Raw genomic sequence first — 63,327 nt, 5'->3', positions numbered from 1 at the left:
TAAGATAGCCAAGACATCCAGGGAAGGGACCCTATGGAAGTATGTTAAAATAAATAAGGCTGGGTAATTGATAAGGGGGTGTTTATAATCTCAATTATGTTCTGTCATTTATCAGGGACATTTGTCATCACAGATGTTTTCTGCCATTTATGAAATTATGACCCATTGAAAGATGTTTTAACTCAAAGGAAGTGCTTATTACAACAGGTGTTCTTAATAACTGAATTAGAAATTCCTTTAGCTTATCAATTATGTAAACTAAGTTTCCATAAAATAAATTCTGTAAGTAAATATATAAAATGAGATATCAAAAACAGAACATATAGTGAAATTAAGAGTGGGAAGGTAGTTTTCCCACCAAAAAGTCATTTTTGCCTCACACTCTATAAAAGGAAAGTTTAGGAATGACCACAGCCAGAATTCCATCAGTTACCAAGGAAGAGAACAGGGTGCTGTCCTTTCACCATTAACAGGAGGAGGTAATGAAGGTTTCCTTCATGTAGTCTAATACTGTATTAATCTTCAATATTTTAAATTAAATAATTCCATTTAAGCCTGTTATTTTGCCATCTCCCTTAGTTATTAAATTCAAAAGCTACAATCAAGTGAATGGCTGAAATGAGAAAAAACAGCCAATATTTTCAAAAGTAGCGATTTCTGGCAGCCAATTTGATACACTTTGAAGGGGCCTGATTTTCTGAGGGTGGGTGCTCAGCACTTTCTGAAAGGCAGGCCCTTTTGATGTGGCTCAAGTTGGACAGCCAAAACTGAAGGCGCCTGTGCTAGAATGCTAAAACTAGGTGGCTTCATGCGTAACATATCTTACCTCAGTTGGAAACAGCCATACTTGGCAGTGCATTACAGTATCTTAAGGAGAACACATCTCTTGTATCTCTCTCCAGGATGGAAGCTCTGTAGCAAGTCCAAACCTGGTACAGAAGCCTGACCTGCTAGAAGCAGCCCTACAACCTAATGTGTACAGAGTACATGACAGCGCCCAAAATCACTAATTCCGTTTGAAACTCTTGACCATTATGTTTTAACATTATCATTTGATATTTACATTATAGTAGAACTGAGAGACCAACCAATTTGGGGTCCCATTGTGCTAGATGCTGTACAGTGAATGACACTCAATCCCCAGAGAGCATACATACTGCAATTTTTCTCAGTACAAAAAATGATTACAAGTTGTAAAGTAAGAGGTGTACCACCACTTTCCCCCCCATAAAAGTCATTTTGGCTTTGCTTTTAGACTGCTGAGCACATACTATAGAAGATCATGGATAAGTCTGTGAGTTAGCCCCATCTCTTCTATTATGACTAGAGATCTGCATTCACTTGTGTAAATTCTCACATTGCAGCTAGTACTTGTACTTCTTTGTCAAAAGAGCACTTTGAGTCAGTCTTCGGAATGAGGGCAGGGTGAGAGAGTCTGTAAGGAGAGAAGAGATTATGTTGTCTTGGCAATGAAACCACTCTCTCAGCACCATGCTTTATTTTACAAGACCAAACCATAAAATGTTTCTCTTCCATGAATACTGATATCTGGTTGAAATCTGTTCTTTGCCTACATTTTTTGGCACAATTTTCAGAAGTTCTATAGCTCCTGTAAATTCCATGTAAATCAAGAGAGATTAGCGCCTATGAAAAACAGGCTACAACTATTTCCATTCCATTCCATTCCATTCCATAAACTGAATTTCAAACTCAGGTAATAGCTAATGAAGACTAGGTATAAAAGATTGCATGTTATCAGAAAAATTGCAGTTTTCTGATCTGTACAGCCAGCTAAATATCACAGAGGTATCATATTGTTTTAGATACCTTATATTCCCAAATTAGGATTTTTTTTAAAGTAAGGAAATTCTCAGCCAAAAAATGTCAAAATTAAATTAAGGCTAAGAATACCTATCATTAACTTAGGGATAAAAATTCTTATAAGAACACTGCAGTTAGCAAAACAAAATTAAAAAAACAAAGCAAGAAATTCAGAATTAAAGCATATAATTAACATAATATTTGGATGTGCATATGGAAATGCACAACACATATCTAAAGAATGTAGATATAAGGCTCCGAAGGCAGGAGACTTTGAGAAGGGCAAAAAGTGACGCTGTCCACTTAATTAGAATACATTTTGATCCTCAAAGTTACTGTGAGGTTTTTCGTAGGAATGGGTGGGTGAGATTCTGTGGCCTGCGTTGTGCAGGAGGTCGGACTAGATGATCAGAATGGTCCCTTCCGACCTTAGTATCTATGAATCTATGAATTAACTTACCAAACTACCTTAAATATATAAATACTTAGCACTTTGCCCCTTCGCACTAGCATGAGAAAAATTAGAAATTCAGACTACTTTTATCCGTCAATAAGAAATAGTGTTCTGTGACAAGAACTAGAATGATTTCATCTTATAGTGATTATGCCACATCTAGCCTTACTAAATGTCAAAGCCACTCCACAGAAAATGTTATTTAAAAAATTCCTGAACACAAATAGATCACTGAAGGCAATCATTCCCCACTCTGTAAGGGCCCAGTCATGCAATGTTGCTGAAGGTGCTCAGTACTCTGGTAGGCAGTGGATTGAGCCTTCTGATGCTGATCCAGTGGCATTAGATGTAACCAACAATGGAGATATGAATGAGGAAAAGCCAGTTCTCAATTACACATTTTTTATCCCACTTATGAACTCTACAAGTTCATTGGCCATTTCAGCCGTAGGCTGGAACCTTCTCAAAAGTTCTTAGAAAAAGCTGACACCCAATAGCAGCATCTTACAAAGCAGCTAAGAGTCTCAGAAAAGATGGGATACTGAAATTGTCCAGAATCCATATCAAGGTAGTGTGGGTACCTTAACTGTGAATTTACATATTTTCAAATGTTTGCGTTTCTTGTAAGCTTACTCTAAAATTTCCTGCCCTTTTAATGGCTGCTTTTTGCTACTCACAATTGGCTTGTAAAAAGTTTTACAGCTTGTCTGTGAATTACTCTGTATAGTTTCACTAGTATGTGGAACTAGAAAATGAGTTGTTTGATGCTGGTGAGTTCTGCTCTGAGTTATTCTCAGACTCTTCATTCAGCTTAAAGGATACAATATCTATAATGCTTGTTTCCATCCTAGACGATTTGTATGTTTTAGAATGCTGAAGATCTAAGCTGGACAAAAAGACTTAACACAACTGTAACAGAAACATCAAACTCTCTTCTCTGGCATCCTGACTCTTGTATTCACCCTTCAACTCCAAGATCACCTTTCTCACCACTGCTCTATCACCAGGCACCACCCCACCCTCAAGTTTACAATGGATTTTATTTTCCCCACAGTATCATGTTCAACACTCCATCCTACCTTTCAAGGCTATATATAGCTCTGCCTTACATCTAGTCGCCTCCCTTCCTTTGTGTGCGTATGCTATGCAAATTTGACTTTTCTACAAGCAACTATGCACTCTCTTGCATTCCATTCCTAGAACATCCTCCCAGTCTGAGCACTAGTCTTCAAATCCTTCTCAAAACAGTTACACTTCCATCACTGTCCTCCACTCCAGCCCTTACTTGGGACACTATTCCCAAATTATAGTAAGGGCAGATTTGCAAAGGCAAAAAGGGCAGTTAAGCACCTGACCTCTCTTTGAGCATCAATAGGAGGTGAGTGCTTGACCACCCTTTGTGCTTTTGCAAATGTCTCCATTGTAAAAAATGACAGGGGACTAAAAATGATGCATATGTAACAGTAATCATTCCATGTTCATTTTCATCCTCTCACTTTGTTAGTCTTTGGTGTGTTAAATATAATTTAAAATTGTAACATCCTTTGCCATAGCACATCTTTCTTGTCCATAAAATACTAAGCCTGTCTGTTGGACTGTATAAGTAATGCAACACAAGATAGGGGTCATGCTTTGTGACTACAAGGGATGGAATCTTTCACTTCATTGGATCCAGTTTGGTTAAGACCAATGGAAAGTTTTTGTTGTTATCCAAGAGTTATTAGTGGCATCAGTAAGAATATCTCCACCTGTATCCAGCATATAGATATCTACATCACGACTGTTAATGTCAACAGATAAGCGAAGAACTGAACTAGACATAGAGACTCAATTTACTCTTAACAGAACAACACCTAAATACATTTAAAATCTCTGTTTAAGTGATTAGTTTAAGGTTTAACAGCAAGTCTGTAGCAAAACCATGAAGAAAATTTCTATCTCCTGAATCCAAGAGCTCCTGTACTTGAACAAGTAGACAGTTTCCTCCCATAAAACACAACTACCAGAATTTTACTTTATACTCTCCCATCTGTCTGTACCCATCTATTATACTTAGATTGTAAGCTTTTTGGGGCAGAAACTGTTTTTTTTTTGTTCTGTGTTTGTATGGTGCATAGTACAGTGAATTCTAGGTCCATGCCTAAAGCTGCTAGGGGCTATGGTAATACAAATAATTCACTAAGTATGGCAAGGACTGAAAAATAAATATTTTACCAAGGGTGAACATGTTAAAATATATTCACAATAAAATGAGGTTAATATTAATGAGAATATAAAGGTATGTTCCACTCTAAAGTTTATTTTCTTCCATATTGAGAATACTACACAAAACATATATTCCCAGTTTATTTTGTACACCTCTAATAAAATGTCCCAGTACATGGTATAAATGATATTACCAACAGCTTCCCCTGCTGATTAATAAAAAGGTTTTATAAAAATCTTCTTTCACGTTTGCCTGCAGAGTACAGATTGTCCCCCCACCCAAATTCTGAAGAGCCACCGTAGTTATTAGCATTCCACTCATCCCACAATGCACCTCATTGGACAAACTTGCCAAAACCTGGATCCATAGGACAAACACGCCAGCAGTTTGTGGAATCTTTTCTGCAACACTTGTCTTTCAGCACACCTGTAAGGGACTAACACTCCACACCATTTCACTATTCCACGTAATCTGGAACGAAGACTGAGGTGGCCTATAGAAGTATATGGTATTAACAACCTGGACTTTCCCAAAAGTTACAGGCCCATTTTTACTTTTAATTAAGATTTATTCAGGAAAGTGTATTAAGCATTCTTTACTATCCTCCTTTTCTTGCATTGTGCATTTTATACAAATTTTCTATTTTTTAAAAAGACAAAAATGTTGAAATATTTGTTTTTTAGACAGTGTTAATCATTGAAAATATTCCAAAATAGTAAACAAGAGAAAAAATTAAGCGCGGTATGTGCAAGATACAGAGCATAACAAATGCAACAATAAAAAGACAGGGAGAACAAGACATCAGTCATGTGTAACACAGATTCATATCTGTGCCCTTAGAGAATCTGCAGCTTCTTTTTTACTTCTTCAGTGGATCATATACTTTCAACTTCAACATGAAGTCAAGCACTGACTAAAATAGACTGTCAGAAATGAAGAATCTAAAACCATAAAATTTAAAATCTGCTTCGATAATTAAAAAACGTTCAAGTATATTTCAAGTGAGGAATAAAGAGCTGCCTCCAATTCTTCATCAGCGAACACATCCTCTTCATGTGTTGATAAGTATCCATTAGTTGTAACAATTAAGGTTGGCAATACATTTTGTTACTTTGATTGCTTTAAAAACAATTTTTTACTTTTCAGGTCCATTAGAAAATTCATCAGGTAGATGCCAATATCTCCACTTTTTAACGTCCTTTACCTGTTTTGAAAGAGAAAAGTGTACATTAAACAATTCATACCTTGAAGCAAATGTCTGAAATGCCCAAATATTGCACAAATTACTACGCTGAGAAGCCAGCTATTGCAGTATCCATTCTTATGCCCCATATTTACTCAAGTTAGTTTTGGTATTACACGGAAATACAGAAAACTGAACTTGGACTAGAGAATCTGTTGTGAAGTGCAGAAACTACCATACAGGTAACTTTTTGCATAAAACTAGTAGAAATGTGTGCTTCTTTACAAGACTGATGGCAGAAAAATTAAAGTGAATCAAGTATTCAATAACTGTTTTATGTGTCCTGAAATTCTCTTTTAAAAACACCCTGAAATTAAACAGTACTTTCATAGACTTTCATAGATACTAAGGTCAGAAGGGACCATTCTGATCATCTAGTCCGACCTCCTGCACAGCGCAGGCCACAGAATCTCACCCACCCACTCCTACGAAAAACCTCACCTATGTCTGAGCTATTGAAGTCCTCAAATCGTGGTTTAAAGACTTCAAGGAGCAGAGAAGCCTCCCTCAAGTGACCCGTGCCCCATGCTACAGAGGAAGGCGAAAAACCTTCAGGGCCTCTTCCAATCTGCCCTGGAGGAAAATTCCTTCCCGACCCCAAATATGGCGATCAGCTAAACCCTGAGCATGGGCAAGATTCACCAGCCAGATACTACAGAAAATTCTTTCCTGGGTAACTCAGATCCCACCCATCTAATATCCCATCACAGGCCATTAGGCCTATTTACAATGAATATTTAGAGATCAATTAATTACCAAAATCACATTATCCCATCATACCATCTCCTCCATAAACTTATCGAGTAGAATCTTAAAGCCAGATAGATCTTTTGCCCCCACTGCTTCCCTTGGAAGGCTATTCCAAAACTTCACTCCTCCGATGGTTAGAAACCTTTGTCTAATTTCAAGTCTAAACTTCCTGGTGGCCAGTTTATATCCATTTGTTCTTGTGTTCACATTGGTGCTGAGCTTAAATAATTCCTCTCCCTCTCCTGTATTTATCCCTCTGATATATTTACCCCTCTTACCCCTGAAACCACGGCCACCACCTCCACCTCTTCCTCCTCTGAAGCCTCCACCACCTCTTCCTCCTCTGAAGCCACCTGCAAAAAAGCAAAGGAAATAAGTTTTCAGAAGTTAGTTCGCAAGTCTGTTCTGTACTAAGAATGTAACAAGTTACTGCGCAAACATCCTCTGTATGAGGAAATGAAACAAAAATAACTGTTAAGACAAGTAAGGTTTAGTGTTTACCCCAGTCCCCTTCTCCATGAGCCACTGCAACTCCTGTCCAAAAATACCAGAAGGCATTTCAAAAACAAAACATATTTGGAGTTTCTATACCAATCCATTTTGGATATAGAGAGAGCCAAAACATGCCTTTTTTTTTTTTTTTTTTTTAAAGTAAACAGGTAAAGTTTTCAAGACATCATAACTTTGAAACTGATGTTTTATATGAAACTTCTCAGAAAGTATCTACTCTTGGAGGAGATGCAAAATAAAGTTTCAGAGAAAATTTTTCTTTTTGGGAAGTTAGGTGTTTGTGTGTACAGATGCATGTCAGAGAAAATCAGTCTTTTAAGCAGAGACCTAGCTTTGACCTTATTTGTGGAGCAGCGACCACAATGAAGTTAAATGTAATAAGAGATGGAAGAGATCTAGCATCCAAGCGCACACCCCAAAACAGTTTACCATATACTATATTTAAGTATTTTGTCCAACATAGATTTTTAAATGTGTTGTGAAATGGGGCTTTTGCTGTTAACTTTGGGAGTATATTTCATCATCTAATAGATTTTACCACTGGAAAATTATCGCTGGAATTCACCAAGTTTTCCTTTTCGTAATTTCATGCCTTTATTTCTCCAATAAGTCGTACTTCACGAGCTTTCACTGTGGTCTCAAATAAAAGTATGTATAAAACCTGTATTTCTTTAATAATATACTAATGAAATACAACAATTCACATGAGTGCTTGCTTGGCTGTATGTTTTAACAAAAAAAAAATGTCAATTTTTTTTTTTTTTAAATAGACTCTTACCACCACCTCTACCTCCTCCTCTTCCACGTCCTCCTCTACCACCTCCTCTTGGAGCGCCTTTCTCACCTGGAGGCCTAGGCAGAAACCTTTGCAACGGCAATAACTTTGCTGGGTCAATATAAAACTGCAGGAGATAACCATTGTTAGGCTTCAGGAAGAGCATAAGATGAGTGCAATATTCACCACCTTCCTCCCTCTCTTCTATACATGCAGAATTTTGGCTTATTTTTTCTCTCTGTCATCAACATTTTTAAAGTCTTCTTTGCAAAGAGTGACATCAAATACCCAAAACTTTTAAAAATGTAGTTTGTGTCAACATCAGAAAATTATTTCTGTAACCAGATTAAGATTTGTGGTTAAAAGAGTAGATTTTGCAAAGGCACCGATTTTTTTTTTTTAAAAAGAGATAGTTAAAAAAGGTGTATGTGAGAGCAGACAGGAAACGTAAATGAACACAAAATTCTCATAATCCATTTAACTATCAGTGTTAACAGAGAACTGATAACTATAGAAATAAACAGATTAAAGATTTTTGGTTAGAGTGTCATGTAAAAAAGAGAGTAAATTCCTAATGAGATTAAATGTATATTAAACCAATGCACAACACAAAAATAGTTGTTTACTGCATATGCATTTCATAAGGTCCCAATTAAACATGTACTCTAGTGTTTTTCACTTCAATTATTAATGTATTTTTAGATTATGTGGTGATAGGAAATTCAGATTATATAAAGGTTTATTTGGAAATTCTTCATAAAGTTATATTTTCTTCTTATTCAATATATCAGAATAATTTTATGCAATTAAGATACCTACCTTTTGTAATTTTTTAAAGGAAGAGGCCTTCATGTTCTCTGACAGTTTAACTGAAAAATACTGTTAGTTTGTTTAAGGAACATAAAAGGTAACTTAACTGCATTTGCAAAAAGAAAAGGCGTACTTGTGGCATCCTTAGAGACAAACAAATTTATTTGAGCACAAGCTTTCGCGAGCTACAGCTCACTTCATCGGATGCATTACAGTGGGGAGATTTATTTTCCACCGAATGCATCCGATGAAGTGAGCTGTAGCTCACGAAAGCTTGTGCTCAAATAAACTTGTTAGTCTCCAAGGTGCCACAAGTACTCCTTTTCTTTTTGCAAATAAAGACTAACACGACTGCTACTTGTTAACTGCATTTATAATTCTCAGTATAAACGGACAGATGTTGGTATTCTAAAAATGAGGTTATCAATTTAAATCACAGCCAGTTGATTTTTTTCTTTACTGTTACTCTCATGATTACTGTAAGTGAAAGATTAGAGACATATTTCTATTCTTTTCAGTTTACTTTGTGCTTTGACAACATTTTGTGGTTAAACCTTAATACGGAAGAAAAACTCAGAAACACACCAATGGGGGGAAGGCAAAATGGTAAATGGTAATAGTAACCTGCATAACCACACATTTGGCAGGGGAAGATTCTAGGCTTCAATTATCTCCGGCGTCTTGACAATCAAAGACTGAGACAATGAAAAAGTAATGAGCTGCAGATTCTAAGTGATTCATGAGTTAATACATTAAGACCAAAATTCTCAAAACAGAGTGCCAAAAATTAGGCACTAAACAGGAACCTATAAACTTAAATATCCTGATTTTCAAATATACTCAATACTCCAGTTCCCAATAAAGTCACTGAGTGAGAACTGCTAGGAGGTCTGCATGTTGGAAAAACCAAGACACTCAGTTAGGTACCTAAATATGGATTTAGGAGCCTAACTTCAACCATCTATGGTAAGTGAGAGAAAAGGAGGGAGAAAATTTAGCAGTAAAACTAAAAAGGAGACAAATCTATTAAACTTGCTGTGTAGGTTTCTGCTTCTGTCTACCAACCCCACTTTAAATTCGTTATGAATACCATCAACAGTGAAGTGAAAAAAGCAGCAAAACAATCCAGAGTCACCACCATTTGGAATACCACATTAATGTCTAAAATGTATGCCGGTGTAGCTTATTGAACACAGTATTTTCACCCATACGTAGGTTAGTATTTGTTCAATACATTTGCATTAATGAACAAATTAATGCATTATTAAAAATCTTTAAAGCAGATTAAACATCCAGTGAGCCTTTACACGCGGCCTATAAAGTAAGTAAGTACCACCTTTATAAAAAAAGATATGGGGAAAATGAGAAATGAAAGTCAACCAACTTGTCCGAAGTCACACATGGTGGAAAAAGATCCTGACTTTCAAAACCCAAACTTAATCCTCAATACCATCAGTGTTTCAAGTTCAGATATTCCAGTATTGAGTGCTGGTGGCAGTTTTTTGTGCAGTGAGATGGAAATGGAATTGGTTGAGTTTTTTTAAGAGCTGATAACTAGGATGATTCAATCCTATTACCGATACCCAGCACAGTGGACTCCACTTACAGATGTGAACTATCCAAACAAAATATATTTGCAAAAACCCCACTGCCTGCCTGGCTTGTTCTATCACTACAGTCATAAAATTAGTCTGTTTTAAGATATTATAGATTCTCTGCTGCCCATGTGGATCCACCATCTCTGCTGCTCCTGCAGCATGCCCTTCAGTAGATCCATACACAAGTTTTCACAGAAAGTTGAGATGACCCAGACTTATAAACAGTAGCCGAGTTTTATAAATGGAAAATGCCATTCTTGTGGTTCATAGTACAAGGAAAAAATAATAAGTAATGTAAGGCCCCTCCAAAAACAATATCTATTCCTGAGGGCATTTTGCGCCAAAAAAATTAAAAATTCTGTGCACCATATTTTAAAATTCTGCATGTTTTGTCAATAAATAAATGCAGAGGCTCCAGCATGGCAGTGGGGAGCACAGGCCACTGGCTGCACAAAGATGGAAGATCACCCTGCAGCTCCCCATACTCCCCTCAACACAGACTCATTGGTGAGCCTGCACCCAACCCTGACACGGCACAAAGCCTGGGCCTGCCCCAGAAACACCCTGGGGCCCTGCCCCCTGCATCAGGTGTACCATGTGTGGGCAGGTAGGCTCAACCAGGCAGGATCCAAGTGTGGAGGGGCTCAGTGTGGGGGGGATCCAGGTGTGGGATGAGAATATTCTGTGTGGGACAACCTCGGCACAGGCAGCTCAAAGGAGGGTCTAGGTGTGGGGGGATCTGGATGCACAGAGGCTCATTGGGGGCGTTCCAGGTGCAGGGGCAATGGGACTCTGCAGGGGCTTTGAGGTAAAGGTTGTTGGGACTCAGTGGAGGAGTCTGGGTGTGGGGGTCTTAGCGGGGGGGGGGGAGGGTCTCGGTGCAGCTATTTGGCAATCAGTGGTGTGGGGGTGGGCCATCAGGGTGGGAATTTGAGTGCAGGGAGGTCAATGGGGAGTGATCTCGGTACAGGATCCGGAGGTCTGGGTGGAAGGGGGCTCCAGATGCAGGGGTTGAAGCTCAGTGGGGTGGGGTTCGGGTATGGAGAGCTAGGGGGGTTCTGGTTGTACTGGGTAAGGCTTGGCAGGGTGTCTAGGTATGGGAAGTCCAGAGGCACGGGGTTGAGTGGATGGGGGAGCAGCTCCGCATATAGTGACCCCTCCCCCACAGCTGAGGAGTGATGTGGGCAGGAAGCAGGGGAGGATGCTGAGATTCCTGCAGCTGAAGGAGATTTCTGGGGATGGGTCTGACACAGCCCCAGCCACTCCTTGCAGGGAAAGAGGAAGTCCTATCCTCTTCTGCCTCCAGCCCAGCCAGAACTAGCAGCTGATCCCAGCTCAGGGTAGGAGCCACTGGCTGGGGTATCCCCAGCCCCACGGTGATTTACCTCTCTGCCAACTGCTCAGGGTGCCTGAAACACTGTACCTGCAATGCTACGGAGGGGTGCGTGACCACTCTTGCAGCTTCCCTTTCTTCCCTGTCAGGAAGTAATTTTTCTGCGGGGAAGCACAGCAATCTGCGGGGGACATGAATTCTGTGCACGTGCAGTGGCGCACAATTCCCCCAAGACTAAATATCTATTTATAGTACTTATATTAGGCATGAGTCAAGAAAAAATAATTCAGTCTTCCAGTGTCTAAAACAAAGAGGCTAAGGGCTTCTTTAACAGGAAAGTTATATCCATACAAGTTAAGACCTAAATTTAAAATGATATAATTATGGTGGTAAAACTCCTCTTGTAGAAACACTTACCTCAATACAAGATTCCCGCTCATCCCCCCTGCTTTTTTTATTTTAAAGTTTAGCTTACATCACTTTGGAAGGAGTTTAAGGTAAATCAAAAAAAGCCGTCACTGTACCAAAATAAGTGTCCACACTATATTGGCATATCAGTTTGACTAGTACACATTCTTGTGTACACATGTCCTATGCTATTTTGAAATGGCAGAGCAATCTCTTCAGTCATTGGCTTTACCACAAATATCCAGAACAATCTACTTTTGAAGGATACAAAGTCTCTTAGCTGTCCAAATATTTCATCCACTTTGCCAATCTGTTCTTTATTATCCAAGTAAACTGGTGCATTGAAATAAGGCACTCTATTTTCTTCTGTTGTGCATTTACAAACAATGTCATCTTCACAAGGATGCATGAACTCTCCCAATACTGCAGTAAGGAAAAAAAGGATGTACTGAAAACTGGAACATTCATTCCAAACGAATATGAACACAATCTCTCGAGATAACTTACTAACTACGCTTTCAGGAGGTCCTTGGTCATATCCTCTGTTGAAGCCTCCACGTCCACCCCTTCCACGCCCAAAGCCACCTCGTCCACCTCGATTGAAGCCACCTCCGCCACCACGATTGAAGCCACCTCCGCCACCACGATTGAAGCCACCTCCGCCACCACGATTGAAGCCACCTCCGCCTCCTCCTCTGCCTCTAAAAGACATTTTCTACCTGCTAAATGGGGAGAGGAAGGGGAAAAAAATCAGTCAATTAAAAAGCAATGGTCAAGGGCACTTCATGACTTACTAAGTTTCCAAGTTAGTTGAGACCCCAGAGTACCATACAACTTCGTTTGCTGATTTAACACTTATTGATTTGGCTCTTAACTGAAATATATGTTCATTGATCAACTCAAGATTGATCCATCTAAAATTAAAGCTACCGCAAAGTCTATTCATAGAAGCAGAAGGGAAAGGAAGGATTTTAGACTGGTACTTTTTACACACATAGTGCTGTGTAACAAATATCTCCCCCTTCTTTTTCTATGACTGGACACTGCAACAGATTTCAGCTATGACACAAATTAATGATTGCCACAAAACAAGCATGATTTAGCATACATTTGAATTTTTTATCCTGAACGTCTCCAAAATGAATCTTATTTACTCCCAGTATTGCTGCAGGCTAAGTAAGGGTACACAGAGACCAAATATTTCATCCACCTTGCCAATCTAGGTAAAATCCTAGTGGAGATGAGGCAATTTGTAGTTTTCATCTGAATAGGCAGGACGAATTAGGATAGGTCTACACTGCAATGAAAGACATGCAGCAGCAAGTTTCAGAGCCCGGGGCCACTGACTCAGGCTTGGGCTGCAGGGCTAAAAAAGAGCAATGTGAACATTCTGGCTTGGGTTGTGAGGTCTCAGAACTGGGCTTCAATCCAAGCACCTATGCTGCTATTTTTAGCCCCACACCATGAGCTCAGGTCAGTTGACCCAGGCTCTGAAACTTGCTGCCATGGGTCTTTCATTGCAGTGAAGACTTACCTTTAGGGTACATCTACAATAAAACACCTGCGGCTGGCCCATGTCAGTTGATTCGGGCTTGTGGGACTATAAAACTGTAATACAGACATTTGAGGTCAGGCTGGAGCCCATGCTCTGAAGTCTGTTGCTGCAGGGGTTTTACCGCAGTGTAGCCGTACTCTTAGGATAAGTCTACACTGCAATCAGACACCCACAGCTGGCCCATGCCAGCTGACTTGGGATCATGGGGCTTGAGCTAAGGGGCCGTTTAACTGCAGTGTAGGTGTTTGGAGCTCTGAGACTCTCCCACCTCACACGGTCAGGCTCCAGCCCAAACCTGAACATCTACACTGCACTTAAACAGCCCCATGAGCCAACGTCGGTTGGCATGAGCCAGTCACAGGTTTTTAATTGCAGTACAGACATACCCTTAGAAGGCTTAGAGACAGCGGTAGCCTAAGGTTGATCTTCATGTGCTAACTCAGGAGAAAACTACAAATTGCCTTGTCTGTACTAGGATTGTACACAAGTTAGCTGAGTGACACCTTTCCCTGGCACAGACACAGCCCAACGTGAATTCAGCATATTCCACACTGCAGGCTTCTCATGCGAACCTCAAACCTGCCAGGCTGAGGCATTATTAGTAACATAGACGATGGGTTTTACTCAGAACCCATTGGAGGCCTGCAGCAGGAATATCTGTGGCCCCTTCAATACTAAAACAGGAAAGTTCTTATAATAAAAGTTGAATTGGGAGTCCCCTTGAAGTGCTCCGGGCCCTAAGCAATTGCTTAATCTACTTATGCTTAGTGTGGGTTCGGTGTTTACTGATCAGCACATCCCTTTGTCAGATGCACACGGGGCATAGTCCAGGACTGCTGGGGTTCTCTCTCTGATTCTCCCCAACACCAGGCCAGTGATGAGGGGGCAGGAATCTGCAGCCACACCCCACAGTAGGTGGAGAGAGAAGGCAAGCAGTTCACACGTGGCTGCCCACCTCAATGCTTGGGCATAAACCCAGCGATAGTCAACCACAGCAGCACCAGGCAAAGGTGAATGGTCTCAGGGAGGGTTAATTGCAGGCAGCACCCTCAGACACGGGGTATAGGCGGGGGGGGGGGACCTCTGACATTGAATGGAACCCACCGGGGAAAGGGGAGGCTCTGAGGTGCGAGGGGACCCAGCCCAGAGACCGGGGGAAGGGGCCTCTGAGGTGCGAGGGGACCCAGCCCAGAGACCGGGGGAAGGGGCCTCTGAGGTGCGAGGGGACCCAGCCCAGAGACCGGGGGAAGGGGCCTCTGAGGTGCGAGGGGACCCAGCCCAGAGACCGGGGGAAGGGGCCTCTGAGGTGCGAGGGGACCCAGCCCAGAGACCGGGGGAAGGGGCGTCTGAGGTGCGAGGGGACCCAGCCCAGAGACCGGGGGAAGGGGCCTCTGAGGTGCGAGGGGACCCAGCCCAGAGACCGGGGGAGTCAGTATTTCGTTCTGAAGAGACCATTAATCCCATTATTCAAAGAGCCGGAACCTTCGACCCCCCGAGCAACGCAGCCAACTAGGAGAAAGTAGTGGCAGCCCCCAGTGCGAGCACCCCTCACTCACCCACTACAAGCGCCCCACGTGGCTCCTTCCACAGGCCCGGCCAGCCGGCCGCTACCGATGTCGTCAACAAACCGCGACCGGGCAGGGGCGTGCGCCTCGAGTCACCCGCTCCTTTTCCTCAGCCAATCCCAGACGCGCACAGAGGAATCTGCCGTAAAGCAAAGGCCGTTATTCACCACCGCGGATTTGCTTTTTGCGCCAGTTTTACGACAGTCTGGGAGCCGCGGCAAGCCGGCGCAGCACTCCTGAATCGGGGGCTGGCTGAGAGCTGCCGCGGGACCAATGAAAGAAAGCCTCCCTCCTTCGCGTCCCCGCCCCCTCGGCTGTGAGTGGCGCCCAGAGGAGGAATTTCTTCCGGCGTGATGACACGGAGGCGGGAAGAGTAGGGAGGCGCATGCGCCGCAGTACGGTACCGGCGTTTCCTTCTTCCTCGGCCCCCCAGGCTGCTGCTTGCCCTGCTCAGCGCGTGCGGCCGGCGGGGCGCCAGGCTCCCTGAGCGGGCTGGGGCTCGGCCACCTGCGCACGGGGCGTCCGGGTGCAGCTGCCGTGCTGTGGCTTGACACTGTGCCCTGCTCTGGACTGATGGGCCGGGGGGTGGGGCGGGTCCGTGGCTAGCCTGCCAGAGGCGCTACGAATTGAAGGAACGGGCCCGGCCCAGCAAATGGGTAGCCACGCGTCAAACCACACTTCAAGGCTTTTGAGGCAGTCCCACTTGAGTGTATCATGAGCAAACTCGGGAGACTAGAGGGAGCGACTGTTGCGGGGGGTGCAGAACGGCACTGAGTGGTTCACTTGCAGACCGGGTGGCTACATCTACTGGGGTACCTCGGGGGGGCGGGGGGGGCTGATACTATTCGGTGGTTTCCTTAGCGACTTGGATGAGGGAATGAAGAGCATGCTTATAATAGTTGGGGATGACACCAAGCTGGGAGGAGGCGTATGGAGGACACTGTTAGAATTCCGAATGATCTGGATCAATTGGAGAATTGGTCTGAAATCAATATGATGAAATTCAGTAAAGACAAGTTTAAAGGGCTACAAAACAAAACGAATGCACAGCTACAAAATGGGGAATAACTGTCAGTCAGTACTGCAGAAAAGGATCTGGAGATTATAGTGAATCACAGAAAAGGAGTACTTGTGGCACCTTAAAGACTAACAAATTTATTGGAGCATAAGCTTTCGTGAGCTACAGCTCATTTCATCGGATGCATTTGGTGGAAAAAACAGAGTGAAGCTAAGTACTAGTCTACACTACAAATTTATGTCAGTAAAACTACATCAAGTAGCAAGGGAATCTGTATAAAGGCCCTGATCCTGCAATATATGCCAGCAGTATCACACTGAAGTCCCCTTGAACTGTGAAATCCTAGAGACATCTGTGATCTTGGGTTGTTTCAGCTACAGCTAATGTCAACAGCTGTTGTACAATATATTGGCTCATCTTGCTTTAAACTTGAATAAGCTTTGGGCTGCATTTGTATGATTAAAGAAAAAAATTATATCAGAGCCATAACAGCCTCGGACAAACGTGTATGACATAGCCCAAAACCTTCATTGTCAGAACTTTTGCCAATATTTTGATATCACTGTTAATAAGTGATATTGGCCTGTCATTGGAGCACAGGTATATCTTCTTGGTTTAGTAATAACCGATAATAGAGCTTCCCTTGTGTGTAGGGAAAGGTGGTTTCCAGAAGTGACTCATTAAACAGTTCAAGCATCCTGACAGTGGGAGTTCAAGGAAGTGTCTATAGAACTTGGCAGAGAAGCCATCCAGCTGGGGTTTTCCCAACTTTCCTTTTCTTAATTTCCTCAATTAACTTGACCTCCATTAGGAGAGCATTAAGTCTTCCACCTTGGTAAGGTGTAATTTGTGGTAATGTAAATTTTTCGAAAAACAGATCCAAAGCGTATGTGGAAAGGTTTGTTTTCAATTTGTATAGATCATTATATACATTGAAGAACTCTTTATGAATATCTTTAGATGTATGTAAGTATATTTTGGCCCTTTCCCTCCCTCTGCTCTTTTTAAATGCTTCAGCTGATTTTGCAATCTTTCCCTAGTATTTGGAATGATTGAGAAATACAGAGGTGAGTGAAAAGAAAAGGAGTACTTGTGGCATCTTAGAGACTAACAAATTTATTTGAGCATAAGCTTTCGTGAGCTATAGCTCTCTTCATCGGATGCATTCAGTGGAAAATAGAGTGGGGAGATTTAGATACACAGAGAACATGAAACAATGGGTGTTACCATACACACTGTAAGGAGGGTTATCACTTAAGATGAGTTATTACCAGTGGGGGGGGGGAGGGAAGAAAACCTTTTCTAGTGATAATCAAGGTGGGCCATTTCCAGCAGTTGACAAGAACATCTGAGGAACAGTGGGGGGGGGGATAAACATGGGGAAATAGTTTTACTTTGTGTAATGACCCATCCGCTCCCAGTCTCTATTCAAGCCTAAGTTAATTGTATCCAGTTTGCAAATTAATTCCAATTCAGCAGTCTCTCGTTGGAGTCTGTTTTTGAAGTTTTTTTGTTGAAGGATAGCCACTCTCAGGTTTGTAATCAAGTGACCAGAGAGATTGAAGTGTTCTCCGACTGGTTTTTGAATATTATAATTCTTGATGTCTGATTTGTGTCCATTTATTCTTTTACATAGAGACTGTCCAGTTTGACCAATGTACATGGCAGAGGGGCATTGCTGGCACATGATGACATATATCACATTGGTAGATGCGCAGGGGAACGAGCGTCTGATAGTGTGGCTGATGTGATTAGGCCTTATGATGGTGTCCCCTGAATAGATATGTGGACAGAGTTGGCAACGGGCTTTGTTGCAAGAATAGGTTCCTGGGTTAGTGGTTCTGTTGTGTGGTGTGTGGTTGCTGGTGAGTATTTGCTTCAGGTTGGGGGGCTGTCTGTAAGCAAGGACTGGCCTGTCTCCCAAGATCTGTGAGAATGATGGGTCATCCTTCAGGATAGGTTGTAGATCCTTGATGATGCGTTGGAGAGGTTTTAGTTGGGGGCTGAAGGTGATGGCTAGTGGCGTTCTGTTATTTTCTTTGTTTCTTTGTTTCTTCATTGTTCTGTGTTATTTTCTTCTGTCCTGTACTAGGTGACTAATGGGTAATCTTCTGGCTCTGTCATTACACAAAGTAAAACTATTTCCCTATGTTTCTTTCCCTTCCTCCCCACCCCCCACTGTTCCTCAGACGTTCTTGTCAACTGCTGGAATGGCCCACCTTGATTATCACTAGAAAAGGTTTTCTTCCCTCCCCCCCCCCCACTGGTAATAGCTCATCTTAAGTGATCACCCTCCTTACAGTGTGTATGGTAACACCCATTGTTTCATGTTCTCTGTGTATCTGTGTATATAAATCTCCCCACTGTATTTTCCACTGAATACATCCGATGAAGTGAGCTGTAGCTCACGAAAGCTTATGATCAAATAAATTTGTTAGTCTCCACAGTGCCACAAGTACTCCTTTTCTTTTTGCAAATACAGACTAACACGGATACTACTCTGAAACCTGTCAGAGCTGAGTGATAAATTAGCAGAATTAATTATGTTATTTTAGTTCCTCATATTTTAAATGTTTATCAGTTGAGTGATGGCTGGCACTAACAAGAAGACTGATGCGGTAGCAGTAATTCTGTGTATTAACTCACTGGTTAGTAAACAAGCACACTCTATCTAACTCATTTTATAAGTAAAAGTACTTTTATTGCATATTGATTTCATGATACTGCTGGATAAAATAATGGAAGGATTTGGGAGTGTAATTTTTTCATATTATTTTCTATAACATCTATGCAATGGATTACAGCAATTCCTTCACTAAATTGTGGTCAATCAAGTAAATAATGTGCATTTTGAAATGCCTTTAGATTAATCTTTTCACCAGAGATTATTACAACACATAAAGTTGTTTAATATTAATATAATATTACTTCATTTAAATTACAATATTTTTAGAGGCAAACTGTAAAAAAAACCTCACTAAATCAAAGTTAAACCTAATATTCTGTCCTTAATCTTCAATGCAGGCTGTAACAGAAATAAATTAAGGACTCATGTTTGTGCTCTCCTCCATTTCCACTAGCAGAGGGAATTAAAACCAGAGAGAATGAGGACATGAAAGAGGAGGAATGCCAACTCTACAGTATGCTCCCTAATTCCCTGCAGCCCACAAAATTCCTTCTGTGTGGGGTTTGGGCATGAGAAGAAAGGAAGTGGAGCTGGGGAGCAGACACTTTCCTCAGTATTCAGAGTAGCAGCCGTGTTAGTCTGTATTCGCAAAAACAAAAGGAGTACTTGTGGCACCTTAGAGACTAACAAATTTATTAGAGCATAAGCTTTCGTGAGCTACAGCTCACTTCATCAGATGCATTTGGTGGAAAAAACAGAGGAGAGATTTATATACACGCACACAGAGAACATGAAACAATGGGTTTATCATACACACTGTAAGGAGAGGTTTCAGAGTAGCAGCCGTGTTAGTCTGTATTCGCAAAAAGAAAAGGAGTACCGGTGGCACCCCAGAGACCAACAAATCCACTAGAGCACAAGCCCCCGCGAGCCACAGCCCACCCCATCGGATGCATTCGGTGGAAAAAACAGAGCCTCTGTTTTTTCCACCAAATGCATCCGATGAAGCGAGCTGCAGCCCACGAAAGCCCACGCTCCAACAAATTTGCTAGTCTCCAAGGTGCCACCGGTACTCCCCCTCTTTTTACTGTAAGGAGAGTGATCACTTAAGATAAGCCATCACCAACAGCAGGGGGGGGGAAGGAGGAAAACCTTTCATGGTGACAAGCAGATAGGCTAATTCCAGCAGTTAACAAGAATATCAGAGGAACAGTGGGGGGTGGGGTGGGAGGGAGAAATACCATGGGGAAATAGTTTTACTTTGTGTAATGACTCATCCATTCCCAGTCTCTATTCAAGCCTAAGTTAATTGTATCCAGTTTGCAAATTAATTCCAATTCAGCAGTCTCTCGTTGGAGTCTGTTTTTGAAGCTTTTTTGTTGAAGTATAGCCACTCTTAGGTCTGTGATCGAGTGACCAGAAAGATTGAAGTGTTCTCCAACTGGTTTTTGAATGTTATAATTCTTGACATCTGATTTGTGTCCATTCATTCTTTTACGTAGAGACTATCCAGCTTGGCCAATGTACATGGCAGAGGGGCATTGCTGGCACATGATGGCATATATCACATTGGTAGATGCGCAGGTGAACGAGCCTCTGATAGTGTGGCTGATGTGATTAGGCCCTATGATGGTATCCCCTGAATAGATATGTGGACAGAGTTGGCAACGGGCTTTGTTGCAAGGATAGGTTCCTGGGTTAGTGGTTCTGTTGTGTGGTGTGTGGTTGCTGGTGAGTATTTGCTTCAGATTGGGGGGCTGTCTGTAAGCAAGGACTGGTCTGTCTCCCAAGATCTGAGAGAGCGATGGCTCGTCCTTCAGGATAGGTTGTAGATCCTTGATGATGCGTTGGAGAGGTTTTAGTTGGGGGCTGAAGGTGATGGCTAGTGGCGTTCTGTTGTTTTCTTTGTTGGGCCTGTCCTGTAGTAGGTGACTTCTGGGTACTCTTCTGGCTCTGTCAATCTGTTTCTTCATTTCACCAGGTGGGTATTGTAGTTGTAGGAATGCATGATAGAGATCTTGTAGGTGTTTGTCTCTGTCTGAGGGGTTGGAGCAAATGCGGTTATATCGTAGCGCTTGGCTGTAGACAATGGATCGAGTGGTATGATCTGGATGAAAGCTAGAGGCATGTAGGTAGGAATAGCGGTCAGTAGGTTCTCTCAGATCTCTCTCAGATCTTGGGAGACAGACCAGTCCTTGCTTACAGACAGCCCCCCAATCTGAAGCAAATACTCACCAGCAACCACACACCACAGAACAGAACCACTAACCCAGGAACCTATCCTTGCAACAAAGCCCGTTGCCAACTCTGTCCACATATCTATTCAGGGGATACCATCATAGGGCCTAATCACATCAGCCACACTATCAGAGGCTCGTTCACCTGCGCATCTACCAATGTGATATATGCCATCATGTGCCAGCAATGCCCCTCTGCCATGTACATTGGCCAAACTGGACAGTCTCTACGTAAAAGAATGAATGGACACAAATCAGATGTCAAGAATTATAACATTCAAAAACCAGTTGGAGAACACTTCAATCTCTCTGGTCACTCGATCACAGACCTAAGAGTGGATATACTTCAACAAAAAAGCTTCAAAAACAGACTCCAACGAGAGACTGCTGAATTGGAATTAATTTGCAAACTGGATACAATTAACTTAGGCTTGAATAGAGACTGGGAATGGATGAGTCATTACACAAAGTAAAACTATTTCCCCATGGTATTTCTCCCTCCCACCCCACCCCCCACTGTTCCTCTGATATTCTTGTTAACTGCTGGAATTAGCCTACCTGCTTGTCACCATGAAAGGTTTTCCTCCTTCCCCCCCCCCCCCCCCCCCCCCCGCTGTTGGTGATGGCTTATCTTAAGTGATCACTCTCCTTACAGTAAAAAGAGGGGGAGTACCGGTGGCACCTTGGAGACTAGCAAATTTGTTGGAGCGTGGGCTTTCGTGGGCTGCAGCTCGCTTCATCGGATGCATTTGGTGGAAAAAACAGAGGCTCTGTTTTTTCCACCGAATGCATCCGATGGGGTGGGCTGTGGCTCGCGGGGGCTTGTGCTCTAGTGGATTTGTTGGTCTCTGGGGTGCCACCGGTACTCCTTTTCTTTTTGCGAATACAGACTAACACGGCTGCTACTCTGAAACCTCTCCTTACAGTGTGTATGATAAACCCATTGTTTCATGTTCTCTGTGTGTGTGTATATAAATCTCTCCTCTGTTTTTTCCACCAAATGCATCCGATGAAGTGAGCTGTAGCTCACGAAAGCTTATGCTCTAATAAATTTGTTAGTCTCTAAGGTGCCACAAGTACTCCTTTTCTTTTTTCCTCAGTATGTTTCCCTCCAAACTCTTGCAGAAATCTATGATGGAGTAAATGCTGAGTCCACATTCAAGGTTTCTACTGCAAACTGTATAGGGAAGGTTTCAGAGTAGCAGCCGTGTAAGTCTGTATTCGCAAAAAGAAAAGGAGTACTTGTGGCACCTTAGAGACTAACAAATTTATTAGAGCATAAACTTTCGTGAACTACAGCTCACTTCATCGGATGCATTTGGTGGAAAAAACAGAGGGGAGATTTATATACACACACAGAGAACATGAAACAATGGGTTTATCACACACACTGTAAGGAGAGTGATCACTTAAGATAAGCCATCACCAGCAGCAGGGGGGGAAAGGAGGAAAACCTTTCATGGTGAAAAGCAAGGTAGGCTATTTCCAGCAGTTAACAAGAATATCTGAGGAACAGTGGGGGGTGGGGTGGGGTGAGGTGGGGTGGGGGGGAGAAATACCATGGGGAAATAGTTTTACTTTGTGTAATGACTCATCCATTTCCAGTCTCTATTCAAGCCTAAATTAATTGTATCCAGTTTGCAAATTAATTCCAATTCAGCAGTCTCTCGTTGGAGTCTGTTTTTGAAGTTTTTTTGTTGAAGGATAGCCACTCTTAGGTCTGTAATCGAGTGACCGGAGAGATTGAAGTGTTCTCCAACTGGTTTTTGAATGTTATGATTCTTACGTCTGATTTGTGTCCATTCATTCTTTTACGTAGAGACTGTCCAGTTTGGCCAATGTACATGGCAGAGGGGCATTGCTGGCACATGATGGCATATATCACATTGGTAGATGCGCAGGTGAACGAGCCTCTGATAGTGTGGCTGATGTGATTAGGTCCTAAGATGGTATCCCCTGAATAGATATGTGGACAGAGTTGGCAACGGGCTTTGTTGCAAGGATAGGTTCCTGGGTTAGTGGTTCTGTTGTGTGGTGTGTGGTTGCTGGTGAGTATTTGCTTCAGATTGGGGGGCTGTCTGTAAGCAAGGACTGGCCTGTCTCCCAAGATCTGTGAGAGTGATGGGTCGTCCTTCAGGATACGTTGTAGATCCTTGATGAAGCGTTGGAGAGGTTTTAGTTGGGGGCTGAAGGTGATGGCTAGTGGCGTTCTGTTGTTTTCTTTGTTGGGCCTGTCCTGTAGTAGGTGACTTCTGGGTACTCTTCTGGCTCTGTCATTCTGTTTCTTCACTTCAGCAGGTGGGTATTGTAGTTGTAGGAATGCATGATAGAGATCTTGTAGGTGTTTGTCTCTGTCTGAGCGGTTGGAGCAAATGCGGTTATATCATAGAGCTTGGCTGTAGACAATGGATCGTGTGGTATGATCTGGATGAAAGCTAGAGGCATGTAGGTAGGAATAATGGTCAGTAGGTTTCCGATATAGGGTGGTGTTTATGTGACCATCGCTTATTAGCACCGTAGGGTCCAGGAAGTGGATCTCTTGTGTGGACTGGTCCAGGCTGAGGTTGATGGTGGGATGGAAATTGTTGAAATCATGGTGGAATTCCTCAAGGGCTTCTTTTCCATGGGTCCAGATGATAAAGATGTCATCAATGTTGTGCAAGTAGAGTAGGGGCATTAGGGGACGAGAGCTGAGGAAGTGTTGTTCTAAGTCAGCCATAAAAATGTTGGCATACTGTGGGGCCATGCGGGTACCCATCGCAGTGCCGCTGATTTGAAGGTATACATTGTCCCCAAATGTGAAATAGTTATGGGTGAGGACAAAGTCACAAAGTTCAGCCACCAGGTTAGCCGTGTATCGGGGATACTGTTCCTGATGGCTTGTAGTCCATCTTTGTGTGGAATGTTGGTATAGAGGGCTTCTACATCCATAGTGGCTAGGATGGCGTTTTTAGGAAGATCACCAATGGACTGTAGTTTCCTCAGGAAATCAGTGGTGTCTCGAAGATAGCTGGAAGTGCTGGTAACGTAGGGCCTGAGGAGGGAGTCTACATAGCCAGACAATCCTGCTGTCAGGGTGCCAATGCCTGAGATGATGGGGCGTCCAGGATTTCCAGGTTTATGGATCTTGGGTAGCAGATAGAATACCCCAGGTCTGGGTTCTAGGGGGGGTGTCTGTGCGGATTTGTTCTTGTGCTTTTTCAGGGAGTTTCTTGAGCAAATGCTGTAGTTTCTTTTGGTAACTCTCAGTGGGATCAGAGGGTAATAGCTTGTAGAAAGTGGTGTTGGAGAGCTGCCTAGTAGTCTCTTGTTCATACTCCGACCTGTTCATGATGACGACAGCACCTCCTTTGTCAGCCTTTTTGATTATGATGTCAGAGTTGTTTCTGAGGCTGTGGATGGCATTGTGTTCTGCATGGCTGAGGTTATGGGACAAGCGATGCTGCTTTTCCATAATTTCAGTTCGTGCACATCGGCGGAAGCACTCTATGTAGAAGTCCAGGCTGCTGTTTCGACCTTCAGGAGGAGTCCACCCAGAATCCTTCTTTTTGTAGTGTTGGTAGGAAGGTCTCTGTGGGTCTATATGTTGGTCAGAGGTGTGTTGGAAATATTCCTTGAGTCGGAGACGTCGAAAATAGGATTCTAGGTCACCACAGAACTGTATCATGTTCGTGGGGGTGGAGGGGCAAAAGGAGAGGCCCCGAAATAGGACAGATTCTTCTGCTGGGCTAAGAGTATAGTTGGATAGATTAACAATATTATGGTCACATAAACACTACCCTATATCGGAAACCTACTGACCGTTATTCCTACCTACATGCCTCTAGCTTCATTCAGATCATACCACACGATCCATTGTCTACAGCCAAGCTCTACAATATAACCGCATTTGCTCCAACCCCTCAGACAGAGACAAACACCTACAAGATCTCTATCATGCATTCCTACAACTACAATACCCACCTGCTGAAGTGAAGAAACAGATTGACAGAGCCAGAGGAGTACCCAGAAGTCACCTACTACAGGACAGGCCCAACAAAGAAAAGAACAGAACGCCACTAGCCATCACCTTCAGCCCCCAACTAAAACCTCTCCAACGTATCATCAAGGATCTACAACCTATCCTGAAGGACGACCCATCACTCTCACAGATCTTGGGAGACAGGCCAGTCCTTGCTTACAGACAGCCCCCGAATCTGAAGCAAATACTCACCAGCAACCACACACCACACAACAGAACCACTAACCCAGGAACCTATCCTTGCAACAAAGCCCGTTGCCAACTCTGTCCACATATCTATTCAGGGGATACCATCTTAGGGCCTAATCACATCAGCCACACTATCAGAGGCTCGTTCCCCTGCGCATCTACCAATGTGATATGTGCCAGCAATGCCCCTCTGCCATGTACATTGGCCAAACTGGACAGTCTCTACGTAAAAGAATGAATGGACACAAATCAGACGTCCAGAATTATAACATTCAAAAACCAGTTGGAGAACACTTCAATCTCTCCGGTCACTCGATTACAGACCCAAGAGTGGCTATCCTTCAACAAAAAAGCTTCAAAAACAGACTCCAAGGAGAGACTGCTGAATTGGAATTAATTTGCAAACTGGATACAATTAATTTAGGCTTGAATAGAGACTGGGAATGGATGAGTCATTACACAAAGTAAAACTATTTCCCCATGGTATTTCTCCCCCCCACCCCACCCCACCCTACCCCCCACTGTTCCTCAGATATTCTTGTTAACTGCTGGGAATAGCCTACCTTGCTTGTCACCATGAAAGGTTTTCCTCCTTCCCCCCCCCAGCTGCTGGTGATGGCTTATCTTAAGTGATCACTCTCCTTACAGTGTGTGTGATAAACCCATTGTTTCATGTTCTCTGTGTGTGTATATAAATCTCCCCTCTTTTTTTTCCACCAAATGCATCCGATGAAGTGAGCTGTAGCTCACGAAAGCTTATGCTCTAATAAATTTGTTAGTCTCTAAGGTGCCACAAGTACTCCTTTTCTTTTTGCATAGGGAAGGTAACTCCTGGCAACATAACTCCTAAAGAAGCATCTGAGGAACAGTGCAACAGTGCCTCTGGGATGCATGGGAGTGGAAGTAATGTTTCTTAGGGTTCCCCAGGCTCTAAAGGCTCCTGCATTCTCTGCAGCCTCCTAACCCACAACTTTAAAGGAATCATGAGAAGAAAAAACACCACAAGACCTCTCATACCCTTTAGCTTTTTTGAGGAGTGGAGGAGAAAATAATTTTAAATGTATTTAACATCCGTGAGGTGTACCTAATTACACCCCAGGAAAGTGAAGTTCTCTGTCAGAATGGGCAGCAGTGTTGCAAACCTTAGACCCTGACTTGGATCTCTCCTAGTGAAGGTAAGTCTCCATCCCCTTCATGCAATGGTCATTGCTGAGACTGCCAACAAGAGTGCAAGTTGGGATGGAAATTTTTGGGACATGGACACTTGTCCTTTAAGAACTGTTCTGATTCCAATTCATTTCATATAGGCTACCAAACAGCGACTAGGGGTAATGATCTAGGCTGGATTCAAATAGGTGATCTAGAGATGAAAGGATCCATATCCCATTGCTAGTAATCTAGTCTACCACATTTCAGCTGTAATCATTAGGTTTATATATTAGAATTCCTGGGGCTTGAGCATTTCCTCATGCACAATAAAACATGCAAGTCCTGAAATTTACATCACAAATTATTCAGAAAAACAAAAGCTCCAACCTTTAGACTTTTAGTAATACAAAGTAACCCTTGTGTACAGGAGGCAGTTGTCAGGGCCAAGTGACCAGAGGATTCCAAAAGCAGTCGGAAATGCAGTACTTCCTTGAAATGCAGGAGGAATCAGTCATCACACAGCTCCCCAGAGTGCTGCTGTTCCAGCCTAGGATGCTAGAGCAAATAGCTGTCTGGAGTTCAGTGATCACTCACGTTATGTTTATGCTGCAATCATAGGGTATGACTGTAGCTAAAGTAGGCATCCCCTGGCCTATAATTTCCCAGGTTCTCTTTGTTTTCTTTTTAAAGCTAGGTACTATGTTTGCCCTCCTCCAGACCTCTGGGACCTCATCCATCCTCCAAGAGTTCTCAAAGATCACTAATGGTTCTGAGATTGTTTCAGCTAACTCCTTAAGTACCCTAGAGTGAATTTTGTCAGGCCCTGCTGACTTGAATACATCTGACTTATCTAAATACTCTTTAACCTGTTATCTGATGATCAAGCCTGTTTTTTTGTCTGACTACCTAGGTGTTATTTAAATAAAGAGAGTATAAGTGTGTGTGTGTGTGTATAATTCTGTTGTTTGCAGTTTTTTGGAATATGGGTAAGTTGTGCTAGAGGATAGCCTTTCTTTGGTTATGTTTTCATTCTAGTGTTCCTAGGAACTCTCACTCCCATAATAAACCACACAGTAAACACAGACCTTTCACTATTTGCCAAGCGGTTGAGCAACATGTACTGAGCATAATCTTGAAATATTAAATTACAGTACTCAGTACTGGTGTTCCTGCTTTTTGTCTGTTTTGCTCCAGGATAACTCAAAGGAGGAACATACGTAAACAGCTAACAATTAGTGTGGAAGCAATGGAAGCAGCCTGAGCATTTCAGTAGTATTCTTTGGCAAAAGACAGCAGTGGAACCAATGATTGTGAGTTAGGGCATGGAAAAGTAAACTAATGGGATCCTCCTTTTAATCATTTACTTTAAAGACTTTACTTTTGTTATCTTGTATTACAGTTACGGTAAAAAACGTTAGATTGAGGCAGGATCCTTACTGAAGAGTTCAAAATTATCTGTAAATCTGGAGGTTCTTGCACTTTATTTCTAAACAACCTTTTTAAATATTTTACTAATGGTTAAAAATTAATCACAGACAAATACCTAATGCTAAAAAGAATCAGACACAGAGAAGTTCTTCTAGCTAGACAGAGAAAAAGTCTTCATCATGAAAGTATTACTAGTTCTCTTGGTTTTTTCGTGCTCCTTCTTTTGTATTTGTGGATTTCAGGTAAGAATTTATTTTAAATAAGGTGATTCCTCTGCATGTTTTTCTTCAATAATAATTGGTGAAAATATTTTATTTTTAAATGTTTTCCTGTAATGGTACTGATGCAATTATTTTAATCCAAACTTGAATACTTGAAATGTGACATGAATTTTTATTTCATGTAATTACTGTAATTGGGAATGTATGTCAGTAGGCTTCTGAAAAAGGGGGTTTAGAGAAAAACTACTGCAATTATAGTTCCAGGCCCAGTCCTGCAAGGAGTTCTGAAGGGGCCCAGGGGTCTGCCTACCCTGATTCAGTTGCAGGATTGGGACCCTAGAGAATAAATCCTGTAATCCATTTATACTCAGGCAAAATTTACACTGGAGTAATGGGAGTTATGCCAGAATAAGGACTGCAGGATCTGGCTCTTAGTTTGGTCTGTACATTTAGAGGCATAATTAATTTAACTGAATTAATTACTGGCCTCAGAATAGCAGGAAGTATGTAATACGATTACAAAACAGGGTAAAGTTTTTGGATGAAATCCTGACCTCTCTGAAGTCAACAACAAAACGCTCATCAGCTTCAGTGGGGTCAGGATTTCACTCTTAGTACTAAAAAGAAAAGGAGTACTTGTGGCACCTTAGAGACTAACAAATTTATTTGAGCATAAGCTTTCATGATCTACTTTAGACTTGAGTTGTATTGATTTAATGGACACATTCAAGGTTGATAGTCCCTTTGGTTTATTTTTTTTCTATATGCAAATTCCATGCATGCAACCTTTATGCTTCAACGTTCTTTTTTCCTTAAATAATAAGCCAAAAAAAGCACTTTGTTTGCGATGACATCAGGGGCTTTGCATTTTCAAGTTTCCAAGGGGTTGTTATAAATAATTGTCACTTCAGTTGACCTAAACCAAATCAAAAAGTTAAGTGTAGATTCATGTTTCTTTCTTTATTGTTTGCTTACCTGTGGCTTTTAAAAATATTTGCAAGTTACTTTTAAAATCAAACAAGATTAGGCCAGTAAGAACATCTGTTTCTAAGCATCCAGCTGCAGACTTTTTAATTACAATTTACTATAAATCCCATTGCCTACAACACCAGTATTTGAGTTTGTTTAAAAATTCTATAATGGGCTATGCTGAAAAGTCAAGGACTGTTTGAAGAAAATCAGAGAGCGCAGTGCTCATCCTGCGTGAAACATCCAAAAAGAAAGAGAAGAGGGATAATCAAACCCTAGAAAAATAAGAAATAAGAAAGGTGGAGTGACCAAGGATACTACTGCAAAAACCTGAAGTGAAATACCTCATTGTTGCACACAGAAGACAGTAAAAATACAAGGAATAAGCTAGTGATGGGACTGATCTAACACCCAGTTGGAATCAATGAAGGGACTTCCCAGTGTTTTCAGTTGGCATTGGACTGGGCCCTATATATCAATTGATTTGCTACTGAATCTTATTTGATTTTTTATTTCCTGTCTTGCAGCACACAGCCTCTGAAGATGAAGAGCAAGTTCAGCAAGAGACATCCCTGATAAAAGAATGCTTAAATAATAAGTACACACATAACTCTTGTAAGAAAGTTTTCTGTCACCCATGGCAGAGATGTGTTGGAGGAAGTTGTATTTGCAAGCTTCCCTACCAGTGCCCAAAGAATACCACTTTGGTTTGTTCTACCAATGGAAGGACATTTCAAAGTTATTGTCAGCTAAAGACCTATGAATGCCAGCACCCGCAAGAGAAGTTTCTGAGTAAAGCAAAGTGCAGGCCTTCAGGTACTGAAATATCCTTTTCCAAAACTGTATCGGTCACTGTTAGGTGGATGGTGAATGCTTAATTCTTTATTCTCAGAGAGCCTGGTCACTTATTTGTAAATGTTTAATTGTAAAATGTGAAGCGGCAAAATAAAAGTAATAGAAAGTAGGCAAAAGGAAAGTAATTGAAACGAGGCAGTATATATTGATACTCATAAAAATATCAAATAATTGATAGATCCACCTATCTACATGCACTTCTATTCCTGGCAGCCCAGTCCTGCTTCCACTGTAGACAAATAGAGCTTTATTATTAATTTAGTGAGAGCAGGATCTGGCCCTTGGCCCAAAGTGTCAGGGCTGTGTTATCAGAAGTCCCATAATTTTGGTATTTCATAGTTAATAATAAGAGCCAGCATTTTTATGGAAAGTTTTTTCCATAGATCTCAAAGCACTTTACAAAGGTGGGAATCGTTATCCCCATTTTACTGAAAGGAGAAATTGCGATGTATTGAGATGAAGTGACTGGCCCAAGATCACAAAGTCAGTCAGCAGAAGAGTCGGAAATACTACCCAGGGCCTTGATTCCCAATCTAGTGCCCTATCCACTGATGCATTTCCCATCCATATGAATGTTCCTTACCTACAGGTTCTAAAATAATGACATATTTATTGCTGTGGTTGTGTTTCATCTGATACACTTTTGCAATTTTTTTTTAGAAAAATTTGAAGTTTCTTTGAACTATGCAGATTCACAATCAGAGGGTCTTATTCAAGTAAAGCTTGTGAATCATACTGAGAAGTTATTTATATGTAACAGTGAGTGGAGTATGAATGAAGCAAATGTTGTCTGCAGACATCTTGGTTTTAAAATGTAAGTTTTTTTTGTGTGTGGGGGTGTTCATTTAGATCATCACAATGTTTATGAAAATGCATTCCTGCTTACTTGTGCACAGTTATGTGATTGGGCAGCCATGGAGAGTGTATCTACTGTAATCTTCTCATAAAGACTATATAATTCATCATTTGAGAGTAAAAGCCAAGAGATTTTATCCTGATAATCTAGTATATTATGAATAATTGTTACACACTTTATATTCAAATCATAAGCATTTTTATTTAAAATACCGTTAACTACGGGCTAGATTGGGAATTTTCTCTCAACCCTATGTTAGGGACAATTTGCAGATGTGCCATCCCAGAAAGAGCTCTGGGAAATAATTGTAACTCAGAGAGGAAATAATTTACTGCAGCCCTTTACAGGACACAGCTTACTTCTCCCACTCCTGCCAGCTATCATAGAATCATAGAATATCAGGGTTGGAAGGGACCTCAGGAGGTCATCTAGTCCAACCCCCCTGCTCAAAGCAGGACCAATCCCCAAATAAATCATCCCAGCCAGGGCTTTGTAAAGCTTGACCTTAAAAACTTCAAAGGAAGGAGATTCCACCACCTCCCTAGGTAACACATTCCAGTGTTTCACCACCCTCCTAGTGAAAATTTTTTTCCTAATATCCAACCTAAACCTCCCCCAATGCAACTTGAGACCATTACTCCTTGTTCTGTCATCTGCTACCACTGAGAACAGTCTAGATCCATCCTCTTTGGAACCACCTTTCAGGTAGTTGAAAGCAGCTATCAAATCCCCCCTCATTCTTCTCTTCCGCAGACTAAACAGTCCCAGTTCCCTCAGCCTCTCCTCATAAGTCGTGTGTTCCAGTCCCCTAATCATTTTTGTTGCCCTCCGCTGGACATTTTCCAATTTTTCCACATCCTTCTTGTAGTATGGGGCCCAAAACTGGACACAGTACTCCAGATGAGGCCTTACCAATGTCGAATGGAGGGGAACGATCATGTCCCTCGATCTGCTGACAATGCCCCTACTTATACATCCTAAAATGCCATTGGCCTTCTTGGCAACAACGACACACTGTTGACTCATATCCAGCTTCTCGTCCACTGTAACCCCTAGGTCCTTTTCTGCAGAACTGCTGCCTAGCCATTCGGTCCCTAGTCTGTAGGTCCATGGGATTCTTCCATCCTAAGTGCAGGACTCTGCTCTTGTCCTTGTTGAACCTCATCAGATTTCTTTTGGCCCAGTCCTCTAATTTGTCTCGGTCCCTCTGTATCCTATCCCTACCCGCCAGCGTATCTACCTCTCCTCCCAGTTTAGTGTCATCTGCAAATTTGCTGAGGGTGCAATCCACACCATCCTCCAGATCATTAATGAAGATATTGAACAAAACCGGCCTGAGGACTGACCCTTAGGGCACTCCACTTGATACCGGCTGCCAACTAGACATGGAGCCATTGATCACTACCCGTTGAGCCCGACAATCTAGCCAGCTTTCTATCAACCTTATAGTCCATTTATCCAGCTCATACTACTTTAACTTGCTGGCAAGAATACTGTGGGAGACCGTGTCAAAAGCTTTGCTAAAGTCAAGGAACAACACATCCACTGCTTTCCCCTCATCCACAGAGCCATTTATCTTGTCATAGAAGGCAATTCATAGATTCATAGATACTAAGGTCAGAAGGGACCATTCTGATCATCTAGTCCGACCTCCTGCACAGCGCAGGCCACAGAATCTCACCCACCCACTCCTATGAAAAACCTCACCCATGTCTGAGCTATTGAAGTCCTTAAATCAAAGGACTTCAAGGAGCAGAGAAGCCTCCCTCAAGTCAACCATGCCCCATGCTACAGAGGAAGGCGAAAAACCTCCAGGGCCTCTCCAATCTGCCCTGGAGGAAAATTCCTTCCCGACCCCAAATATGACGATCAGCTAAACCCTGAGCATATGGGCAAGAATCACCAGCCAGATACCCAGGAAAGAATTTTCTATAATAACTCGGATCCCATCCATCTAATATCCCATCTCAGGGGATTTGGCCTATTTACCCTGAATATTTAAAGATCAATTACTTACCAAAATCCCATTATCCCATCATACCATCTCCTCCATAAACTTATCGAGTAGAATCTTAAAACCAGATGGATCTTTTGCCCCCACTGCTTCCTTTGGAAGGCTATTCCAAAACTTCACTCCTCTGATGGTTAAAAACCTTCGTCTGATTTCAAGTCTAAACTTCCTGGTGGCCAGTTTATACCCATTTGTTCTTGTGTCCACATTGGTGCTGAGCTTAAATAATTCCTCTCCCTCTCCTATATTTATCCCTCTGATATATTTATAGAGAGCAATCATATCTCCCCTCAACCTTCTTTTAGTTAGGCTAAACAAGCCAAACTCCTTAAGTCTCCTTTCATAAGACAAGTTTTCCATTCCTCGGATCATCCTAGTAGCCCTTCTCTGTACCTGCTCCAGTTTGAATTCATCCTTTTTAAACATGGGAGACCAGAACTGCACACAGTATTCTAGGTGAGGTCTCACCAGTGCCTTGTATAACAGTACTAAAACCTCCTTATCCCTACTGGAAATGCCTCTCCTGATGCATCCTAAAACCGCATTAGCTTTTTTCACAGCCATATCACATTGGCAGCTCATAGTCATCCTATGATCAACCAATACTCCAAGGTCCTTCTCCTCTTCCGTTACTTCTAATTGATGCGTCCCCAACTTCTAGCTAGAATTCTTGTTATTAATCCCTAAATGCATAACCTTACACTTCTCACTATTAAATTTCATCCTATTACTATTACTCCAGTTTACAAGGTCATCCAGATCCTCCTGTATAATATCCTGATCCTTCTCCGAATTGGCAATACCTCCCAGCTTTGTATCATCTGCAAACTTTATTAGCACACTCCCACTTTTTGTGCCAAGGTCAGTAATAAAAAGATTAAATAAGATTGGTCCCAAAACCGATCCCTGAGGAACTCCACTGGTAACCTCCCTCCAACCTGACAGTTCGCCTTTCAGTAGGACCCGTTGCAGTCTCCCCTTTAACCAATTCCTTATCCACCTTTTGATGTTCATATTGATCCCCATCTTCTCCAATTTAACTAATAATTCCCCATGTGGCACGGTATCAAATGCCTTACTGAAATCTAGGTAAATTAGATCCACTGCATTTCCTTTATCTAAAAAGTCTGTTACTTTTTCAAAAAAGGAGATTAGGTTGGTTTGGCACGATCTACCTTTTGTAAAACCATGTTGTATTTTGTCCCATTTACCATTGACTTCAATGTCCTTAACTAATTTCTCCTTCAAAATTTTTTCCAGGACCTTGCATACTACAGATGTCAAACTAACTGGCCTGTAGTTACCCGGATCACTTTTTTTTTTCCTTTCTTAAAAATAGGAACTATATTAGCAATTCTCCAATCATTCGGTACTATTCCTGAGTTTACAGATTCATTAAAAATTCTTGCTAATGGGCTTGCAATTTCAGGTGCCAATTCCTTTAATATTCTTGGATGAAGATTATCTGGGCCCCCCGATTTAGTCCCATTAAGCTGTTTCAGTTTCGCTTCTTTCACGGGAGCTTCCCTCACTCAGCATGTGCCTTGTTACTTGGCACTCCCCATCCACTGGATGCTCCCCTACACCTCTACATTAAGCTGGAGGGAGGCACTTGGAAGCAGAGAAGAGACAATTAGATTGGTCAGGCATGACTTGCCCTTGGTGAATCCATGCTGACTGTTCCTGATCACTTTCCTCTCCTCTAAGTGCTTCAGAATTTATTCCTTGAGGACCTGCTCCATGATTTTTCCAGGGACTGAGGTGAGGCTGACTGGCCTGTAGTTCCCAGGATCCTCCTTATTCCCTTTTTTAAAGATGGGCATTACATTAGCCTTTTTCCAGTTGTCCGGGACTTCCCCCGATCGCCATGAGTTTTCAAACATAATGGCCAATGGCTCTGCAATCACATCCGCCAACTCCTTTAGCACTCTCGGATGCAGCACATCCAGCCCCATGGACTTGTGCTCGTCCAGCTTTTCTAAATAGACCCGAACCACTTCTTTCTCCACAGAGGGCTGGTCACCTCCTCCCCATGCTGTGCTGCCCAGTGCAGTTGTCTGGGAGCTGACCTTGTTCTTGAAGACCGAGGCAAAAAAACACATTAGCTTTTTCCACATCCTCTGTCACCATGTTGCCTCCCTGATTCAGTAAGGGGCCCACACTTTCCTTGACTTTCTTCTTGTTGCTAACATACCCGAAGAAACCCTTCTTGTTACTCTTAACATTTCTTGCTAGCTTCAACTCCAGGTGTGATTTGGACTTCCTGATTTCACTCCTGCATGCCCAAGCAATATTTTTATGCTCTTCCCTGGTCAATTGTCCAATCTTCCACTTCTTGTAAGCTTCTTTTTTGTGTTTAAGATCAGCAAGGATTTCACTGTAAAGCCAAGCTGGTCGCCTGACGTATTTACTATTCTTTCTACGCATCGGGATGGTTTGTCCCTGTAACCTCAATAAGGATTCTTTAAAATACAGCCAGTTCTCCTGGGCTCCTTTCCCCCTCATGTCATTCTCCCGGGGGATCCTGCCCATCAGTTCTCTGAGGGAGTCAAAGTCTGCTTTTCTGAAGTCCAGGGTCCGTATTCTGCTGCTCTCCTTTCTTCCCTTGTCAGGATCCTGAACTCGACCATCTCATGGTCATTGCCTCCCAGGTTCCCATCCACTTTTGCTTCCCCTACTAATTCTTTCCAGTTTATGAGCAACAGGTCTAGAAGAGCTCTGCCCCTAGTTGGTTCCTCCAGCACTTGCACCTGGAAATTGTCCCCTACACTTCCTGGATTGTCTGTGCACCACTGTATTGCTCTCCCAGTAGATATCAGGGTGATCGAAGTCTCCCATGACAACCAGGGCCTGTGCTCTAGTAACTTCCATGAGTTGCCGGAAGAAAGCCTCGTCCACTCATCCTTCTGGTCCGGTGGTCTATAGCAGACTCCCACCACGACATCACCCTTGTTGCTCACTCTTCTAAACTTAATCCAGAGACTCTCAGGTTTTTCTGCAGTTTCACACTTGAGTCTGAGCAGTCATACTGCTCCCTTACATACAATGCAACTCCCCCACCTTTTCTGCCCTGCCTGTCCTTCCTGAACAGTTTATATCCATCCATGACAGTACTCCAGTCATGTGAGTTATCCCTCCAAGTCTCTGTTATTCCACTCACATCATAATTCTTTGACTGTGCCAGGACTTCCAGTTCTCCCTGCTTGTTTCCCAGGCTTCTTGCATTTGTGTATAGGCACTTGAGATAACTTACTAATCATCCTTCTTTCTCAGTATGAGGCAGGAGCTCTCTCCTCTCGCGCGCTCCTGCTCGTGCTTCCTCCAGGTATCCCACTTCCCCACTTACCTCAGGGCTTTGGTCTCCTTCCCCTGGTGAACCTAGTTTAAAGCCCTCCTCACTAGGTTAGCCAGCCTGCTTGCGAAGATGCTCTTCCCTTTCTTCGTTAGGTGGAGCCCGTCTCTGCCTAGCACTCCTCCTTCTTGGAACACCATCCCATGGTCAAAGAATCCAAAGCCTTCTCTCCAACGCTACCTGCATAGCCATTTGTTGACTTCCACGATTCGACAGTCTCTATCCAGGCCTTTTCCTTCCACGGGGAGGATGGACAAGAACACCACTTGCACCTCAAACTCCATTATCCTTCTTCCCAGAGCCACATAGTCTGCAGTGATCCGCTCAAGGTCATTCTTGGCAGTATCATTGGTGCCCACGTGGATAAGCAGGAAGGGGTAGCGATCCAAGGGCTTGATGAGTCTCAGCAGTCTCTCCGTCACATCGTGAATCCTAGCTCCTGGCAAGCAGCAGACTTCTCGGTTTTCCCGGTTGGGGTGGCAGATGGATGACTCAGTCCCCCTGAGGAGAGAGTCCCCGACCACCACCGCCTGCTTCCTTCTCTTGGGAGCGGTAGTCTTGGAACCCCCAACCCTAGGACAATGCATCTTATGCCTTCCAATCAGCAGAGTCTCCTTCTGTTCCCTTCCCTCAGATTTATCATCTAGTCCACTCTCCGCATTAGTACCTGTGGAGAGAACATGAAAACGGTTACTTACCTTACTTAACTTACGCTCCCCTTTCTTCTTCTGGAGGTCACATGCTGCCAAATTTCTTCACCGTCCTCCTGTCCCCGCAGTGCAGCCTGCTCTGAATCTTCAGAACGTTGTGTCCGTAGAAGCATATCCTGACGTCTGTCCAGGAAATCTTCAGTTTCTCTTATGCAACGCAGGGTCGATACCTGTTGCTCCAGACCTTGAACCTTCTCTTCCAATATGGAGACCAACTTGCACTTTGTACAGACAAAGTCGCTTCTGTCCTGTGGAAGAAAGACAAACATGGCACATTCAGTGCAGGTCACAACAGCTGAACACTCCCCTATATGACCAGCTATACTCCACTGGTCAAAATATTGGGGGCTGGAGCCAAGCCTCCACCCGCTCCCTGCCCTCTCCTCCACCACCACGCAGCCCACTTTGTCACAGGGCAAAGGAGCAGCTCTACAGAGCTTGTTTTCCACTCTGTGCCCAAATTCATGATCTGGGTTATCCAGGCAGAGACATATAAGAGGCCGGCCTTACTCTCCTGTACTCCCTTACATGGTCACATAGGGTCAAGTGACAACTAAACATGTGTGAGGGCTGGACATCTTGCTGGAGTGCCCCATACCATCCCTATGAGACTGGGGTTTAATTCCCAGTCCTGGTCTTTAACTCTGCAGACAGCATGGGCTGAGCCTTGTGCAGAGACAGAGCACTCAGTCCTAGGTGGGGCTTACATGCCTGACATAGCCATGGCAAGACTCTCTGGTTCCTTATTTACTTGATGCAGATTTCTTGCATGCATGATAGGGCACTAATAAAGTAAAAATAAGGATACAAATCAGATGAATAGGATAATCTAATTTGGAACAAGAACAAATGTTTTTGAAGACATATTTGTTGTTGCAGTTCTGATGGTCAAGAAGATTAGACAATTTGGAGGAACTCTGGCAGTTACTAAGGTTTACAACTTATTCTTATTAAGGGCATGATCCAGCAATGTCCTCAGCACCATAAACCTGTAATGACTTTAATGGGAATTAAGGGTGCTTAGCATCATACAGGATGGTCCCAAAGTTCTGCATCATTAGAATCCACCCACAAATAAAGGTCTGATCCTACACATTGTTCCACATGAGCAGACCCCTGTGGCCATGCAGAGACCCAGATATTTAGGTGCCTAACTTCCACTGAAATCAATGGGAATTAGACACCTAAATATTCTTCAGGATCTGGCCCTACTGACTTTGGTGGAGCTGCACACAGGTACACTATGAAGAAAAATTTGCAGGATGAGGGCCTCATTTTGCTTCCAAAAAACTCATGCAGTGTGACTACCTAGTACCTTTTTGTGTTGTCAGGAGTTGATGTTTGTTAATTTTTTTCAGCTATGTCCTAAACACCTTTACCTTCATGGTACAGGAGGGAAATCAAGTCACTGCTACACAGTAACTGATACGGATAATTCTCTGTGCAAGGATAATATATTTTGATTTTTTTATTTGCATCTTCATAGAGGAGCTGAATATCGCAAAATGACATTCGAAGTCCCAGAATCTGGCTTAACTTCATCTCAATGTCTTCATGCTACTTGCAGAGGGCTAGAGACTAGCCTGGCAGAATGTACTTTAATCGAGAGCCGAAATATTAGTAGTAATGAGGATTTTGCTAGTGTTGTGTGCCATAAAGAAGATAGAGGTTGGTAAAATATGTGTCTTTTTAAATACTCTACTTAGGGTTCTTCAGTTTAAACACTGCATCCAATTAGAAAGTTGCATTATAGCCTATCAAGTATGGTATCACAGGCACCACCGCTTCTAACTGTAGTCACATTTTATAATCTTTAAAATAAGTTTCAGCCTTTAGTTAGTTCAACAAGGAAAATAATTCATCTTCTTTCATAAAATATTTTGAGTAAAATTTCACAAAAGAAAACAGCAAAATGTGGTGCCTGCAACTCCCTTCCCCCTCCAAGCCTAACAAAGGCCCTGAAGCTGAAGAAACGTTACTTAAAATCCTTCTCTTGGGGAAACTTGTGCCATCTCTAGTAAGTCCTGTCTTTCCCTGATCAGCTGGAGGGGTGGCCAGTAGCATCCTTCTAGCCATCGCTCTGTGCAGGATGACTGTGTAATGCAATTCAGAACATTTAAGAATCCAGTAGGCTGGTACCAGCCAAGAGCCTGATTATGTGAATTGCTGGTGCTTCTGCCAAGTGCTCAGCACCTTGTAGCATTGGTCCCAATTTAATTCCTGCACTGATGTAAACTAAACTATGGTTTTTTTTAAAACATTTCATAGTTTTGTATTCTATGTGATGAAATTGACAATAATTGGGCTTTCTTTGGCTGCTCTAGTATCATCAGTGGGAGATGCAGCTGGTCAAAGGATGGGTACAGGTAGAGCTTCTCTGTCTTTGACCCTATGGCAAAAGCAAGAGTGTAGAGGCACCTAAAATATGATGAATATCCTTCCAGAAGAAGAGTGTACACCACATGACTCACGTGCACCACCTAGCAATGGGTCTGAAATGGCATCTCCATCTTAGTCCTTAACAAAGAGAAATGCAGATCCCCTTTGCCAAGTTGCTGGAAGTTGGATGGGGAAAAGAAAAGGCCATGTTGAGGGTCTGATGCAAAGTCCATTGAAATAAATGAAAAGATTCCTGGGCTTTGGATCAGGCCCTAAGAAGGCTGTGACCCAACTGTTGCAAAAATAAAATAAACAAAATTTTTCCTTGTATGTTTCTGATGATGTAGAAAATTAAATAAGAACTTTATTTTTCTTCCTGCTTTGCAGAATGTTCACTAAACGAATTCCTTTGTGTCAATGGGAAATGCATTCCTTTGACTGAAACCTGTAATGGAATCAATGACTGCGGAGACCTAAGTGATGAATTGTGTTGTAAAGGTAATAGTAATTCTCCCTTCTAAACTGTCTCATAGTTATGTACAATAATACAATATAAAACTTTCAAACAGTCCTTCAAGTTATAAGGCATTATCAGTCCATTTCAATTCCGTTGAGGAAAAGGTCTTTCAACTTTCTAAGATGACAGTACTACAGCTTCCTTATAGTTACGCAAGAAATGTTAGGCACCAGTTAACTTCTTGAATCATGTGGATGATCTGTTAGTATTAGGACAAAGAGAATAAAGCTTTTTAGGAAGCAGGCAAACTTTAATATAACGGTTTACTATTTAATATAAAGAGTCATAGACCAAGGAAAAAGTGCGGCTAGTTGGACTGAAAATGGATTATTAGAGATGGACAAATAATAAACAATTCAACAAGTTTACATCTTTTTTTCTATTAGCGAATTGTCCATAAAGCCAATTAATATTTTATCAAAGTTATTACTTATAAAAAATTATTCACAGAATAATATCTTTGCCTGGAGCTTGTTCCTGAGCAGTCACTATGTTCAAATATTTAAAATTCCATCTGTTTTGACTGGAAACAAAGACAGGCCATGTGATCTAACTGGATGAATATACTTTTAGAGATTGGATTTCAGATGCCAGAACTCATGATTACAAATTCAAAATTCTCTTTCCCCAAATAATGTTGATTTTGTTGTTTTGATGATTGTTCCTGCCAGTAAATTCATTTGCATGAATATTCCCGGAAAGTGAACAAAAAAGAGGTTCAAACACAGTCAAAAGGTAATTTTTTAATAAAAATCTAACATATATACATGGATTTTTTAAAGTATTTGCCAGTCTTAGTTATTACTTTTTATTTTTATCATAGCATCCAAAGTGTGCTTACTAATAGTAAGATGTGTGCAGGTAAGGTCCCTGTCCTGACATTCTTGTAATGTACATAACATTTGCGAGGAAAGTGTAGATAAATATTAGATTTTTCTGAGTGTCAAACAAAATCTCACCTTTTCACATGGTATTTAAATTATATTCACAATACTGAAATCAAGTTTCTAAATTTCAAAGATGGTGCTAAACTATGGGACACGTGAGGAACAGACCTCTTGACCCCAAAGCTTGTGCATGAAAGGATTTACTCCAAGGAGTGCTTGTTCATGTGACCAGTGCTGTTTTTCATCAGTCTGGCCCTGATCCAAAGCCTAGTGATATCAAATGCAGTCTTCCCCAGGCCTTATATTGGCATTAAGGAGCCATCAGCTTTTCCATTAAATAAAAATGTAGATTTTGAATATAGATCTGAATATAGATTTACATGGGAGAATATAAAGTAAGCCAAGAAAACCTGGCAAACCATTGGCTTTGCCCTTCAAAATGTATCACATTTTTGTGCTAATAGAGCAGAAAGTCAGTTACCTGAATTTATAGGAATGTATCATCCAACAGAGGAGTGCCTGACTGTAATTAAGGGCCATGGTCAACATTTTCACAGTATAAGCCTAAAGTTCAGTTCCTAATCCTATATTTAGGCACTTCCCAGTAGGATTTTCAAAAGCATTGCAGTCAATAGAACTTGTGCTCCTAAATCATATAGGTGCCTAAATATGGGTTTAGAATGCTAACTTTTAGGCTCCTACTTTTGAAAATGTTGGCCCTAGTCTTGGACCTAGATATAGAGCACCCTAAATTCCCATTGAAATCATCCAGAACACTAACAAGAATGAAAGGTTGGGTTGGTGTTTTGCTCGGTTTGTGTGGGCAGAAGTTCTGGAAAAAACTGGTAATGGGTCATGCTCAAAACATTTGAGAACAACAGCACTACACTGACGAAAGCCTGAAAAGTTTAAATTTTGATTTAAAATTGGAAAATGGGGAGTCTACAGCATTGTTAGCATCAATTTTGCTTTATGTATCCAGTGTCTGGTTCCATTACATATTTTTGAACATTTTACTTTTGTCATAATTGTGGCTGCATTATAGTTAGGTTAAATTAGGTCTCCTACAATGGTGAGGTTGGTGAATCATTTGACTCCATCCCATACAAACTGAGTTCTCTTTTTGTTACAGAATGCAAAGGCAAGAGTTTCCATTGTAACTCCGATGTGTGTATTCCAAATAAGTACCTCTGTAACAGGGAAGTGGACTGCCTTGCAGGAGAGGATGAATCTCGAGCTCGCTGTGGAGGTTAAACTTTCATAGATTTATCTTCTTTGTTCCAGTCAGTTTAAATTAGAGAATAAAGAATTCCTACATTTTAAAATATGCAACTGATCGCAAAACAAAGAGAATGCACCATTCTCCAAAAAGTTATGCAGACATTTGTAATAATGTTATGTTAATGGTTTCTGTTGCATTATACCCTGTTCCTCCTTTTCCTTCTAGAGGAAGAGGAAGAGCAAGACAACTAATGGGCTGGGGAAACAGAACATGCCTTGGGGACCTTCACTGGAAGGGAATGTCATTTGTGTCTGGACTATTGTACTGTTCCCCCCCATTTTCTCTAGGTTCTGCAAAGAGCCAGTGGTTGTGCCAAAGATCCATGGCCAGGGAGGGGATAGTACTGGTGGAAGTATTTCACCCCAATAGCTCCATGAGGAATCCAACCAAATATTAATGCAGCCTGTCTGTCTGTGCTACCAGCCCACTCTTCAAAAAAAATTTTTTTTTCTTTTAAGCTTGTTATACTCTCTCTTGCTCTAGCTCTTACACGGTCGCCTCCCTTATCTGATTACCTCCAAATATTTCCCCAAGTTTTCTTCTGATGGAGGGCTATCCATGAGAAACTTCAGACAAATTTTGTTTGATTTGTCTAAGAGGTGAAGGAAGAAAGTCAAAATATAGTTTATATCAGAAAGCTAATCACTGTGTTATTATTTGTACTATGGTGGTGTCTAAATGGAATTGGGCAGTATGTTGCTCTATGCACTGTGCAAACATAAAGGAAGAGATGTCTTGAAGAGTTTACAATCTAAATTTAAGACAGGTGAGTTTGACAGACAACAAGGATGAGGGAGATAAGATGAGGGTAACGGAGAAGTTTATGTGTTTACACAGGGTAGCTATATGCACAACTTGATGATTCTGAATTATTTTAAAACATTGGGGTACTGAGAAGCGTGTTTTACCTGTGATCCAACCATCATAAACTGGCTGATTAAACTGTGCAGTAGAAGTGGGGCTTTAGGAAGGATTTAAGGTTGTATTCTTACAGATTAGTTGAGGGAGGATGTTAGAGGAGCATCATGGAAGAAAGAACAAAGATGGTTGTGGAAAAGAGGACAGATGATCAGTTCTCAAAAGTATTTGGGCACCTATCTCCATGGAAATCATTAGGAGTTAGGTGCCTGAATACTTTCAGGATCTGGGCCATAGTTATTATTTGTACTGTAGTGGTTTCCACATTGGCATCCCATTATTCTGTGCACTGTACAAACATATAGGAGGACATGCCTGAAGAGTATACAAAGTAAATTTAAGACACATTTTGTTTCAGGAACAATGTACAGCAAAGAAGTTTGTTCACACTATGCTGTTGTTTTTGTGCTTTATTTCTAGGTGATCAAAAGCCAAAGCCAGAAGTTCCAGGTAAATATTTTGGTGTTCTGTTATTTAGATTTTGTGTGTGTGTGTTTGTATTTACAGACATTACAGTCACTCTAATATGATAAATATTTGTCAGTGCAATGCAGAACAAGTGTGAGAGCATTTGTGTGTGTGTCAGACGGAGAGCAAGAATTTGATATATATTGATGTTTTTGTGTTTTATTCTCAGTGCATTCAGGTGCAAAGGTTATAATTAAAAAAGGTTAAGCTTTTCCAAGGTTGTCCAAACAATTATTGCCTGCTTTCTGCAAATTCAGCAAAGTGCAGGAGTTGAAAACTCTTTATTGCATGAACAATGTACGGAAAAGAAGTGTGTTCAAACTATGCAGTTGTTTTTGTGTTTTATTCCTAGGTGATCAAAAGCCAAAGCCAAAAGTTTCAGGTAGATATTTTGGTGTTTTGTTATTTAGATTTGTGTGTGTGTGTGTGTGTGTGTGTGTGTATTTACAGGCATTTCAGTCACTCTAGTGCTATGCATTTTAAGTGTGAAGCATTTGCTTGTGTTTGTCAGAAGGAGAGCAAGAATTTAATATATATTGATGTTTTTATGTTTTATTCCCAGGTCGTTCACATTCAAATGCTAACATTCAAGGTAAACATTTTGAAGTCTTTATTTTTGTATGCTAATTATAGACAGCCACTGTGCAAAGTTCTCCACATCAATTTAGCATTTAATCGTGACATGCAACACTACTGCGACTGTGCTACAAGGCCTGCAAATGGAGGTCCGAATTATCAAAATTCCTATTTATTTCAATGTGTGTTTTGTTTGGATAAAGCCTGAAGGTTAAGGTCTAATAGGGAACATTTTATTTACTTCATTATGATCCAAATACCCCCAAAACCAGGCTAAAGGAGGCATTTAGCACAGAACTCAAATCATCATCAAACGCACATAGTCTACTGAGGACTGTTATGCCAGCCAGAGTGACCACAATTGATGGCATCACACCAGGCATCATGTAATGAAGTTCCCAGATCTGGCTCAATCCCGCAGATCCAGTAATCTCTGGGATGGTCTCACAGACAGCATGAGGTAAAGTCGGAGCATGCCCCCTTTTGTGTGTCAATAGAGAGTTTTCAGAGTAGCAGCCGTGTTAGTCTGTATTCGCAAAAAGAAAAGGAGTACTTGTGGCACCTTAGAGACTAACAAATTTATTAGAGCATAAGCTTTCGTGAGCTACAGCTCACTTCATCGGATGCATTTGGTGGAAAAAACGGAGGGGAGATTTTCATACACACAGAGAACATGAAACAATGGGTTTATCATACACACTGTAAGGAGAGTGATCACTTAAGATAAGCCATCACCAGCAGCGGGGGGGGGGGGAACCTTTCATGGTGACAAGCAAGGTAGGCTATTTCCAGCAGTTAACAAGAATATCTGAGGAACAGTGGGGTGGGGGGGAGAAATGACATGGGGAAATAGTTTTACTTTGTGTAATGACTCATCCATTCCCAGTCTCTATTCAAGCCAAAGTTAATTGTATCCAGTTTGCAAATTAATTCCAATTCAGCAGTCTCTCGTTGGAGTCTGTTTTTGAAGCTTTTTTGTTGAAGGATAGCTACTCTTAGGTCTGTAAACCAGAGAGATTGAAGTGTTCTCCAACTGGTTTTTGAATGTTATAATTCTTGACGTCTGATTTGTGTCCATTCATTCTTTTACGTAGAGACTGTCCAGTTTGACCAATGTACATGGCAGAGGGGCATTGCTGGCACATGATGGCATATATCACATTGGTAGATGCGCAGGGGAACGAGCCTCTGATAGTGTGGCTGATGTGATTAGGCCCTATGATGGTGTCCCCTGAATAGATATGTGGACAGATTTGGCAACGGGCTTTGTTGCAAGGATAGGTTCCTGGGTTAGTGGTTCTGTTGTGTGGTGTGTGGTTGCTGGTGAGTATTTGCTTCAGATTGGGGGGCTGTCTGTAAGCAAGGACTGGCCTGTCTCCCAAGATCTGTGAGAGTGATGGGTCGTCCTTCAGGATAGGTTGTAGATCCTTGATGATACGTTGGAGAGGTTTTAGTTGGGGGCTGAAGGTGATGGCTAGTGGCGTTCTGTTCTTTTCTTTGTTGGGCCTGTCCTGTAGTAGGTGACTTCTGGGTACTCTTGGTATGCTGGGTTTTTTTTTGTCCATCCTGGAGACATTGCCAAAGTGTACGCAACGCAGCTTTTCAAATATAATGAGCGATTTAAGGAAGGCCAGATCTCTATGAGATTATGGCATTTCTCACAAAGACAAACCACTTTATGCTCAGGATTTAGCACTGACAGCACATATAGATTGCCTCTAGCCACTCAAGTCTGCCTGCATGAGAGTCTGGGCTTCTGATCTGTATAGCAGTATAGGTAGTACACAAGTTTGATAGGTCCGGAACTTTGTCTTAGCGCAAAGACATTTTTGCATCCATTAGCAAGACATGGACATCACACAGGAAGCAGCAAGACTTATTCATCGAAGTATGTCTGGTTTGCTCTGACTGTTTGAACTCTGATTGCAGCCTCGTCAACGTACACAATTTAAAATAACCTTGCCACATACTGCTCCTTTGAGTAGTAAGCTTCCTGAAATGGGTGTCACGGAATGATAAATTTTGGGGGATTCATAGTGGAGGAGGATATTACTTGAAGGAAACCAAAAAGAAAGGGAGGAAAATATCAGTGTGTAATTTTTTAGATGCAAAATACCCCTCTAGTCTTGATTGTCTATTTAGCACATTCATATAAATTAGACCACGTGTTATTTGCATGCTACTTTTAAGCAGAGAGAGCCAAAGAGTGTCATGTGGAGATTTTAAAATTTAGAGAAATATCTACAAAGAACTGGGATGAAAGAGAATTTCTAATAATGTGTGGAACAATATATTTTCATTTTTAAAAAACCTACCTTTTTAATACAAACATATGTTTAAGTGATAGTGTAAATTAAAATGTTTATAAATATTAAACTAATATTACATTATTTTATTACAGAACAAAAAAAAGACATCTCAACTTCCAGTATGGATGGAGGTAAGATTGATTAAAGCTCTACTTCCTACCTGGTTGCCGTGTCATGGGATGAACTTTCCCTAAATTCTCTCCTGATGGAGGATCATCCATGAGAAATTTCAGACCAGTTATGCTAGTTTTGTTTAACAGGTGGTGAAAGGGAGTCAAATTCAGTTTATATCAGAAAGCTAGATCCACAAAGGTATTTGGGCACCTGTCTTCATGGAAACCAATGGGAATTTGGTGCCTGAATGCCTTTGAGAATCTGAGCCATAGTTATTACTGGTACTGTTGTGGTTCTCACAGAGGAATGGGTATCCCATTGTCCTAGGTACTGTACAAACACATAAGAAAAGACATATGAAGAGTTTACAGCAGTGGTCACCAACTGGTCGATCGGGATCTCCCGATCGATCTTAGAGGATCTCCCAGTCGATCTCAGTGGAGCAGGGCTGCCGCTAAGGCAGGCTCCCTGCCTGCCCTGGCTCCACGCCGCTCCCAGAAGTAGCCATCATGGCCCTGGGGGCAGGCTCTCCCACCTCTCGCTGCTCCTGCCTGCAAGCACTGCCCCGTGCAGCTCCCATTGGCTGGGAATGGAGAGCTGTGGCTAATGGGAGTTGCAGGAGTGGTGCTTGCAGAGAGGGCAGTGTGCGGAGCCATGTGCCCACTGCTCCCTGCAGGGGGGTGTTGGCTCCTTTCAGGAGCGGCATTGAGCTGGGGTAGGCAGGGAGCCTGCCTTAGAGGCAGCCATACTGCACCACCGACTGGGAGCCGCCAGAGGTAAGAGCTGCCTGGCGGGAGGTTGCACCCCAACCCCCAGCCCTGAGCCCCCTTCCGGAGCCAGCACTCCAAACCCCCTCTTGCACCCCAAGCCCCAGCCTTGAGCCCCCTCCCAGAGCCAGCACTCCAAACCCTCTCCTGTACTGCAAACCCCCTTCTACACTCCAAGCCCCAGCCCTGACCCCCCAGCCCAGAGCCTGCCCCCCCTCCCAAAACTCAACCACTTACCCCAGCCCTGTGAAAGTGAGTGATGGTGGGGGCAGGGGGATAGAGTGTGCGGGACAGGGCACATCCTGGGTTGCCCTTAAATTCAAAAAGTGATCTTGGGCATAAAAAGGTTAGAGACCACTGGTTTACAGACACATTGTTAAGACAAGTGAGTGTGACAGACAACAAGGAAGAGGCATATAGGATGAGGGTAACGGGGAGAAGTTTATGTGGTTACACAGAGTAGCTATATGCACAACTTGATGGTGCCAAATTGTTTAAAGCATTGGGGTTTGGGGTAGGGCGTTTTGCCTGTGATCTGGCCATTATTAGCTAGCTGATTTCTAGTAAACTGCAATAGAAGTAGGCCTTTAGGAATGATTTAAAGGAGATGATTATGTCTTTACTGATTTGTTGAGGGAGGGTGTTTCAAATGTAAGGGTCAGCACAAATAAGGTTTTAGGAGAACAAGACAGATTAGCAGTCAGAGCAGATGGTGCAATTAGGAAACAACAAATAAGAGATAAGAGAGAATAGGTGGAGAGGACAGAACTTAAGTGTTTGGATGATAAGAAGCTTGAACTTGAAGGAGTAGAAAATGGGGAGCACATCCTTCTAGCTATTAATCCTACATTTATGTATTTTATTTGTGTAAAATTTGTCCAAACATTCCTATCTTTAATTGCATTTTGGATTGATAAACTGTTCTACAGGGTCTTGTCCACTGACTCATCTTTACCCGTCTTTTGCTTGGCTGTGGGTTTTGTTGTAGTGAAATAGTCTAATCAGGCCGAAGCTTCACATTCAGGTTATGCATAGCATATTCTGAAAAGATTATATTTCTTCTGAATAAAAACAAAAAGACTCTTGATTCATATAATCCGGGCATTTTTCCCAACAGTCATATCTAACACAACCTTGGAAAATCACCAACAAAATTTAGTAGCAGAGGCATAAAACATATTCACCTATCTATGAGGATGATAAAGAAATTAACTTAAGTAAGTAATTAATTCATCCATCAATAAATAAATTATTTAACCAAGGCAAATAGACTTTTCCAGTGCTGTCCAAACATCTAGTTAATGCCTACTTTCTGCAAAATCAGCAAAGGGTAGAGTTGGAAACTCTCTCACCGGAACAATGTACAGCAAACCAGCGTGTTCAAACTATACTGATGTTTTTGTGTTTTAGTCTTACATGAGCAAAAGACAAAGTCAGACATTCCAGGCAAATATTTTTATGTTCTATTAGTGTATGTATATTTATAGTCATTTCAGTCACTGCAGTATAATAAATATTTCCCTACTCAATGCTGTACAAATGTGGGGAGTATTTGCATATGTGTGTCTGTGAGAGAGAGAGAGAGAGAATTTGCTGTATATTGATTTTTTTTTTGTATTTTTTGTATTTTATTCACAGAGTGTTCATATGCAAAGATTAAAATGCAAGATCAAAATATTTTGAAGTCTTTTTATTTTTATATATTTAATGGTAGACTGTGCAAAGATCTCCATATCAACTAACCATTTAATCTTGACCTGCAGCATTTCTGGTATAGGAATGGTATACCGTATGGTATAGGACCCACAATGAAAGCACTTTCATTTCAGCCCTTACTTAGGCAAAATCAATAATGATTTCAGTAGATGTTTTGTTTGAATAAAACTTGGAGGATCAAGTCCAGTAAAGGAACTTCATATGTGTCAAATTACCTCCATTAAGGAGGCTAAAGGAAGCATTTCACACATGACCGCACCATCGAAATATAAAATAACCCTGCTGCATGCCTTCCTTTGAGCTCCACAAAACTTCCTGAGATAGGTGTCAGAGAACGAAGACTTGGGGGCCTCATAGTGGAGGAGAACCAGATGATATTACTCAAGTGAAACAAGAAAGATAGGGAGGAAAGTGACAGCATGTAATAGTTTAGATGCAAAATACCCCTCTAATCTTGAATAATGGGGTGTATATTTATTAATTGGACCACTTGTTATTTGGGGATCACTTACGGAGAGAAGGCCAAAGAGCGTCATATTACGAAGTGATATTGTGATATACAGCAACATCCACTAGGAACTGGGATGAAATATGTGTTGTTGTTTTTTAAGGAAAATAACATGCTACCATTATTTTGACACAAAAACATATGTTTAAGTGCTAGGGTAACTTGAAATGTTTGTAAATATTTGGGTACTAATATTGCATTATTTTACTATAGAACAACATGACTTCGTCCCAAATTCTAATATGGATGAAGGTAAGTTTCATTAAAACTCCAGCCTAGGTGTATACCGTGTCATAGGGTGAACTTTCCAAAGCAATCAGGCATTTTTCAACTGAGCATTTACATTGTTTATCTAACCCAGTGGTTTTCAAACTGTGGGTCACGACCCAGTACTGGATTGCGGAATGTAAGGCATTGGGTCTCGGCAGCTCTGATCAGCACTGCCAACTGGGCCGTTAAAAGTCCCGATAGTGGTGCTGCCCGGCTAAGGCAGGTTAGTCCCTACATGAGCTGACATGGCAGTGCACCCCAGTTCCCGGCCAATGGGAGCTGGGGAGACGGGACAGTGCCTGCAGGCAAGAGCCATGTAGAGCCGCTTGTGCGTCTCTGCCTAGGAGCCGGACTTGCTGCTGGCCGCTTCCAGGGTGCAGCACAGTCCACGGTGCCAGGACAGGCAGGAAGCCTGCCTTAGCCCCCCGGCTGTGCCACTGACCAGGAGCGGCCCAAGGTAAGCCTGCACCCCAATCCCCTGCCAGGAGCCCCCCCCCGAACCTGGAACCCCCTTCTGCACCCCAAACTCCTCATTCCCAGCCCCACCCCACAGCCCTCACCCCTGCACCCCAACCCTCTTCCCCAGCCATGAGCCCCTCCCAAATCCCAAACCCTTCTGCCCCAGCTCCGGTGGGTCACAGGCATCAACAATTTTCTTCAACTGGGTTGCCAGAAAAAAGGTTTGAAAACCACTGATCTAAGCTGTACAAGATTTTAAAAACTAAAAAGAGCAATAGGAAATTGTGGGCCCTAGATTTTTTGTTACTCTTGTCCTGAACCCAGCATGCAGAGTATCTCACAGATGTCATATTTTCAACAAGAATTTAAATCAGTCTCCAGTTTCTGCTGTGTTGAATTCCTACAATTGCTGAGGTAATTGTGGGCCAGATTCACTAGCAGTTAGGCACCTAGGTCCAACGTTCATTGGGATTCACAAAACCCCCACTCAGCTGCCACCTAACATTCCTAGGGCCCAAAGTAGTGGGGATGTCGGGGGAAGTTGTTGTTGTGGGTTGTTTTATTTTTTTGTTTGTTTGGTTTTTTTGCCAGTGCAGATTTGCACACAAATTGAAAAAAAAATAAAATCACTCTTGAGTGAGTGGCGTTGTGACCTGGCACGCAGGATTGCATCACACTGCCACTCAAGTTTGGCCTGGCCTCCCCTCTCCTCTATCATGACAGAAGGGAAGCTGGTCCAAATTTGAGCAGCATTGCAACTTGTGCACCAGATCACAGCCACCAATACCTCCTCCTGCAAGAACCGGCTTTGGTGTCTAACTTCAGGAGAGTGTTCACACCTGTGATTCCCAAGCACAGATTGGTGCCTTCTTGTGATCTGGATTTGGATCCCTAGCTCCCTTTGAGGGGTGGAGCTCCGGCCACACCCCTCTCCTTGAACTTCCTAATGCAACGGTCCCCAAACTGTGGGGAACGCCCCTGTAGGGGGGTAAGGACGAATGTTTAGGGGGCTCATGGCAGGGCCTGGGTCAGTCCCCATGGGGACGGGGAAGGAGTGCCACCCAGCTCTTGGCCGGGCCACAGCACCTCTCTGGGCCGCAGCTCCAGTCCACCCCCAGGCCAGCTCTGTCCTCATTCCCTCTCTAGCCCCAGTTCAGCCCCCCAGCTCCACCTTTAGCCCAAGCTCCTCTGCTGAGCCAACTGTGCAGTAATGGGGGGAGGGCATGCAGACAGATTCCATTACTGGTAATCAGGGGCACGACAGGAAAAGTTTGGGCACCACAGTCCTAATGGCTGGTGTAGGCAGCCCAAACCCCATCTCCCCCACTCAGCTTGCTGGCTTTTGTGGATTCCATTCTTGGGTGCCTAATTCTCCCTGTGCATTGTATACTAGGCACCTAACAGCAGGCTGTGAATTCCACTTGGTGGCAGGTGCCTAAGTCCCTATGTGAATCTTGCCCTGAATGGCCATAGAAATAAAATTATTTAAAAAAAATTAATTTTGATTAAAATTAATTTGTTCCTTAAATGACATGCTCTTTCCTTGTTAAAGAAAGGAAAAGATTAAAGACCTTGTTGCCTCAGTTAAAGTGTGGTATTACAAGCCACCCAGTAACTCGACGGAAGCGAATCATAGGAGGAAACACTGCTAGAAAGGTACAACAAAAGTGACCTAGTCTGATAAAAGTTGTATATGGGCATTGTTGTCTTTAGCTTTTCACCACCTTGATGTACCAATGGAAGTATTGTCTTAAAGCATAATAAATGCAGAAACCTAATCAGTGTGTAAGATTGCAATTTTGAACAGAAGGGGTAAGTCTACACTTCAAGCTGGGGGTATGATTCCCAGCTTAAGGAGACATAGCCCTGCTATTCTGATTGAGTTAGTATGCTAAAAATTAGGGCTGTTAATTAATTGCAGTTAACTCGCGTGATTAACTAAAAAAATTTATTGCCATTAATCGCACTTACAACAATAGAACACCAATTGATATGTGTTAAATATTTTTGGATGTTTTTCTACATTTTCAAAATTGATTTCAATTACAACATAGAATACAAAGTGCACGGTGCTCACTTTATATTATTTTTTTATTACAAATATATGCACTGTAAAAATGATAAACAAAAGAAATGGTATTTTTCCGTTCACCTCATATAAGTACTGAAGTTCAATCTCTTTATCATGAAAGTGTAGCTTACAAATGCAGATTTTTTTTTAACTGCACTCAAAACCAAAACAGTGTAAAACTTTAGAGCCTACTAGTCCACTCAGTCCTACGTCTTATTCTGCCAATTGCATAGACAAACAAGTTTGTTTACATTGACGGGAGATACCGCTGCCTGCTTCTTATTTACAATGTCACCTGAAAGTGAGAACAGGCATTCACATGGCACTTGTAAATAACTTGCAACACCGGAAGATGCCTTGGAGGACTCCCCTAAACGCGCCAAAGAGGTGGAGGGCCAGGAAGGGGAGAAGAAAGTAGAGAACAAAGAAGCCCCCAAGGAGGGAGAGAAACAGAAGCCCAGACCCCCCAAAGGGGAAAAAGAGAAGAACAGTGACCCCACTGGAGTCCCGGACGCAAGAGAGGCCAAGGAGAAAGCCGCTGTGGAGGAAATCAGAGATCACAAGGAGAGTCTGTAGCTTGCCGGCCTTCCCAAGCTGAGCTGATTGTCTGGGCTGTTTCTTTCCCGCTGGGCTCCCTGGGTGCTAAACAGTTTTATTCCTCATCAGCTTGTCGCGTCTGCAATTCGGGAAAAAAGAAATAAAAAGAAATCAGTAACACAAACCATCCCGTCTCTTCTCCCCAATCCATAGAAGGGCGCATGCTTGTAATAGTGATTTCTAGGGGGCGCTGATCAGTTGATTTGAAATAAAAGCGAATCATGCCTTTTAAAAACAACAACCAACCAAACAAACAAAAAACACCGGTTACAGAAGTGCCATGCAAACGCCTGTTCTCACTTTCAGGTGACATTGTAAAAAGAAGCAGGCAGCATTATCACCTACAAATTGTAACCAATCTTGTTGTCTGAGTGATTGGCTGACCAAGAAGTAGGACTGAGTGGACTTGTAGGTTCTAAAATTTTACATTGTTTTATTTTTGAGTGCAGGTTTTTTTTGTACATAATTCTACATTTGTAAGTTCAACTTTCATGATAAAGAGATTGCACTACAATACTTGTATGAGATGAATTGAAAAATAATTTTGTTTTGTACTGTTCAAATATTTGTAATAAAAATAAATATAAAGTGAGCACTGTACACTTTGTATTCTATGTTGTAACTGAAATTAAAATAATGAAAATGTAGTAAACATCCAAAAATATTTAAAATAAATGGTATTCTATTGTAGTTTAACATCACGATTAATTTTTTTAATCGCTTGACAGATCTACTAAAAATAGAATGTAGCTGTGCCAGCATGAGCCACTCAAGTACATGCCTGTGGCCTCACACAAGCACGTACTCAGGGTGGATAGCCCATCACGCCACCGCAAATGCATGCTATTTTTAGCACACTAGCATGATCAGAGCTAGTGTGAGTATGTCTCCTTGAGCTGGGAATCACACCCCCAACTTGAAGTATAGACTTACCCAAAGATGTCAGGAAAAATAATAGTTAAGGCTTGAATAGAAAGTTTATTTCTTCAAAGGAAGTTCAGTGTGTGTCAGAGGATTGGCTCCAATATGCACTCTTAACCGAGATTTTTGCATTTAATTCCCCTTTTTTTAAAATAAGAGAATAAAGATACTAGCTGTAAAACTACTAGTAGTATATTGAACAACTGCATGAGTTTTTTACTGCACCATTTTAAAGAGATGCAAACTGTATGTTGGAGTTACGTAATGCAGCACTGCAGAGTGGGTGGTGTACTGAAGGTACACCAGCAAAAACTGGAGCAAGTAATTTAGCAAAATACTCAAGTTTTAATTCTGCTTTGACAGGATACTCTTTCTAGCTACAGTAAAGTGCTTAATGATACAGTCACATATTATATTTGATTATATTGGGTCAGATCCTATCACATGAATCATGCAGATTTGTTTTATAGGGTGAATTCCCTTGGCAAGTGGCAATTAGAGAGGGTAGTGGTACAGTGAACTGTGGAGGAATTTATATCGGTGGCTGTTGGATTCTGACTGCTGCACATTGTGTCAGGTAAAAACCATTCTGGAAACAATTTGCTTCTTGCAAAGTACAGAAAACATATTATAGGCTCTTGTACTTCTCATCAGCTTTTTTGCTGACTCTCAATTGCATAGAGGAAAAAATACATTGAGTTGCACAAGTCAGCAAACCAAAAATTATTATAATGAAACACACCAAAAACCCAGGAGAGTCTGCACACCAATATCCGTGCTCTGCTCCTCAATTCTTAGTGTCATTGTCGGGTAGATTCAGCCCAGTCAATATCATCACACCATACTCCCTCTAGCTCTCTCAGCCCCTCAGCATGTTCACTGATTCTACCATAAAGGATTTCCAGATGGGGTCCTTCTTAATGTCTGAAAAGCCTTTCCTGCTTTATAATACTGTCTATCTAGGCATTTAGACAGCAAAGAGCACTATGGTATCAAAATTACAAAAATCAGTGGTCTTCTTATAAAGCTGAATTCTCTTCCCCTTTTCAGGAGAAAGATGAGCCAAGTGTAAGTTAGAGAAAATCTTAAGGCTATTCTGCCTGCTCCTGCATGGTTCTCATGCAAGTAGAGCAGCCTCCAGATTCTCCTAAATTTTCTCCTCTTCCAAAGGCAGACAATTGAGAGGATTTGAGTGCTTTTTCTCTTTATGTGTTATGGAAAAGCTATGGCAAAAGGATGGACTTGCAATTTGTCCTGAATGTGATCAGGTTAGGTCTGCTATTCCTCAGGAAGGGAATTGCATAGTCAAGGGCCTGCAGCCCAAGAGGCTTTGTTTCCAGCTCCCTCTAGTCTTAAAGCCCCATAATGCCCCACTCTCCCTGGGCTGCAAATTCAATGCTTAGTTCAGTTCACCCCCGGAATCCAATATATGATTACTGCAGCTCAACTGCTTGAAGCAGCATTAGTACACAGTCAGTGGAGGGGAGGGAAATCAGTAGGAGAGCTGTGACAGGGATTATAATCTACTGTGGGACACCTCCGCAGGCCACCTGCTCTTTTGGGAACTGAATTTCCTATCTGTTCCACAGGAGTGTGGGGAGAATTGGGGGAGGGGAAAACAAAAGCCTGCACATACACTTGATTGAAAAAATGAACAGGAAATTCCTTGAGTCAAAACTCTCCCTTTCCTTTCCCCTACATGCGGAAAAACAACATAGGGCAAATGTGAGCTTTATTTTGTCACCATTTAATTTAACTGGCAGGTTGTGCATTAGAATATCAGAGTTTGCAAGAAGGCTTTAGTGGAAGGCTGCATAAGTACCAAGTCTAAAATTCATCCATATATATTTTTAAATCCACTTGGTCATTTAATATGTTCAGCCTAGATACATATTTTATTTGTTTAAGATGTTATTTACTGATAAAGAAGTGTCACTGTTGATGTACATTTATACCTAGAAGGAGGTCTATGCAGTTGCTTGATGTGATTGGTGGTGTTTCTTGGGTCATTGGTCTGACCCTGCTCTCACTGAAACCATATGGCAGAACTCCCATGGACTCAATGACCATAACATGTATAAATGCATGAAGACAACTTTTGTGTCTCTCCTACATTTTACATGAAATCTTAAGTTACACAATGCATAGATGATGCAGGAAAACAGAACCTACAGCAGAAGAATTAGAGAAGGCAGGATGTTTGGGGTTGGAGTAGTACCTGAAAAAGTCCCTGTTGCCTATGTCAAATGCAGAGCGTACATTAAAGGGCAGGTTGTATCTTTCACTGTTTTTGAGGGGGGTCGGGGGGGACAGGAACTATTCCCTGTGTTTCAGAGTAGCAGCCGTGTTAGTCTGTATTCGCAAAAAGAAAAGGAGTACTTGTGGCACCTTAGAGACTAACAAATTTATTTGAGCATAAACTTTCGTGAGCTACAGCTCACTTCATCGGATGCATTCGGTGGACCAAATGCATCCGATGAAGTGAGCTGTAGCTCACGAAAGCTTATGCTCAAATAAATTTGTTAGTCTCTAAGGTGCCACAAGTACTCTTTTTCTTATTCCCTGTGTGTGCCCCTCGGGAGTGTACGTTTCCCCACAGATGAATGGGGAGAAGGAAGTGATGGTCCCAACATCCTCTCCACTCTGGCCCAGGGAGCGATCTGGGCATACCCGCACCAGAGTGGAGTGAGGAGTCTGTACCACAGAACCTCTATGTACTGGGGCACAACCAGAGAAGCATGATCCTCCTAGTGTTCCTCTTGAGGCAGTGGTAACAATATATTTTGGCCTATTAAATTATTTTTCCATGTCAGATACATCACTATACAATAAGTGGCATCTATCTCCACATTTGATACAGTTCAGAAAGCCCTGGGCAGCGGAGTAGTAATACTTCATATGTGTAGTATTAATTATTGTTCTACAGAAATAGCTGATGAATTGCTAAATGGAATAACACTTACTGCAAGCCAGAATTTACATCTGTGCTTGTATTTATTAACAAAATATAACTGACATTTCTTTTACAGAAAAAGTCGAGTTCATCAGTATCGGATATGGACCGGAATATTAGATACAATCCTCTATAATCAAGAGATAGATACTTTTAGATTAAACCAAGTGATAATCCATGAAAACTATAATGCCTCAAACTATCTGAATGACATTGCTTTGTTGGAGATGAAAAGTAATGACAAAAGAAAACCATGCTCACTAGCATACAGCACACCTGCCTGTGTTCCTTGGTCAGAATATCTGTTTAGATCTGGACATCAATGCAAGGTTTCCGGCTGGGGACTAGCAGAAGGTATTTGATTTTTAGTTTATAATGAATTATTTATATTATGGTAGTGTCCAAAGGTTCAAGTCTGAATCAGAACCACACTGTGGTAAGTACTGTACAAACTGGTAGGAAGACACAGTCCTTGTCCCAAAGAGATTACAATCTAAATAAATTTTAAAAAGAAACAAAACAAAAACATATGAAGAGAGGTGGGGAAGGAATACAACATACATGTAAAGTGATCAACTAAGTCATGTTGGTTAAATGTCTATTTGTAGTATATTTGTTTTATTTATGGCACAAAAACATAACTTTACAATTGGTCTGGAGTGAGGAAGGCACACAAGGTTGAAGTGAAGCAGAGGATATTGTTGGTGTGAAGGGGGAATTACATAAAGGAGAGCAAAGCTGAATGGGACAGAAGGGAAAGAGAAGAGGGCAAAAAATATGGTGGAAAGGAAAGCCAGGCTGGACAGCCAGGTTACTGCAGTGATGGAGAGGGGCAGGATTAAGGGAAATAGTAAGTAAAACTCTGCATCCTGACTGATTTGCACAGATGAATGGTGTATTTTGATCACTTATTTGCCAATCTGCATGGGGTAAAGACCTGGATGTGTGTCACAGGGAAGGATCCTGAAAAGTTTGCATCCGCCTATTTTTCTTGATCACTCTTCTCTTCTTGGACCTCAGCCATACAAAGGTGCAGCCCTGTGCTCCAGTCCTCCAAGGAGTGTAAAAACACTGGACATTTTTAATGAGCTCTCTTTTTGCCAAAGAGGCGATCATTTCCCTCACAAATTACAGCAGTTGATTAATAGCATATGGTGAATTAAAAGGCTGGCATGGAAGCTACATTTATAACTGCTACAATTATATTACCCTCTAGTAACACTCCACGTAGAAAACCAATTTCATTTTGATGACAAGTGGCCTTTGATTAAAATGATACAAAAGAGACTACGCTCTATAAAATGTTGTTGAGGGACAAAAAAGCATAGTTTGTCCACAAGATAGGATGTGACTCAGTCATCTGGCAGCCCTCCTCTTGTGAAAAGAAAGAAAAGAAAAAGGACGATGTAAGAGAGATCAAGAGGGAGGGGAAATAAAGATAGGAAAGATGGGTGGAGGAAAGAAAAAATAATTGAAACATTGAAAATACTGCAAGCTATCACAAGAGTTGTTTACTCTGAACAAGATCATGAGGATTTATGATGCTGGTCCATTTAGGAAGCCAAGATGAAGAGCTAGACTGGGACATTTTTATCTAGAGGCCCCTAAAGTGTCAGACTGAAATTGAACAAAAGTAAGTCTTGAGTGTAGCCTGGATTTGGTTCTTTAAGGATTCTGATATTCCCAGATAAAGCTAATGTCCTCCCTTAAATGAGATTGCCTAGATTAACATTCTCCTTCTCACAGAAAATACAAAAGGCATTCCACCACTGCTCGTCATATTGTGTAGTATATAAATTGCAGTCACTGACAGAAAATGAGGAAACAAACTAGGAGGTCAGGAACTGAGATTAGCTAAAAATGTGTTAGAAAATGTAACTGCTGTGTGTGATTCTGTAGTTAAATAGAACTGCTTTTATCTGGCTGATGTGCTTGCACTACATACATGGAGAAAGTATGCATGCATTTAAATTATGTATTGTATATAACAGAATAGGTTATATTAAATCAGGAAAACAAGTATGAAACTTTTGATTTATGACAATGTATCTAAAATGCATTTCAAATTCAAAGATTCTATTCTTTTCTTTTTTAGGTTTCACCAAACAATTTGTTCTTCAATGGGGCAACATTAATTTATTTCCAAACTGTTCAGATATCTATAAAGAGCGCTTTTTTAACGAAATGGAATGTGCAGGCAAGTAATTCATCATTATTATTTCTTTCTGGTGTCCTCATCAAGCCCACCTCCCTGAATATCTGAAGTCCTACCACACACAGTGCTCTCTTATAACCCTGAAATACGGTAAACTAGATACCATAGTGAAACTCTTAGCAAAGTGGTAAGGAGCCAAAATGCTCTTACTAGATCTGCTGTAAAGTGATCCAGACTTTTAGTACCAACTTGCATGTACAACTACACAGCTATGTTTGCAAATGCAGTTATTATGACTACATGCAATTGCTGTGATTATGCATGCAAATTTCAGCAATTTTGTGAGAGATTTTATGTGCACAAGTGGGCTACTGTCAATTGAGAATCTGGCCTTTACTGTCTTTGGCCTGGGTTCAGCAAGGTACTTAAGTGCATGTATAACTTAAAGCACGAGTATTCCCATTGAATTTAATTTAATTATTTGCATGTTTAAGCACTTTGATGGGTGGAAATGACCTGATCCAACATTCTTTGTCCCCTGGAAGATGTTACCAACTTTTTAAAAGAAGAAATGATCAAACCTGGTCAGAAAGCATTAGCACTCTAGGCTACCGTTCCAAAAGCTGAAGTTTAGAGCCATGAATTCAAAATTTTAACTTCAAGCTACTAGAAGAATTGCCACAAGCTTTCTTAAACATAATATGTAGCCAATTAATATGACAGATGGTTCTGTCCCTCCTTTAATTCAAGTAAGCAAAGGCAATGCTTTAAAAAAAAATAGTGAAAAGTGGTCTAAGATGTGAGAGAATTCAGTCTGATGCCTGCAAAGTATTGGGTCTTGTGGGACGAATGTTATCTCCTAGGTCTGCCATAGTTTTCAACTGATAGTATTTTTATGTGGAAGGCAGTCACCTATTGCAGCAATGGGCAGCAGTCTAAAGCCTAAGATATTAATCAAAGGTGAATTTTTAGAGAACCTATCGACTTCCTAGACATCGAGAAGAAAAGGGGAAGCTTTCTCTCCCCAAAGCAAACGCAAACCTTCAATATGGTTTTGGAATGAAGGACTGCTACTTGTGAGAGTATGTACCCACCAGCATGAGTAAGGGTTGCATAATCAAGCACTGTGTGGCTGGCCATCACGCTTCACTGTCCACATCACAAAACACACCACCGCAATCAGCAACAGCTGACACTTTTTGGGAAAATTCAGGAGAGAGGCCACATTTTGATAGGCATGGAGATGGCCTCTTATTAAGAGAATCGCTAAAGTCCTAGGTAATGCTCTAGTACTGTGGCAATGGTGCTGCATTATTGTATTTATACATTCTTCATACTTGATCTATTTTTCATAACCACTATACTCACTTAAAAAGGATGTTTGGTGCTTATTTTGGTTCATTTTCTATAGATTACTTTTGAAACAATATATAAAATACAATGGATTGAATTCTGCTATGATACTCTGGTATAAAACTTCAATTACTGTCTAGTAACTGAGTGAAGGTTATGCTCGTGTAATGAGGAGAATTTGGCCATCTATGATTTTAGAAAATAAATTCTGCAGTCTTCACAATAGGAAAAACATGCATATAACAAATTTGCCTTGGTGTTTTTCCTCTCTTTTGCCTCAGGTACCTTTGATGGTTCCATAGATGCCTGTAAAGGTGACTCAGGAGGACCCTTGGTCTGTCTGGATTCAAATAATAGGGCATATGTGTGGGGTATTGTGAGTTGGGGTGAAAACTGTGGAGTTCAAGGATATCCTGGAGTTTACACAAAAGTAGCCAGATACTTTGATTGGATTAGCCGTCATGTGGGAAGGTCCGTTATTTCTTTATATAATGTGTGAAGCTTTAGGAACTAAATACTACATTCACAGCACCTACACACAAAAAAGAAGATTAGTTCTACCTTAGAATCAGCAATTTTATTACATACTTGCAATTTTTGGAAGAAATGTTTAAACAAATCTTTGAAAATGCTATTAGTGTTAGATAAATGTAATGATTCTTGTGGAAAGTGTTTTGTACTGAAATTAGTTCACTGCAAGATTCCCTAATAAATGCATGCATACTATAAGGAAATTAAAACATCTGATTCTGTGGGGGAGGGGGATATTACATTTCATGTTTGTGCATTGGGATGGGTTGTTAAAATGGAAAATTATGGTGAAAGCAAGGAATAAACAAATGAGTACATGACTGTTCAAACCTAGCAGCGAGCATGGCAATCTTAACACTGAAGAAATCCAGTCAGTCACACCAGCATGAGTATCATCACAAACCTCGAGGAAATGCCCAAAGCCTTAAAACAGACACTCAAAATTATACGTTCCCCCAGCACCAGGTACAGAGGAATGAAACGCTAATGTAAACAAAGGATGCCATTAGCCAAGAGGGAGAGTAAGGGTCTGATCCCACACAAATGAAGTCAATGAGAACTTTGTTATGGACCTCAATGGGTATAGGATCAGACACTCCAGCTTGGGGCCATTAACAAAAAGGGAGCATAGAGCAGGAGTGTTCTAACTCAATTTTGGTTCCTCCTAAATTTATGATGAAGCCACTCTACAGGACGACTTGTGTTCTACATGCATGTAATGATACAGATGGGCGTTCTCAAGCAGAATCTAGAGGATAGACCATGCTCTGCAAGTTTTTAATACATATGCACTGTGGCCATAGATGCTGGAACTAGAGGTGCTGGCCGTGCTGCCACACCCCATTTCTTGAAATGGTTTCCATTTTATACAGAGTTTACCGTTTGGTTCAATGGCTCTCAGCACCCCCACTATAAAAATTGGAGCAGCACCCCTGCCTGTGGCCTGGCCTGAGGCAACTCCATTCCATGCTGGATATTCTTATCTCTGGCAAATAATTATTTGTACAAAGAGATAAGCCTAGATCCAGGGCAAACCTGAAATCAGGCCAACAACAGTGGGCATTTGTGTTCTGGCCAAACCAAGAGGGCCAGAATTTGGCTCTAGGGCTGAGGGTATGCTCTAAACATTAAATTACTAACCACTGTTGGAACTATTTCAAAAAGAACTACAGAGTCCCTAAAACAGTTTAGAATTTAATTGGAAATTAGTAAAAATATTTGCATTACCTACTTCTAAGGAGACATTACTCCTTTCACTTAATTCTCATATTATGTTAAAATGGTATAGACATTTTAGAGCAAATTCATAACCCTCTGATTTAAACTGTACTTTTTATTTTCATCCCTCTTCCCCTATCTTATAGAATCACAATGAGTGAATTTGTTTTGTGAGGTTTGACATATCAGGGTGCAATCCAGACCGGTGAGGGACTCTGTCACCCCTGCCCTGCAACCCCGACCCTTACAATATCTTCTTGGTAGTAGCTCCCACCTGGGCTGCTCTCACAAACAGCCTTCCAGCATGCAAGTCACCATAGGTGCCAACTCAGTGGGTGCTCTGGGGCTGGAACACTCTTGGGAAAAGAATGGTGGGTGCTCAGCACCCACTGGCAGTCCCCCTACCAGAACCTCCCCCTCCTGCCCACCGGCGGGCCCTGCCAATCAGCACCTTCCCCTCCCTCCCAGCGCCTACTGCCTGCCGAGGATCAGCTGTTGCATGGCATCAGGAGGCGCGGTGGGAGGAGGAATGAGGGTGCAGCGCGCTTGAGCAAGGGAGGACAGGGGGTGGAAAGAAGCAGAGCAGGGGTAGAGTGTGGGCAGGACCTGGGCACAGCTGGGGTGGAGCACTCCCAGGTAGATTAGAAACTCGGCCTTATGCAAGTCACATTCTAAGTGTCTGTGTGTAATTATAGTCCGACAACCACACTTGGGTTACACTGTGGCTCTCATCAGCCATGGTTATACGCACGGTGACACTAACATACCCAATCCAGATTTCCCCCCATAAATGTATGTCTTGTACTGCCAACCTCTCCTGGATAATCCAAAAATATTAAATCCATTATTCCTTTAAGGGACAACCCATATACCAGTTATCACCTTAAATGGAGTTACCCAGACACTAATTTAAACACACTGGATTAGACAAAACAATGAAAAAGGTTTATTAACTCCAAAGAGACAAATTTTAAGTGAGTACAAGCAATGAGGCATCCAAGTCAGAAATGTTACAAGAAAATAAAGGTAAAAATGTTTAGTGTCCTAGCTCCAAGGAAAGTTTCTCACCGCATGCTTCCAACAGTATTACTGTCCAAACTTTCAGTCAGGACCCCTCCCTTAAAGTCCAATGGCTGTTTACTTTGTCTTCTCAGGTGTGGACAGTGAGATAGACAGGGAGGGGAGGGCACCTCTTGAAATTTTTGCCTGTCCTTTTTACAGTTCAGTCCCTCCTTGAAAAACAATTTCCACTGAGAACCAAGAGACAGGTTGTCTGGTGGATGAAGGAGACCTTTGTTAAGATGCAGATCTTTGTCCTTACCCCCTTTCTTGCTAAAGGATGGCCACTTTGTTGATACTTCGATGGGGTCATTAGTTTTCCCTTTGTCTTTAAGAAAACTGGTTTAGTCTCTCCCCATACTCAGTCATGATTCAGCTTATGTTCATAACTTTGCACATAATGTTGCTACATGCATTTTACTATGGTATTACTGATCAGCAAGTTGTGAATTTTCAAATGATGGCCTCAAAAGGCATACTTTGTACAAGATTACTACAACACTGTTTAGGGTGTGAATACAGGGGTGCATTCCATCACATAAGGACATTGTCAAAGTAACGAGCGTACAGCTTCCTATATTCTTCCTAATTGGCTCCCAATTCAGGAAAGCATCTCTGTTCAGCAAAGC

The 63,327-nt window shown here is 41.8% G+C and overlaps 2 protein-coding genes across 5 annotated transcripts; one reads left to right on the top strand and one right to left on the bottom strand.

The window, feature by feature from the left end:
• Window positions 1–4,554: 4,554 nt before the first annotated feature.
• On the bottom strand, window positions 4,555–15,483 carry GAR1 (GAR1 ribonucleoprotein). Of its 2 annotated transcripts, none has more exons than XM_038398691.2 (7): window positions 15,020–15,483; window positions 12,416–12,630; window positions 12,177–12,331; window positions 8,579–8,638; window positions 7,763–7,886; window positions 6,753–6,827; window positions 4,555–5,685 (listed from the first exon to the last, which is right to left on the bottom strand). In XM_038398691.2, the coding sequence occupies exons 2-7, from the start codon at window positions 12,618–12,620 to the stop codon at window positions 5,672–5,674; spliced, it is 633 nt and encodes a 210-aa protein (XP_038254619.1). In that variant the 5' UTR covers window positions 12,621–12,630; window positions 15,020–15,483; the 3' UTR covers window positions 4,555–5,671. The 2 variants fall into 2 exon arrangements, with proteins under 2 accessions (XP_038254619.1, XP_043369009.1); XM_043513074.1 differs by lacking the exon at window positions 4,555–5,685 and adding an exon at window positions 5,729–6,047 and having other exon boundaries at window positions 6,746–6,827; window positions 15,020–15,246.
• CFI (complement factor I) lies at window positions 15,269–60,624 on the top strand. Of its 3 annotated transcripts, none has more exons than XM_038398689.2 (16): window positions 15,269–15,428; window positions 29,414–29,702; window positions 30,402–30,555; window positions 38,157–38,338; window positions 39,437–39,547; window positions 41,586–41,702; window positions 43,074–43,103; window positions 43,474–43,503; window positions 43,684–43,713; window positions 46,099–46,137; window positions 49,325–49,363; window positions 51,393–51,496; window positions 53,900–54,006; window positions 56,459–56,736; window positions 58,478–58,579; window positions 60,172–60,624. In XM_038398689.2, the coding sequence occupies exons 1-16, from the start codon at window positions 15,414–15,416 to the stop codon at window positions 60,387–60,389; spliced, it is 1,845 nt and encodes a 614-aa protein (XP_038254617.1). In that variant the 5' UTR covers window positions 15,269–15,413; the 3' UTR covers window positions 60,390–60,624. The 3 variants fall into 3 exon arrangements, with proteins under 3 accessions (XP_038254617.1, XP_038254616.1, XP_043369008.1); XM_038398688.2 differs by lacking the exon at window positions 15,269–15,428 and adding an exon at window positions 27,456–27,938; XM_043513073.1 differs by lacking the exons at window positions 15,269–15,428; window positions 43,474–43,503 and adding an exon at window positions 27,456–27,938.
• The last annotated feature ends 2,703 nt before the right edge of the window (window positions 60,625–63,327 follow it).

This window comes from Dermochelys coriacea, chromosome 4 (genome assembly GCF_009764565.3).
Source record: "Dermochelys coriacea isolate rDerCor1 chromosome 4, rDerCor1.pri.v4, whole genome shotgun sequence".
Taxonomy (NCBI): Eukaryota; Metazoa; Chordata; order Testudines; family Dermochelyidae; genus Dermochelys; species Dermochelys coriacea.
This window is presented reverse-complemented; position numbering and strand designations above follow the sequence as displayed.

What these genes read in the sequence shown, in the direction of transcription:
- GAR1 (XM_043513074.1), bottom strand. Translation starts at nt 12,620, where the DNA reads ATGTCTTTTAGAGGCAGAGGAGGAGGCGGAGGTGGCTTCAATCGTGGT. An exon ending in ACCTCCTGAAAGCGTAGTTA is followed by an intron (nt 12,332 to 12,415) that starts GTAAGTTATCTC and finishes TCCTTACTGCAG; the next exon opens with TATTGGGAGAGTTCATGCAT. An exon ending in CCTTTAAAAAATTACAAAAG is followed by an intron (nt 7,887 to 8,578) that starts GTAGGTATCTTA and finishes TATCTCCTGCAG; the next exon opens with TTTTATATTGACCCAGCAAA.
- CFI (XM_038398688.2), top strand. Translation starts at nt 27,876, where the DNA reads ATGAAAGTATTACTAGTTCTCTTGGTTTTTTCGTGCTCCTTCTTTTGT. An exon ending in AACTTCCAGTATGGATGGAG is followed by an intron (nt 46,138 to 49,324) that starts GTAAGATTGATT and finishes ATTTTACTATAG; the next exon opens with AACAACATGACTTCGTCCCA. An exon ending in AAATTCTAATATGGATGAAG is followed by an intron (nt 49,364 to 51,392) that starts GTAAGTTTCATT and finishes TCCTTGTTAAAG; the next exon opens with AAAGGAAAAGATTAAAGACC.